The sequence below is a fragment of the Xenopus laevis genome, chromosome 9_10S (genome assembly GCF_017654675.1).
Source record: "Xenopus laevis strain J_2021 chromosome 9_10S, Xenopus_laevis_v10.1, whole genome shotgun sequence".
Lineage (NCBI taxonomy): Eukaryota > Metazoa > Chordata > Amphibia > Anura > Pipidae > Xenopus > Xenopus laevis.
Genome location: NC_054388.1, coordinates 4,909,146 through 4,962,307, shown reverse-complemented (window position 1 = coordinate 4,962,307; position 53,162 = coordinate 4,909,146). Strand labels below are relative to the sequence as shown.

The following is a 53,162-nucleotide window of genomic DNA, read 5'->3' as shown; positions in this document are numbered from 1 at the left end:
TGTAAATTAGGAACAGTTGTAATTCCCAATTGTTCTGCCTAAAATTTACCCCCGCGGAACTAACCCCTCCCCTGCTTACCATAGCCACACCCAATTCACCATTTTACATCACTTTCCCCACCCAGGTCCACTACAACCCTTCTATTGATGGGTCTGTCAAACAAAGCAGCTGCAAGAACAGTTGGGTTGAAGAGGGTGTGGCCCTTATTGGTGATTTATGAATAATGTCTAATTGCTACAGTTTAGTTGACCCTTAAATGCTTTTGCTGTGGGGCCCTGTGAATTTACAGAAGAAGGACCAGGTTTTGGGAGTTGGCAGCTGTGCTGTAGGAGATTAACTTTTAGTATAATGTAGAGACAGATAGTCTGAGACTATTATTTGTGGTTTTTGAGTTATTTAGCTTTTTATTCAGCAGCTCTCCAGTTTGCAATATCAGCCATCTGGTTGCTATGGTCCAAATTCCCCTAGCAACCATGCATTGCTTTGAATAAGAGACTGGATAGAATGAATAAAAATTGGGATTTTTAAATAACTCTTCAAAGGACCCCCCGAGTGCACCTTCATTTTTGGATGTTTGTAAGAAGTTATAGTAGGTAGCACCGGGATCAACCTATTTTTGGTTAGAGTGTGCTGAACTTATTGGGACTATATATATACATGCATACATACATACATTTGCAATTAGGAATTTAGTGCCCCCTCCTTTTAGGAACTCATCTGTGCAAACCCATAGCAACCAATCAGCAGGAAGCATTTACTGGTCACCTGTTTAAATGCAAACATCTTACTGGTTGCTATGGATTATTGCTCCTGGGCAAACTTAGTGCCTTATATTAAGTATGGGGGAATGTGTTTTGCTTTTACCACATCATTGTTCAAAATATTGTCAAATTAAATTAGGGATGCACCGTATCCACTATTTGGATTCGGCCAAATCCCCGAATCCTTCGCGAAAGATTCGGCTGAACCGAATCCGAATACTAATTTGCACAAAGATTTTTTACTTCCTTGTTTTGTGACAAAAAGTCATGTGATTGCCCTCCCCATCGCTAATTTACATATGCAAATTAGGATTTGGATATAGTTCGGCCGGGCAGAAGGATTCGGCCGAATTAGAATCCTGCTGAAAAAAGGCCGAATCCTGAACTGAATCCTGGATTTGGTGCATCCCTACATTCAACCATATATACAAGTATGGGACCTGTTATCCAGAATGCTCGGGACCTGGGGGTCTTCCGGATAATGGGTCTTTCAGTCATTTGGATCTTCTTGCTCTAAGTCTACTAGAAAATCATATAAACCCAATAGGCTGGTTTTGCTTCCAATAAGGATTATTTATATTTTAGTTGGGATCAAGTACAGTACAGGTATGGGACCTGTTATCCAGAATGCTCGGGACCTGGGGTTTTCCGGATCACAGATTTTTCCGTAATTTGGATCTTCATACCTTAAGGGGCCGTTGCATCAACGGTCGAATATCGAGGGTTCATTAACCCTCGATATTCGACTGGGGAATGAAAATCCTTCGACTTTGAATATCGAAGTCGAAGGATTTTGCGCAAAAAGTTTGATCGAATAATCCATCGATCGAACGATTAAATCCTTTGAATCTAATGATTCGAAGGATTTTAATCCAAGGATCGAAGGATTATCCTTCGACCAAAAAAACTTAGCCAAGCCTATGGGGACCTTCCCCATAGGCTAACATTGGGTTCGGTAGCTTTTAGGTGGCAAACTAGGGGGTCGAAGTTTTTTCTTAAAGAGACAGTACTTCGACTACCAAATGGTCGAATAGTCGAACGATTTTAAGTGCGAATCCTTCGATTCGAAGTCGAAGTAGCCCATTCGATGGTCGAAGTAGCCCAAAAAAAACTTCGAAATTCAAAGTTTTTTTTTACCTCGAATCCTTCACTTGAGCTTGGTGAATTGGCCCCTAAGTCTACTAGAAAATCATATAAACAGGCTGGTTTTGCTTCCAATAAGGATTAATTATATCTTAGTTGGGATCAAATACAAGCGACTGTTTTATTATTACAAAGAAAAAGTAAATTATTTTTAAAAATTTGGATTATTGATACTGTATATATGACAACCTCGCAGGTGTTCAGAGAAAGAATAAAGGACAAGTCCACGTTCCAGAATAAAACCACTCTGCCCATTCCCACAGAAAGCCACAGGTTCCTGCCAGTCTGAGCACATTTTTATTTATACAAACAGGACAAACAGGACATATTACAAAATACTCGGATGAAAATTCATACTCACAGCATGTGAGGGAGAGACACAAAGACACACACAAAAATAAGGGAATTTACAGCGGATCTACCTTTAAGGCTGTCCGCCCAGAGCCCCTCAACTCCGCACGTAATACTGCCGAACAACATGGTTTTTGTTTTATTATTCATTTAGAAAAAAATATATATATTTATTTACACCAACAAATTACGAGACAGTTGCACAAGTCCACTGCGTGTGAGGGTGAGAGGAGTTGGAGCCTTAAGACGTTGTTTGAAGGTGAATCTGCCTCAATCCAAGTCTGTTTTCCACCCGTTTCCTGACAGCTCAGTGTAAACAATTCCATTGGATTCTATGTGAAATACCGATCTGTAGGTTGATCAGTAGCATTGCCTTTCTCCAAAGCAACCCTAACTTCCCTTAAAGGGCTCGTTCACCTTTAAATTAACTCTGAGTATGGTGTAAGCGACAATTTGCCATGGGTTTTCATTTTTTATCATTTGTGGTCTTTTTAATTCAGAAGCTCTCCAGTTTCAGCAATCTAGTTGCTGGGGTCCGAATTGCCTTAGCAACCATGCATTGATTTGAATAACAGACTGGAATATGAATAGTAGAGGGCCTCGATCGAAAGACGAATAATACAAAGTAGCAATAACAAATTGAGGGTTATTTATCAAAATCCGAAACAATTTTCTGATGTCTTCCCCCGACCAAATCCACATGGGTTATTTCCCCTATTTATCAATACATTTTCCCGAATATTTCCTGTGCGGTGAAAAAATTCAAATCATACAAATTTTTCTGATTTTACAACCGAAAATTTGGATTTTTGCCTGAAAACCATGAAATCTTCGTATTATTGCACGAAACCCAGCGCAGATCAGGATATCTACAGGACCTCTCCCATTGATTTATATACAATCAATTTTCGCCAGCAACAGTCACTTCGCCCTTTACTAAATCTGCCCCTGAATCTGAAAATCCGGTATCTCAGACCTGTGGAGGTTGCATATAAGTCAGTGGTAGAAGTCCCAATGATTTTTTGATGTGCTCTGGGTTTTGTGCAATACCCGAAGTTTTCGGGTGAAAAAATTGTGAAAATCAGATGGAAAAATCAGAAAAAATCATGAAAATCTAATTTTTTCCCACAAAGCACATTTTCGGGAAAATGAGAAAATGTAATAATAAATAAGTGTAAAAAACCCAAGCGGAGTTTGTAGCAGAAACTATTGAGATAAATTCGGAGTTTGATAAATAACCCCCAGGTGTATCAGAAGGTTTCGCTGGGGGAGTTAATAAAGTGCAATATTTTAGGAAGGAGATAAAAAGCATCAATAAGGCTGTGAAATGCTACATATAAGCTTGTATAGCCGGCTGAGGGTGCACAAGCCTTCTGCTTGAGTGCCATTTATTTCCCAAAATAGATGTACATGATATTGCCATCTTTTTACTGCAGTTGGGGATATTTTAAGTCTGGCCATGGGAGGCGCATTTATCAAGGGTAGAATTCTTCTCCTTTAATAAAGTCTAATATGTAAAACACAGACAAATTTTACCGAAAACTCGAATCGAATTAGATTTAAATAAAAAAAAAAACTCAATTCGAGTTTCTCCGAAAAAAGAAAGGCTACAAACATCACCAAATTGATCCCTGGACCTCTACCATTGACTTATACAGTAATTTCGGCAGGTTTTAGGTGGCGAAAAGTCGAATTTGAGTTCTTAAAGACCCAGAGTATGATAAATCTCGAAATTCGAATTAAAACTTGAATCGAGTTTGGAGAATTCACAATTCGAGAGTTTTGACCAAAAATTTAATTTTCAATTTGGCCCTTAATAAACCTGCCCCTTAGTGTCATACCTTTAGAATAAGACTGTACTGATCAAGTGCAATAAATAAATGAACATTATATCACAGCGCTCACCTTTAAATTAACTTTATTCTGAGACCATTTGCAACTAGCGATGAGCGAAACTGACCCGTTTCGTTTCGCCAAAAAAACCGCCGCCGCCGAAATGTCGCGGACGGCCATTAAAAGTCTATAGGCGTCAAAAAAATTGTCGCATGACGAAATTGTTTTGATGCGCATTTTTTTTTTTGACACACAACGCCATACAAGTATATGGGCGTCATTTTTGCGACGAAACAAGACGAAAAAATTCACCCATCCCTATTTACAACTAGTTTTATTTTATTTTATCTGTAGTTTGAGTTATTTAGCGTTTTTTATTCAGCAGCTCTCCAGTTTGCAATTTCAGCCTCTGGTTGCTTGGGTCTAAATTCCCCTAGCAACCATGCATTGATTTGAATAAGAGACTGGAATATGAATAGGAGAGGCCTGAATAGAAAGAGGAGTAATAAAAAGTAACAATAACAATACATTTGTAGCCTTACAGAGCATTTGGTTTTTAGACGGGGTCATTCGAAAGCTGGAAAGAGTCAGAAGAAGAAGGCAAATAATTCAAAAACTATAAGAAAAAGAAGACCAACTGAAAAAGTTGTTTAGAATCGGCCTTTCTATAAAAGACTAACAGTTAACTTAAAGGTGAACTACTCCTTTACGGAAAGAGCTCCAGTATGAAAGGCTGTTTAGCAACATTCACAGATACTTCGGGGCACATTTACTATCGGTCGAATATCGAGGGTTAATTAACCCTCGATATTCGACCATCGAAGTAAAATCCTTCGAATATCGAAGTCGAAGGATTTACCGCATTTAGGAAAAATTGTTTGATCGAACGATTAAATCCTTCGAATCGAACAATTCGAAGGATTTTAATCCATCGATCAAACGATTTTCCTTTGATCAAAAAATGCTTAGAAAGCTTATGGGGAAGGTCTCCATAGGCTAACATTGATGCTCGGAAGGTTTAAGTTGGCGAAGTAGGTAGTTGAAGTTTTTTTAAAGAGACAGTACTTCGAATAGTGGAACGATTTTTAGTTCGAATCGTTTCGATTCTAAGTCATAGTCGAAGGTCGAAGTAGCCAATTCGATGGTCGAAGTAGCCAAAAAAAAGTCAAAATTCAAAGTTTTTTTCATTCGAATCCTTCACTCGAGCTTAGTAAATGTGCCCCTTCATGTTTGTTCACGCCTTTTGTAGCATGCATTGGACAGGGAGTTACAGTTGGACGCGGTCATTTTCAAATTTGCACCTGGCTATAATCCACAGTACCCAATCACTTATCTTAATTTAAAGGGTAACTGCACCAGTTAGTCTCCATCTTTTATGGGTAATTAACAGTGGATAAAGATGCACGCTGCAGACTGCACTGAAGGTGCTTTATTGATAGTGTCGGCATGGAGACCCTTGAACTAGACGATCAGTTGCACTCATTTCTATAGAGTGCATCTGTTTCTTTGCACAGCCATAAAGCATGCATCTGTATGAAATAGGGATGCACTCAATCTAGGATCCGGTTCGGCCTTTTGCAGCAGGATTTGCCTGGCTGAACCAAATCCTAATTCGCATATTCAAAGAAGAATTGCATAACTTGTGTCACAAAACAAAAGATGTTATTTCTTTTTTCCCTTCCTGTGCAAATTAGGATTCGGTTCCGTATTCAGCCGAATCCTTCACAAAGGATTCGGGGATTGGGCCGGATCCCAAATAGTGGATTGGGTGCATCTCTAATTTGAAACGTTAATTATCCACTTACAAGTAAAGGCTGAAGGTAAAGGCCGGGTAGAACCGGTGTCTGCGCATGTTACACAACTCCCGTTTCATACTGGAGTGGATTATACTTGAGCTCCAGGTTTGCAACCGATTCAAGCAATGCATTTATATTCTGTACGTATGGTACCGGAGATGGTGGTGTTACAGAGGAGGGAGAGTTCCGTGCTACAGCCATGGCACATACAGCCAAAAAATTCACTGGATACAATGTGACCATATACACAATATACACAAGTGTTTTTTTGTTACAATATAATGAATTGGTTTTATGCTGTATGCTGCCTGCTGCTTCTTGTGCTTTCTGCCTTGCAAAATGCTCCTGCTTTACCCACACAGACTGTATCCCACTCCCTAATCCTGCCATAAAGCACTGCCATAATCCTTAGATCAACATAAACCCGCTCAAAGGGCAACCTATTTACACAGTGGGAATTCCTTTGTACTAGGACTAGCTCATAGTCATTTTCTAAAGGAGCGTATACACCCCTTCTCAACATGAGTTCATGGAATAGGGCTTGTACTGAACATATGATTTTTGCCTAATGTTTTAAGTAGTTTTGTTATTTCTTAAAAATGAAAAATCTTAAAATGAAAGCAAAGTCACATTCTACTTCCTATCCAAGTTAATATATCAGCTTCTGCCTGTTAGGTTATAAGATAAGGATTAGCTCATTATATAGAGGTTTCTCGTTGGGCTGCTGGTTTGTATGACTTTGCTTTTTGGAATCAGGAAGTTGATTAGACATTTCTCATTGTGGTGGTGGTTTGTATGACTTTGCTCTTTGGGATCAGGAAGTTGAATAGAGGTTTCAACGGGCTGCTGGTTTGTATGACTTTGCTTTTTGGAATCAGGAAGTTGAATAAAGGTTTCTGATTGGGCTGGTGGTTTGTATGACTTTGCCCTTTGGGATCAGGAAGAAGTTGAATAGAAGTTTTTCATTGGCCTGTTGGTTTGTAAGACTTTGCTCTGTTGGGATCGGCAAGTTGAATAGAGGTTTCTCATTGGGCTGATGGTTTGTATACTTTGCTGTTTGGAATCAGGAAGTCGAATAAATGTTGCTCATTGGACTAGTGGTTTGTATGACGTTGCTCTTTGGAATCAGGAAGTTGATTAGACATTTCTCATTGTGGTGGTGGTGGTTTGTAAGACTTTGCTCTTTGGGATCATTAAGTTGAATAGAGGTTTCTCATTGGGCTGATGGTTTGTATGACTTTGCTTTTTGGAATCAGGAAGTTGAATAAAGGTTTCTGATTGGGCTGGTGGTTTGTATGACTTTGCTCTTTGGGATCAGGAAGAAGTTGAACAGAAGTTTCTCATTGGGCTGTTGGTTTGTAAGACTTTGCTCTGTTGGGATCGGCAAGTTGAATAGAGGTTTCTCATTGGGCTGATGATTTGTATACTTTGCTGTTTGGAATCAGGAAGTCGAATAAATTTTGCTCATTGGACTAGTGGTTTGTATGACGTTGCTCTTTGGAATCAGGAAGTTGATTAGACATTTCTCATTGTGGTGGTGGTGGTTTGTAAGACTTTGCTCTTTGGGATCAGGAAGTTGAATAGAGGTTTCTCATTGGGCTGATGGTTTGTATGACTTTGCTTTTTGGAATCAGGAAGTTGAATAAAGGTTTCTGATTGGGCTGGTGGTTTGTATGACTTTGCTCTTTGGGATCAGGAAGAAGTTGAATAGAAGTTTCTCATTGGGCTGTTGGTTTGTAAGACTTTGCTCTTTAGGATCAGGAAGTTGAATTGAAATTTCTCATTGGGCCGTTGATTTGTATGACTTTGCTCTTTGGGATCGGAAAGTTTAATACAGGTTTCTCATTGGGCTTGTGGTGGTGGTTTGTATGACTTTGCTCTTTGGGATCAAGAAATTGAATAGAGGATTCTCATTGGCCTGTTGGTTTGTATGACCAAACTGAGTGAAGTTTGATTGGGGTAAACTACTTTGCTGTTTGGAATCAGGAAGTCGAATACATTTTGCTCATTGGACTAGTGGTTTGTATGATGTTGCTTTTTGGAATCAGGAAGTTGATTAGACATTTTTCTCATTGTGGTAGTGGTTTGTATGACTTTTGCTCTTTGGGATCAGGAAGTTGAATAGAGGTTTCTCATTGGGCTGATGGTTTGTATACTTTGCTGTTTGGAATCAGGAAGTTGAATTAAGTTTGCTCATTGGACTAGTGGTTTGTATGAAGTTGCTCTTTGGGATCAGGAAGTTGATTAGAAATTTCTCATTGGGTTGTTGGTTTTTATGACTTTGCTCTTTAGGATCAGGAAGTTGAATTGAAATTTCTCATTGGGCCGTTGATTTGTATGACTTTGCTCTTTGGGATCGGAAAGTTGAACAGAGGTTTCTCATTGGGCTTGTGGTGGTGGTTTGTATGACTTTGCTCTTTGGGATCAAGAAATTGAATAGAGAATTCTCATTGGCCTGTTGGTTTGTATGACCAAACTGAGTGAAGTTTGATTGGGGTAAACTGCGGGGGACATGGAGTCTCTAATGATTATATCATACTGGAAATTCAGAAACATGAGTTTTTTTTTCCAGGTCAATGTGTAATAGCACAAAAGAGCCTAAATCCTTTCAGAAGGGCTTATGTTGAACCAAAGTCTGCACAGTCCCCTTTTAACACATTATCATGTTTATGTCATCCATGGATTATACAGATTGTTGGATGACACGTTAATCCCAGAGCGTTAAACTGTGCTTTAGTGGTGGCAGGAGCTTGTGAAAATAGGCTGTCCAACCTATGGCACTTTAGTCATAGTACTTCTCTGACAACTGAAGGGCCACAGGTTAGTAGTGTATACAATCCTACCTGCTGTCCCTGACTCTTTCTACATACAGCCTTTGCGCTCAAGGGCCCAACTAAATGCAGGGCCACGGAGACTCAACGACACAATAGAGGCTATCCATTTTTGTCCTGTAGGGTAAGCAGGAAGGCCTTCTGCAAAGCCAGTCATTCCATACATCATTCCATTCCATTAAAAAGTGCAATGCATTAGTGTATACATTTCCCACACATATATACATACCAGTTAGTGTTGTATAAGACACAAAGAGATGGCACTTTGGCAGTAATAAAGTTACTCTATTCATTGGGGCGGTGAGACAAAAATCCAGGACAGCAGCACAGATGGAGAGCAGGTTGGAGTGAGTCCTGGGGAAAAGGGGTGGTGGGTGTGCTAGCCTCAGCTGCTGGGACATCTGACCCATTTAAATTGTCTTGTGGTTTGTTTTTTCTTTTTTTTTTTGTTTCTTGGTTTTAATAGAAAAAATAAACCAATCACCATAACAAAAACGATTAAAAGAAAATTAAAAAAAGGACAGCGGTGTGTGGGGATGGGTGTGCGGATTACTCAGGCCACTGGTTCATCTTCCATGGGCTCTTCTAATGGTCTGGAAGGAGAAAGAGAGAGAAGTGGAGTTACAAGGGGATCTCTAACCACCGTCACGTCAAAGCTGGTCGGAAACAAATGGGGTTACAAACAAGAAGCATAAGTATAAAAGGGTATATAAGTATATAAGGGTATATAATCTGAGCATAATGGGCAAAGTGCTGTAAATTCAGGTGGCAGCTGCCCCAGAAACAAACACAGCTTAAATCCTAAGGTGTAGGGCTGACCATCCCATGGGGTATAACGCAATGATTGGGGTCCCAACCTGAAGGCTAATGAAAGTGGTGCTCATTTTCTGTCCATGGAAGGATTAAAAGTAGAATTTGGATTCACAACTGATTTGCCTTTCTAGAAATTCATGGAACTGTAGACGAACGACTGGTATGATAATTGTTTTCCTATCTTTGTAACCTTGCCAATAGCTAAGGGCGACCCCGACTAAATACTGGATGACAAAACGGGCTTAAAGCCAAAATTTAAAAACCAAAAAGACTGTGGTTGGTAACAGAATGAAAAATATATACGAAGGTGGGATTTAGTACAAGGTACTTAAACCACCTGCCCACGTCACTTTCCCAAAATAACAATAATGAGGAGACCATCAGAGCGAAGACTTCATCAACCAGCCGATGCGGTCCTCAATCTGAAGGGAAAATCCAACCTGCCTGCTTGATATTTTGCCAATTTTCAGCCGAGTTGGTCTAAAAGACTTGAATAGGCAGCTTAAATCAGCCATGTATGGCCACCTTAAAGCTAAGAGATATATTGGACTATACAGTGGTGGTTGACTAAGGGTGCCACCTAAACTGTCCTTTTTTTCTATGCATGTCTTGGCACATACATACACTGTGTATGCTAGTCTAATCCAGTAGTCCTGGCCATGATCATCAACATTTACAGCTGCATCGCTCCATCTCTCGGTATCATAGCAACCTACAATGGTGATTTTCCCATTGGATTCCATAATGTACTTACTGTTATTGTCAATATGATTACCTGGGATTAGAGTTGGAGTTGCACTGGTCTGTATCCACTGATAATGATGCAAGTGCACTGACGGCTTCTGCTTCCTCCATTTCCACACGCTGCACCTCCAGGATGGAGCAGCCTATAGTCGAGCTCTTTAGGCAGCTCCAGTGTTTGCCTGGAAGAGGAAGCATATTGAACACAATGTCTGAAACATGTTTTTAGGAAAACATTTCCAATAAACATTGGCCAAATCAATTCTAGTCCCTCAAACAGCGCAAAAAAATAAACAAAACATAATATTCTCGGAAGACTAACCTCATGAATGACATTAGACCCCTGTATATCAGCAGTGCAGCAACTTTGTTGATAATATATGTGTTATCTACTATGCAAACAGTCCTACAGAAACCATCATGGCTGCTTCTACTAACAAAAAACAGCCTGATGCCTTATGCATGAATTCTATCCCATACTCCTATCATATGCCCTAGTCCTGTTATCATCCAATTAGCTTCTGTAAATCTTATTAGCCTCTCAAACCTACCAGGATTCTATTCACATGAGCTACTTCTCTATATACCCCCTCTAACTTCGATACCAAGTCTAGCTTCTACCTTGCATCTCTATAACGGTTAGTTCTGCACAGTTTCTCCTCCCATAGCTGGACCCTATCAGGATGTGCTATCCACTTACTATGGATGTTGATGACTCTCTCCAAGGTTGCTACTGCATTGTCACTGGGTCTCTGTTGTAGGACACTGTTATCAAAAGGTGCAAGCTATGGGCAAAGAGACAACATAAGCTGAAAGAGAGGGTTCAAGAAAGCGTCCCTTGTCTTCCCCAGTAGAGAACCCCCTATTCCTCACCTCCAAACCCAGAAGGGCAGAAACACAAGCCTCTGAGGCATCACAAATGGCTGTCAGATCATGACCTCCCTCCAATGCCAGGACCACTTGGCCGCCAGCCAGAGTCATTAACTGCTTGGTAAGGTGTCCAAAGCCTGAAGGAAGCATAGATATGCGAGAGGTTTAGAGAAAGATAACATACAATAAAGAACAGAGGATAAAGTAGAAAAAATGGAAAGTAGACTGGGTGCTTTGTAAGGGTAAGTAACTTGAGAAGGCAAGGGCATGGTGAAAGGAGATAGAAAACATACAGTAGTGATGATAGAAATAGTTCTATTTGAAGATGAAAGCAATGATAGTACAAGGTGTTCTGGAAAATTGCCTCCACCCCCTGTACCAGCTGCTGGTTTCCATCAAAAAGTTCCACCACAATTTTCCACATATAGACAGAAAACTGAGAGGAAGCCAACAGCACACCAAGCCAGTGTAAACATTAAATGAAAGGGGTCTGTTGAGAAGAAGGCTCACCATTGCACCCCCATAGAACAATGCCCTAAACAGCGGCTCACATGCCAGAAGATTGGAGGAGGAATGATCAGTTGCACTCACATTTGGCTGTTACTGAGTATCCCCCTAGTGGAGACTGGTGACCCTCAACTGCATCAAAGCCAGCAGAAACAAGAACAAAATCCGGAGAGAACTCCTGGGCTATAGGCATGACCACCATCCTAAGTGGAGACAGAATAAACTGAGCCATTGGAGAAAAGTCGGAAAAATGTAAAAAGGTAAAACTAAAATAGGAAGTAGCATGTGAGTCTCAAAATAACGATACAGTTGGAAGAAAATGTAATAGGGCGAATAAACAAGAACAAAAAATTGCAAAGTAAAATAAGAAAACAAGACCACAAACCTGAATGCAGCAAGGTACTCAGCATCCCCCACTGGGGGATCCACGCCACCCGTCCATGCTATGTTAACGTTGAACCCAATACCATGGTCAGCACCCACCTGTCACACAAAGACCATCGCCTAGTCAGGACCTTGTATCCTGATGCTTTCCCCCAAATAAACGGCATCACCATTCTTATTTCTATTTCATTCCTTTACCCACCTCATCCGGAGAGCCGCTACCAGGAAAAAAGTTGCCATCATCATAACGGTGGAGAGAAATATAGAGGACATTTGGGTCATTGTAGAAGGCCTGTTGTGTGCCATTGCCATGGTGAATGTCCTGCAGAGGTAATGTTGGGATAAATAAACAAGGACATGATTGGGTATCTTTAACATATTTGATGTTCTGTACCTTTATCAGATACATTTTCTGTCCATTAACTTACCCAGTCCACTATGAGGATTCGGCCCATGTTCATCTTCTGACGGAGCAACTTGGCTGCTATAGCTACAGAGTTAAAAAAACAGAAGCCCCTAAAGAAAGAGGAAAGGGGAGAGGTTATTAATGGCATATCTATGTTGGTGGAAAGATGTTCTGAAATGCACTCCTACTCCAAGGCGAGGGATGTCTACTCACATGGCAACCGATTCCTCAGCATGGTGTCCAGGCGGTCTTATTACTGCAAAACCATTCTATTAGAGGAGAAAACAACATGAATAATAGAGGAGACCAAGAGTCAAAGGCCAACAAAGATAAAGGAAATGAGAAATATTAAATGAGAAGTTGGGGGGAGGAAAGAGGATGGGAAGGGAGAGCAAATAATGACTGGCACCTTTTGTTAAATCAGCCATCCACCCAACTCTTACCTTCAGCTCTTCAGAGGCTACTTTATAGACTAACTCAAGCAGACATCCCACTGCCGTTCTCACAGCTGGAGGTGAGTGCAGCTCATTCCACACAGTGTCACTGTCCACCTATGATGGAAAATAAGATGCTCAACCTATGGAGGCACTGCAAGGCGCAACTAGCCAGGCATCAGCTCCTTGTAAGAATCAACTTGGTACAGGGCAGGAAATGGGGCTGTTATGTTTTTCTCTCATCCAATGAGAGAAAAAGATATTTCCACTAAAAGAGAAAAAAACAACTCACCCCAATCCCTCCACAAGGCAGGACAGCATACAGCTTCTGGGATAGAGTCCCTGCACAGCAGACAGATATTACATTTCATTTTTGTTGCTGGGTAATGCTACTAAGATGTAGATATTCTCTTAGAATATCTCTTCTCACCTAGAATGTTCTTGCTGTCCAATTTGTGGCGACTCTGAGGGCTGGTCCCATAAAGCAAGGTGTGATGCTCCGTGTGAACGGTCTGGATCTCATCCAATGTGGCCTTCCTGCCTCGGACACGCTGTTAGAAGGACAATAATGACACCATGATGCTCTTGTTCAAACCCCCACCCAAATTTGGCTAAGGTACAAGCACCTCATTTGAAATGATTTAACTTAAATGTACTTAGGACCCCCCAAACTGTGCAAACATTAATCCACTGCTCCTCACCCACTAAACAGCGGCTTTAAAAGTTCTTAAACGTACCTGACATTTTCCCAACAGGCCAGTCTCCTGCAGACGGGACCAGACACTTTGGATTCTCCCAGCATGCTCTGGGTGGTTGTTGGTATCTCCACACGTGCACTGGTGTTTCAGCATGAGGGTATCATAGACTAAACCTGACCAGACACAAGAAAGAAATGCGAATATATAAGAGCGGACATCTGTGTGGTTGGCTATTGCAGGAAAATAATTGCCATATCCACCACATGAAAGTCACAACTGTCAAGCCTGTAGGTTTGATGGAAGTCACATAGGAAGGCAGAATACTTTATATGTAGATGCACATACAGCCAACAGCTACATTGGCTCAATTATTATGGAGGAATATGTCTTTTCAGATAAACATCAAGCAGCATGGAGGCCACCAAGAACAAGCACTTTTACACCTGTTTTATAATGTGCACAAAAGATCTCAATATACTCAAGGCTTCCTTGAAATACAACAAAGATGGCGGTGCATACTGCTTAAGATCACTGGGTCATGGAAAAAAACACAAAAATGACCCTCACAACCAAGAAGCTGTTTTGAAATGAAAATATAGAAAAGCAGAAAACAAAAATAACCAACAGAAAAATAACAAACGAAATCCATTCACTTCTGATGTTTGGTTGTCAGAGTCGGTGACCCCCAACAATATCATGTTTCACTATCACATAAGTCAAAGACTTATTTTCGTCTCTGAATTTTATTATGCAACGGTAGAACTAATCGCTGTGGGCTGTAGGGTAAAGTGAGTGGTCTCACCAGTTGTGCTGATCACTCTGTGGTGCGGTTCTGAACTGCAGGTTGATAGAGGAGCCGCTGGGGAGGACTGAGTGCGACTCAGAGCCGTGTGAGAGAGTGAACCCTGGTAAAGAGGAAGGGCATCTGGGAAGAGCTGGAAAGGGTAAAAAAACATGACTAGTTAAGCTAATGGGGTTAGCAGGGACATGAAGAGACAACCTTAAATTCATCTCTGCCACATACACCCACTAGCACCCCTCTGATTTCTTCATACCTGCAGCCCACATTCCCTCTCATTACAGGTCATAAGGGGGTGTCAGTGCATAGCTGAGCTATAACTGGGGGGGGGGGTTGTGAGTCATTGGTGTGTGACTCATACTCGGCTCATCAATGAACTGAGGCTGTGCGTGAGAAAGCGCTATGTACGCACTGCAATGTAGCCTGCCCTCTGCTTCTGCAATGCTTCTTTCCTTCTCCCACCAGAGCCCTATCTTGTGTCTGCCTTTAATGGAAGCTCTGAAATGGAGCATTTTTGGGATGAAAAGCATTAGTTTAAATCAATAGGAAAGAGTAAAAAATAAAAAAGGATATGCCTCTTGTGCCAAAATGCATCTTTATTTCAGCATGATGGGCTATGTTGTCTCTCAGTGACAAGCCCACCCCACCACCATTCCTAGGTCCCCTTGTATTTTTCCACCTTTCCTCAGTAAAAAGCATCATGCTCACCTTTTTCAGTGCATGCTCAACGCCATTGGTCCTTCTGTCTTCTATGTCTTTATCCTCTTCCTCTCCATCATCTTCCTCCTGTGTTTCTTCACTTTCTGTGCCCCCATCAAGAGTGAAAATCACAGAACACTTTTCACCCCCGTCCTGCTCTGTTAGCTCCTCTTCTGTCTCTTCTGGGTGGGTAGGTGGCTGGTGAATGGCCTCACTGGCCTGCAAGAGCATGACATAGTGAAAAATCTGAGATGGAGAGGCAACATACCAAGGGAAATATCAGCAGATGACAGCTAACCTAGGAAATGATAGGCCTTTCCTGAGGGTGGAAATAGTATGGGCAAGTCACAGACATTTCTAAGATGGGGACAGGCAATGTGACCAGAGACATCAAAATAGTAAAGGCCAGTCAAAGACTTTGTCAAATCATGGCAGCAATACAGATAGGGCTGCTGCACAGCAAACTCTATAGCAGTGGCTCCCAAACTGTGGAACTGGCCCCAGTAGGGGGTGGTAGGGGGTCAATAGCAAGGGCAGTTAGGTGAGATTTGGGAATAATGCAGATTTGCTATCCTAGATACCACCAAAAAGTCTGGCTAAAAGGTCAGTTAAGATTTGGGTTAAAAATGTATTTATTGTCCTAGATATTTTGAGGATTATGATTGATACACTACCATCTTGTAATGAAGTAAAGGGGGCCCTAAGCAAACATTGCTCCTCTAAGTGGACCTAAACCAAAAAAGTGGTTATTGGCACATTTTGTTATGGTGCCTTCCTTAATGGAAACTCTAGTTTAAAGATCTTCTTATAGGAACTAGTTATACCGGTGCTGGCCAGCTTTTGCCATCCAGCATAGCAAAGATTTCTTACTATGACAGGTTAGAAGAAGCAAAGCCAAGGCTGGCATGGGAAGGCTACAGGAAGATAACAGGTTTCTGGGTTAAGGACACAGTAGAAGCTTACAGAGAGTTGGAGGATGGGGACAGTACAAAAAGATTTTAGAAAGCTCAACATCAAGGACACCGTACAGGAATATTCTGGGAGGAGGACACAGCAGAAGAAGCTTGCAGAGAGTCTAGCAATGGGGATAGGGTTCAAGAAGCTTATTAAGAACCCCACATTGAGGAGACAGTAAAGGGAGTTTGCAAAGTGATTGAAGATGGCAGTACAGAATGAGGAGCTTCTAGAGGACACAAGACAGAACAATTCTGGAAGCTTCTAGAGGACTGAAAAATTCTGAAATAAGGACATAGTAAATCAAGCTTATGGAGCAGTACTGGAGTGATAGCCTGAAGTACAAATTATGGACTACAGTCAAACAGTTCTGTTAATGTCCCAAGTGGGCTAGACAAACCTTGTTGAGGTGTTGCTGGTCCAAGTAGTGCTGGTGTTGCAGAACCAGTTGCTGAAGGGCCTGAGGACTTTGTGGGAGAGGAGAGGACTGTGTACGACTCAGGGGACGATGCCTTGTGACTTTGGTGAGAGAACGTAGGGAACCAGAGACTCTTTCTCCCCCTACTAATGGGGACTGACCATGCAGGGGGACTGCAACAAAGAGTAACTAAGAGTAATGAGAAAGAATTTGCCTGACAGAGGAAAGTCTGGGACTTGGAAAAAAAAGGCAAAAGATAATAAATATTGCTTAATTCCTTAAAACAGAGAAGGTAAGAACTTGGAGTAGGTACATAAGGGGGAAATGAGGCAGGTTATTTGTGAATAAAGATGGACATCAAGACAAAGCGGGGAGGCTGAAGAAGGATAAAGAAACTAAAGGAGAAAAGGGAAATGTTGGAGAGAAAGAGGAAGGCAAATATTCACCTGTTATGAGAGCACTCTGCTGTCTGGCCTGCTCTAGTAAGAGTACATGCTGCAGGAGTGAAGGTGCCGTCAGGTTGCCTATCTCACCCCCATCCAGAGCAGGCAGTGGAGAGGTGTTGATGAAGGGACCACCTGGGCGCAAACTCTGATGCTCTGTCCCTTCCTGAGGAGTGAACTGACCCTAAGGAGAGAAGTAATAAAGGTCAAGTCATCTTATACCTAAAAACCCTCTGTAAACATTACCCCAACTCAAAGGACTAGCTACTCACAGTGAGGCTGCTGGTGCTTCCATGCAGGCAGATGTTGGGCAGTGATGGAGAAGTATACAGCCCAAGAGGTCCACCCACTCCTTCAAGAGTCAGAACTCTCTGCTGAGGAAGCATCTAAAATATTCAGTGAAGTAGGATAGATATTGTTAAACTGGTAAACTATCCAATCATTTGATCCCTTTTCCCAGCCTAATTCCATGCACTTTTGCTACATCTTTCCAACCACTTTCACCCAAGGCCTCCCTTACCTCGCTGGCAATATTAGGCACGCTGCCAGTCATTCCGTTCTCACATATGGCACTGTTGGAGCTGTTTGGGGAGCTCGGCCCAGATCCTGGGGCACTATTGCACACTGAAGACACTGCGGGAGGAGCACCAACATCTCAGCGATGAGACTTGGGTTTCAGGGGAACAGGAGAAAAAGCAATGGAGTGCAGTAGAACTAAAGTGACTGTATAAGCAGTATGGGGTGGGGGTGCAGTATATAAAGAATAAGTAGAGACAAGTATGTGGGTGCAGGTAGAAGGAATTCAGCACATAGTAGCAGTAAAGAGTTGATTTAAGGTTTTATCACTTTCAGCATACCCTGGATTTCAATGGCTCTTTTCTTGAAAGCACTGATAACAGTCCCATCCTTCCTTCGGAGAAGAGGACTACTGCGACGCTCTGCAACTTTCTGCTTTAATCGGGAACGGACTTTAAGATTAGGTTCAGAGGCTGCAGGAGAACAGAATAAGTAGGTGAATTTAACATCCTACATATAAGCCCTCACCTCCCACTCTTAACTGACTGTCTCTCTTCAGTTTCTCCAAAATCCAAGTAAGACATACTAACCAGTTTTGCGGAGAGGAAAGTCATCACGCCCATCGCAGGTTGCGAGGAGGGACACCTTATAAGATGAGAGAGTTGCTGGTGACCCAGCCTGAGGAGGGGAACTATGATCCAGTGAGGTATGGTGCGTGCCCCTAGGACAAAAGAATAGGACACTGACATGTGAAAACAGATGAAGGTAAAAGAACATCTGGTACTTATAAAAGAGTAACATTCAGTGATAATGGGGTGATGGTTGGAGGAGAGCCGAAGATGGAGAAAAGATAGCAGGTGCTTGAGGCGAGAGTGCAAGTGAAAATGAGAATAAGATGGACATGGAAGAAAGAAGAGAAGATCGGTCAAGAAAACAGTGACTACCAGGTAAGATGAAGGAGGAATAAAGCAAGTTTATGGAGTGCAATAAACCTCCTGTTGTTCTTACTTACCAGCACTTGGGGTGTTGCAGGATGGAATGGTTCACATTTCCAGGTACCTCCTTGGATTTACTGAGCAAGAATTCCTGTAACTTTAGCTTCACCTCTGTGCTGGCAATAGCACCTTAAAAAATAATAGAGGGAGTCAAGTGTTATAAACCACATTCCTAAAGAAAAAGAATGGCTTGCAGCTATTATCTTTCTCATACACTTACTTTCTTTGCTCTTCTCCTTGTTCCTCAGGATCAGAAGCTGCTGCTCCAGCCTCTGTTTCTCAGCCTCCTCCTGCCTCTGTCGTTCGCGCTTTCTCTGCTGTTCCAACTCTTGCTGTCTCTTGGCCGCCATAATCTCCTGTTGTTGCTGCAGAAATACACAGAGACTAGGGTGAGTGCTGGAAGGTGGGAAAGAATATATTGGAAAGTGGAAGTAGAAATCATCTTCGACACTGGACTTAGAAGTGTTTAGAGAAGAAGACATGTCTGGATATGTGTAGAAGAAGAAAAGTCTACTGGTTGGACAAAAAAGAGGGGCAATCACTGAGGAATATGGAAAAGAGAGAAGTGAAGATACAATAGCTCTAGGAGGTTTGTGTATACTAATTAAGGGGTGGAGAGTCAATGCTTATTTTAGGAAAGAAAGCTACATGTCAAGAAGTCAGCATGATAAAAGTGGACTCATAGGGATTAGGGGGAAGAGAGCAGTTGTGCAGCTTGACAGACCTGCTGCTGGAGTTGAGGGAAAGAATAGTTTTAAGAGCGGGGTTCATAAATGGCTACGTGGGTTTACAAGGTTCCACACCTTAAGGTGTTTCTGTAATTGGACCTCATGCTGCCTGGTCAGGCTTTCGTGCTGCTTCTGGAACTCGGCAAATAGAAGCTGCTTTTGGAGTTGCTGTTGTTGTTTTAAGAGAAGAAGCTGCTGCTGGAGCTGTTGTTCTCGACTCATGGGGTCCACGATCCCCCCAGGGCCACTGCCTGACCTCGGCTCCACCCTCTGCTCTCCTGAAGTAGGCGATAGGCTGCTGGGAGTGGGTACGGCTGCAGAAAGGAGAGGAGAGGCCTCCACTGTTTGGGAGAGACAAAGGGAGGCTGTCAGTTAAGGCATATAGTATATGCATTACACCATTCTACACCCTTTGGTTGCAATGAACAAGAGCTACTTATAGCTTGTTTTTTCATCAGGACTGCATCCAGGACCCCAAACAATGCTTGACCTGATAGGATTCTTAGACCTGCCTAATCGGTCTACGAAGCACAGGTCAATAAGCTGTTTACTCAGTATGGAGCGGCCAAAACAAATCACCCATCCAGGGTTGACAATATGTGAGAAGACTTTTGTCGTATCTTTGTCATTTTGCAAGATCTCATATATATCAACCAATGCCTATCTGTTCCTTTGTTTACGTTCACATTTAACCCATCCTTACCTGCCATGCGCAGTGAACTGTCCCTGACCTATTTCATAGTTACAAAATGAAACATTATAAACCTGGCAGATAGACTGTTGGAACGATGTTAAAACAATCATACATTATACGAATGTTTGTCCGTCAATGTAACAATGAGTAGATGGTTTTATCAACTCATCTGAAAAATAGTTGGTTCTCATGACAAAATCTACCCATGTATGGCCACACTTAGTCAACAGACAAACTTAACCTGTGCATGGCCAGCCTAATAGAGAGGTAGAGGAGGGACAGGGGATGTGTGTGGAAGGTAGAAGGAGGCAGAGATAGGGGAAAGCAAGAGAAAGAGAATGGACAGCAGCAGTGTAATACAGATGCAGAAGTGTAAAGGAGCGGAACGGAAGAACAGAGAGGGTGAGAGAGGAACAGAGGGAAAGTGGGAGATACAGAGGAAGGACAGGGAGGAACCGGAGAGGTAAAGACAGGATAGGGAGAGGGGGGAGAGACCTGGTGAGACAAACAAAGAGAGGATGAAAGAGTAGGAGAGGTTAAGGAAAGGTACATGGAGGGAGGTAGAGGAGGGAAAGAGGAAGATAAAAAGGGGGTGGGAGAGGTAGAGGGGGTATAGGTAAGAGTAGAACAGGCAGAGGAGGGATATGAAACACTGGAAGAAGGGAAGTAGAGACAGGGAGAGTTGAAAGAATAAAAAAAGGGACATCATAGATGTAGAATGACAGGGAAGAATGGCAGAGGCAAAGGTGGGATGGGGAGAATGTCAGAGAAAGATGAGGACGTGGAGAATTAAAATAATGGGGCAGTGCAAAGTGGAAGAGGTAAGGGAGGGGTGGGGTAAGTGGGAGAGTTAAAGGAAAGATGGGGAACTAGTAGTGGGGTGGAAGGGTAGAGGAATGGTGGCAAATGTAAAGTAGAGACAGGGGAGAATGGGGAACAGAGGCAGAGTTGGAGGGAAGGCACATGGTAGATTGGGAGAAATAGAGAAGGGACAGTAGAGTTGGATAGCAGAGGAGAGAAAAGGGTAAAGGATGGTGGAAGTGGAAGAAGAAGAAGGAAGGGAAGTAATAAGTATGGAGAAAGAAGGAAAGTAAGGAGTATGGAGACGGTAGAGGAGGGACAGAGGGAGGGACAGGGAATAAATTGATGTGAGAAAGAAGTAAAGTAACGGGAAGGGTAACAGGATGGGAGGGAGGGAAGACATGGTGAGTGCAAATTACCTTTTCATACTTTAATTGTGATTATTATTATTAAAGCTAAAAATAGGGAGAGAAAGAAGCTGCTGAGAGACAGGGAGAAACGAAAGGTAAAGGTGTGTGTGTAAACACAAATATGTTATTGTGTAAATGTACACAGCAGCCATTATTTCTATCTCTCCATGTCCATACAGAGCCGCAGAACTGGGAGGCAGCAAGAAAGGAGAAAGAGGGGGGCTGAACACACGGTGACAGTTCTGATGACTGGCGAGGGGGGCAAGTTTAGTGAGGGGATAGTATCCATGTAACATTCCTCTGGTCTTCAGACATCACATGAGCTAAATATATTCTGAGCCATTTATATATAGACTGAGACGCTCCACACAGCACTAATACTATATATACTGCAGGAAGGACACTGCTCCCCCCAATTAGATTACTAGCTGTCATGCCGAAAATATATCCCCAGCTCCACATACCTCTGGCTCTAAACTCACACTCACTCTGTGTTCCTCTCCCAACACAAATAAAAACAGCGATGCCTTTGGTATTTTATTGGATATTGGATATTGTGTTCCCTTGATCTATATGAGATTTAGATATACCTGGGTATTAGTAGAGAGTAGGAGGTAGGTGTGTCTGGGTTTTAGAGAGAGCAATAAGTATATGCGCCTGAGTATTAGTAGAGAGTGAGAGGCATATGTGTCTGGGAAATAGAGAAGAGAGTGATAGGTATGTGTGTCTAGGTATTAGGAGGGGCTGGTAGGAACGTCTACCTGGGTATTAGAGAAATTGATAGGTATGTATACCGGGGTATTAGAGAAATTGATAGGTATGTATACCTGGGTAATAGGAGAGAGTGCGAGGTATGTGTGCTGATCTCATTACATTAACAGTCAATGGGAGACGTATGCAGTCTAACTCCGGCACGAACAATACCTATTAACCCCTTATATTGGCTCCATTCATTATTAAATACTGGCCTACAGGCAACAAGTACTCAAATAGTCATTTGGGAAATTTCTCGGATCATGGAATCATCTTGCACGTTATTTGTCTTGACGTTGGAATCTTCCCTTTATAGGACCACTGAAGATTTATCCAATTGAATATTCTCTACATACTAACGAAATAGTACTCATCTCAATTACTTGCGTGCAAATTTCCCCACATCTGATTGAATTCATTCAATCAGACAAGGGGTTAAATATCCATATGTAAGGGATCCCTCTCTTCACATGCAGCGCTGTTTGTTTTTAAATGGTTTTAGCTTCATAACATGGCATGGTGGTGAATAAAAATTGCTTTTTATTTATTTTGATGTTTGATCATTTATATCATTATTAGATTTTTGGGCGCAGGTATTGTGGAGTTAAAGTCCCTTTGATGTTCTTTATAATGACAAAAGGCAGACAGAAAGGTGTCTGGGACAAAAGCAATTGTTGGAATGAGACAGAAAGAGTTGCAGGTGGTCCCTACAGAAGGAGACAGGTAGGAGGAAGGGCACCAGGGTCGGTGTTGGGGAGCAGTAGAAAGGTGTTAGGAGAATTAGGAGGGATTTAAGGTAAAGCAACTGGGATAACATAGTGGCTTCCCCATGGAATGAGACAGATGACAGGACAGCCCCAGAGACTACTCGGAATAACAGAATCCTTTCTACAGATTAACTACGGTTCTTTGGTATCTAGGGCGTGCAGATGTACTCTGAGGATGACCATGGAAGGGGTTCCTTATGTGCAGAAGAAGGGATGGGACGAAGTGCAGGTAGAGTAAGCTAGAGAGATACCCGCTACACAGGGACGTTAGTAGGATGGATAAGGAGTATCAGAATGAGCCTTTAGAAGTGAAGGGGAAAGCCCTCCAACAGAGCACTCTATACATGAAGAAGAATACGAAGAGAGGTAGGCAAAGGATCTCTGAGGTAAGGACAAGCCAGTAGGATGGAGTATGTGTGGATATATACATATATATATATATATATATATATATATATATATATATATATATATATATATATATATATGTATGTAGCATGGTCTCATTGGGAAAATACTGTGGTTAGGGAGTGGGGTTTCCTTAGACACAGATGTAGGTGCAGAGCTGAGTCAAGGGAACACAGGGCACAGGTACAGAGGAGGGGGGTCTCTCACCTGCAGCAGGTAGTGCGTGCCCTTGTACCCGGCTCAAAATCTCCAGCGCTTGCTCTCGCCCTTTTACCCCATCTGCAGAGGACACACAAGGCTCCGTCTCATAGATAGTCTGCAGCATGTCGGGCAGCGCCAGAGCCCTGGGAATCAGCAACATTCCCAGGCTTCCCCCTTTTCCCAGCCGATATCAACAACCAGCGAGATTCACACCACCAAAGAGACGGCAACAACAGTCACAACAAAAAAAAAAGTGTCCCCTGCGTCTCCCGGCAACTCTTCTGCCCCCCTGATATTCCTCAATATGAGCCCATGGAGATGAGACAAGCCATATCCAGGAGTAAGGTGTTGGCAGTGCCAGGCCCAGCGGGGACGGGGAGAGGTTTAGCTAGGCCTGTATCATGCCCTCCCCCTCCTGCCTGGTGAACGCTGGGCTGCAAGTGGAAGGTTCTGCAGCAGAGAGACTGAAATAGAATGGGAGAGGAGGAGTCGGATATAAATAGACAGCAGAGAGAGTGAGGGAGAGAGCGCTGGGGGGATAAGGACTCCTCAAGAATAACAGAGTGTCACACTTGACAGCAAGAGAGTGAAAACAGAAAGAGACAGAGGGTATGGTGCAAGATGGCAGTTGCCTCGCTAAGTGCCAGCTTATACAGAAGCCTGATGCCACGTCTGGCTGACAGATATATGTTGCACTTTAAATGAAACAGTGAGGGCTCTGCACTTTAGAGCTTACATAAAGCCAGGAGGAGGGGGAGCTGGGGTGAGAAAGTAAACAGTGTGTGGAGGGGTGCCATGATGGTGGAGGGGTGCCATGATAGAGGAGGAAATCAGAAAATAGAACGAGAAGAAGAATGATGAGTGGCGAGACCAGATAGAGATAGGAAAAGGGGGATTGGGCACAGGACACAGCAGAGGGGAGAGAGAGGTAGTATCTGGAGATGAGATGGAGACAAATTATAAGAAGCAAACCATAAAGATGACCAAGAACAGGGTGGTAAGAGATGAAAGCCTCTGGTGCACAGGTTGAATTTCAGGCAGTTGTGTTAAATTGTGTTTAAAAACATCACTGCACCAGCCCTGATCCTGGCAGTTGGCATTTAACTCAATAGGAAGCAGCAGGGGGCAACTTCAGGAGGTTATCTACGTGAAGCGGGTACAATGCTTGATATGCACCCCGTGTGCCATAGAAAAGAGGTAGAACATCTGGAGCTGGCAGAAAGGGAAGAGATAGAGATGAGGATGGAATGAATGAGCAGTTAGAGAAGAACCTGAGCAGAGATGGGGTAAGGAGAATGGATCTGTAAGAAGAAAGCCAAGGACTAGAAGGGAAACGGGACATCTTTACGGGGAAGGCTCAGGGGAGCAGAGGTATAGAAATAGTAGCTGTAGTAGCAGGAGAACAGAGGGAAGAACCTAGAAAGGACTAAAATGAAGCATAGGGTCTAGATTCTTATTGCAAGAGACAGGGGGAAGAGAAGGAGGCAAAGAAGTGTGGATACAAAGATGAGACAGAGAAATAGAATGTGGTGAGGGTAAGGGGAAAAAGGGAGAACAAGAGATAGCATAATGGTGGAGATACAAGTAAGGGAAGAATAAGGGGGGCATAAGAGGAATAAAATAGAGAGGCGACACATGGATGATATTTACAGAAAAGGAAAGAGACAGAAGACAATCTTGGGGTATCATCAAGAGAAGGAAGAACGGGCATAATGTGAAGGGACAGAGGAAAAGAGAGAATATAGAAGAGAGAAATAGAAGGATGAGTAGTGGAAAGTAGCTCAGGTGGAGGTAGGTGATAAGTATGAATTAGCAGTAGCACAAGGAACGCATAGACAAATGGATGTTCCCCAACATATGCTGCTCATTCCCATATGAATATTTATATATATATACACAGACACAGCATTGAATAACACTTGTCCTTAAAGAAACCTAATTGGTACATCAACACACACTGGATCAGCTTCCCAGTCTTGTTAAAAGAACCGAGTCTATAAATATAACGTGCGCCATCACCCCCTTCCCTTGTGTATATACACAGCCCCATATAGTTTATTCCCCTTGAAACGCACTAAAATTACAGAAGGGAGAGCTGGGAAATGCCTGGGAAGGTTTCCTGACATTAAGCTTTATTTCCCATCATCGCCACCAACCGTAACTGTGTCGGATCCATGGTCGAAAGATTTTAACATTTTTTTTCAGCTTGAAAGGCTTTCTGGCTGCACATGAAGGAATAAACAAGCAGACACCAACATACACAGGGAGAGCTTGATATTCTGTTTGTCAGAATGTCATCTCCCTGAATTCCACACATAAATAGCCCGAGAAATATATTATTAGACTGTCTGTATATCTATAGCTGTGACCTCATTCTAGGAGCGTCTGTCAGTACAAGAAGTGCACCCTGCTACTGTGTTCTTTGGCAGGTCACAGACAGACTGGGACGGTGTCTGTTTAGGTCCATGTGCTGCTCCAAGGGGTTCAGCTGAGACCTTGAAAATGATCAATGTCATCTTAAAATGGGAACTGATTGTTATCCTACAGTTACTATAGGCACCATCTCTCCCTACTATACCTGCTATGCCACAGTCACACTCCCTTCCCAGAGACTATTATCCACTGTTACTATAGGCACCATCTCTCCCTACTATACCTGCTATCCCACAGTCACACTCCCTTCCCAGAGACTATTATCCACTGTTACTATAGACACCATCTCTCCCTACTATACCTGCTATCCCACAGTCACACTCCCTTCCCAGAGACTATTATCCACTGTTACTATAGGTACCATCTCTCCCTACTATACCTGCTATCCCACAGTCACACTCCCTTCCCAAAGACTATTATCCCACTGTTACTATAGGCACCATCTCTCCCTACTATACCTGCTATCCCACAGTCACACTCCCTTCCCAGAGACTATTATCCCACTGTTACTATAGGCACCATCTCTCCCTACTATACCTGCTATCCCACAGTCACACTCCCTTCCCAAAGACTATTATCCCACTGTTACTATAGACACCATCTCTCCCTACTATACCTGCTATCCCACAGTCACACTCCCTTCCCAGAGACTATTATCCCACTGTTACTATAGACACCATCTCTCCCTACTATACCTGCTATCCCACAGTCACACTCCCTTCCCAGAGACTATTATCCCACTGTTACTATAGGCACCATCTCTCCCTACTATACCTGCTATCCCACAGTCACACTCCCTTCCCAAAGACTATTATCCCACTGTTACTATAGACACCATCTCTCCCTACTATACCTGCTATCCCACAGTCACACTCCCTTCCCAGAGACTATTATCCACTGTTACTATAGGCACCATCTCTCCCTACTATACCTGCTATCCCACAGTCACACTCCCTTCCCAGAGACTATTATCCACTGTTACTATAGGCACCATCTCTCCCTACTATACCTGCTATCCCACAGTCACACTCCCTTCCCAGAGACTATTATCCCACTGTTACTATAGACACATCTCTCCCTACTATACCTGCTATCCCACAGTCACACTCCCTTCCCAGAGACTATTATCCCACTGTTACTATAGACACCATCTCTCCCTACTATACCTGCTATCCCACAGTCACACTCCCTTCCCAGAGACTATTATCCCACTGTTACTATAGGCACCATCTCTCCCTACTATCCCACTAAAGATAGCTCTGGCAGGAGCTGAACCAGCAAAAATGAGAAGATAACACATAGTTGGAAACAAAGTAGCAATAAAAGACATATTGTACATCAGCTGTGTCATAACTGGGTGATAGATAAAACCAAATTGGGACAAAGCAAACAAAAGAAAAAACCAAGGAAACAATAATTATAAATGGATTGTAAGTGCTAAAGGGCAAAAACAATCTTCAGTCTGCATTTAAACACTCTATCATTATTAAATTGTTTGTTGTAATTGCAGCAAATACAGTTATTGAGCTGGGATGGGACAAGATAGAACAGCAGACACACAAACATATGCCGAGACATAACCCGTCTGTGTCCAGTGCTGACATCTAGTGGGGAAGGGTTAGAAATAGTAGGCTAAGCCAGTAAAGCAGTTAATATAGAGAGATAGCAGAACATCAATAATTTGATGGGTGAAATAATGAGCTTTTGGGAAAAGAATACACAAGAAAGGGTTATAAAAATAACACCATGAAAGATGTAAAGGCTGTCAAGGTTTTGTACCATAGGAAGATCTAGAGGATTCTGGGAGTAAGTGAGACAATGCTTTCAAATTTATTTTTATTTTTATACACATATTTACCAGACTACCAGAAACGTGTCAAGTGGGATGGGAGTGGGGAACAGCACGGAGCGAGGAAATGTGTAGGAGGTGCGTTAGGAGAGTCAGTATATAGTTTGGAAATGGAAAAAGGAGAGAGAAGGAGAGAGGTAAAAATGAAACAACGGTTAAAATCTGGTACAGGGAGAGAAAAGAGAGGGTCTCAATGGGGTAAGAGTGAAAGAGTTTTGTGCTATATATATATATATAATTGGTGGTGTAATAGAAGGTGAGGGAGGGAGAGGTAAAGAGTGTTGCTAAAGAATATGGATGGGTAGATAAATCAAAGAAGAAGCTGCAAAGTGGCAACGAGGGTTGGATTCTGATAGGGACGATGATCGAGTTAAAACAGTAGAAACACAAAAAGATGGGATGTGAGGAACACTGGAGAATGTATTGGAAATTGCTCCACCTGTAGAGACTTGGACAGTGGCAGAGGAGCTCAGCCTGACCAGTTAATGTGAAAATTAAAGAGAACGGTCATTTGCTCTCCTGAAAAACTGGGGCTTAATATAAAGTATGTGCAAATGGGCGAGGGAGAGAAAACCTGGGAAAGTGGAGACTCCTTGTAATGAAAAGGGAGGTCAACACCAATTGTAATGGAACACAGACCATGGGGGGAAGATGGGCAGCCTGAGGCAGAAGATCCAAGAGAAGAAAGACCCTCTAGGAGAATGGCCATAAATAATATAAACTGGCATTATGGTGAAAAGAGAGGACTGGACAGTTAAATATACTCAACATAAATGGAAAGCAACAAGCAACAGTAGAGAAAGAAGGATGAATAGTGTAGAGAAAGTGTCAAGAGTGAGAGCTAGGAAAACAACTATGGCTGGGAAATGATGATGAAAAGGAGATAAGGAAACAAAAATGATGAATGGTAAAGACATTATAGAGGAAAAGGAGAAAGATAAGGAATGATATGGAAATGATAAGTCAAAATAGAGGAGGTTAAACTAAAGAAACAATGAGTAGAACTTAGTATTCAGTTCTAAAGAGAGAATATTGCCCAGTAAAGATCCAGGTACACTAAGGAACGTACCCTATACAGTGACATTATATATCAGGTATGACAAATTATATAATTTCATTTATTGGTGTCATATATTAAAGGACGTTACAATCTCTATTTCTGAACAAATATCAGTTTCTTCATTCGGCATGTTATTAACATCTCCCAATATCACATCCAGCTACTTACTGGTCTGGGTGGGCAGGCTCATCCTGGTGTCCACTGGTTGAACAGATTAGCAGAGGGGTCACCAAATCCTAGGATCCCCCCCACCCCAAGGATGAGGGGGTAATGACAGCAATTTTAGAAGGGTCTGTCCTCTGTGGACATCCCTTAGTCTGTAGTTACCTGTATGGGACAAAATGAAAAAATGAATGGGACAATCTTTTTCTACAGTCAACAGTTACTAAATAAGCAAAAAAATAATAAATATACAGCAATGTGGGAAATGATTTTGGGGGGAAATATATAAGGGGCAATAGGAGGAGTTATAGGGAGGGGTATATGGAGCAATAGGAGGAGTTATAGGGAGGGTTATATGGAGCAATAGGAGGAGTTATAAGGAGGGGTATATGGAGCAATAGGAGGAGTTATAGGGAGGGGTATATGGAGCAATAGGAGGAGTTATAGGGAGGGGTATATGGAGCAATAGGAGTTATAGGGAGGGGTATATGGAGCAATAGGAGGAGTTATAGGGAGGGGTATATGGAGCAATAGGAGTAGTTATAGGGAGGGGTATATGGAGCAATAGGAGAAGTTATAGGGAGGGGTATATGGAGCAATAGGAGGAGTTAAAGGGAGGGGTATATGGAGCAATAGGAGGAGTTATAGGGAGAGGTATATGGAGCAATAGGAGGAGTTATAGGGAGGGTTATATGGAGCAATAGGAGGAGTTATAGGGAGAGGTATATGGAGCATTAGGAGGAGTTATAGGTAGAGTTATATGGAGCAATAGGAGGAGTTATAGGGAGGGGTATATGGAGCAATAGGAGGAGTTAAAGGGAGGGGTATATGGAGCAATAGGAGGAGTTATAGGGAGGGTTATATGGAGCAATAGGAGGAGTTATAGGGAGGGGTATATGGAGCAATAGGAGGAGTTATAGGGAGGGGTATATGGAGCAATAGGAGGAGTTATAGGGAGAGGTATATGGAGCAGTAGGAGGAGTTATAAGGAGGGGTATATGGAGTAATAGGAGGAGTTATAAGAAGGGTATATGGAGCAATAGGAGGGTGGGATATATGGAGCAATAGGAGTTATAAGAAGGGTTATATGGAGCAATATAGGTGACCTAATGAACTAGACTTATCATTTTATTACAAAAGGTTTGGCTCGTTAGAGCTCTTTACAGGGTATGGGATAGTTAACAAGGCACCCATGGTAATGTGGAGCAAAAGGAGGAGTTGTAGACAAAGATACACAAAGCAACACAGGGAGGGTATCATGGAGATATAAGATGAATAACAGAGAGAGAGTTGCTATGGCACAAAATGAGAAGTTATAGGGATTGGTTAAATATGACAATAGGAGGTATTCATAGAAAGGATAATTGAGCATTATATGAAGAAAAATTAAGAAATGGCAGGATTTATATTTATAGAAAGAGATAAAGAGTGGCATATACATGGGTGTATATACAGATATTGGCATGTATGAAGCAGGGGAACGGTATGTAGGAACCTTTTACTATTATGGTTTTATTTTCCGACACCCATACACCTGCATTGTATAGCCAAGAATCAGCTGAACATGAATATCATGGATTGCATCAACATTCCCTCTGCAATGATTTCCTTTTGGTCTGTCAGTAGTGGGTTATGAGAGCCGTACCCATCCACCCCCATATACTGCAGTGAAATCACGTCTCCCTGCGTCTGTGACCCTCGGCTCTAGCACATTCATTAACATTCAGCGAGTGGAGAGGAGAGTGGGAGGGAGACAATGAATGGATCCACATAGAGCACAGCATGGGGAGGAGAAGGGAGAATTGTGAATGGAGAGACAGAGTCAAGCATAGAGGAAGAAAGAGAGAAGAATTATGAATGGAGAGACAGAGTGAATTAAGAGAATGAGAGAGAGAATGACATACAAGGCACCTACATAGATACAGTTGATAGGGGGAGTGAAATACATGTATTATATATTAACAGATAGACAGGAGAAAAGGGGATAATAGTCTCTGGGAAGGGAGTGTGACTGTGGGATAGCAGGTATAGTAGGGAGAGATGGTGTCTATAGTAACAGTGGATAATAGTCTCTGGGAAGGGAGTGTGACTGTGGGATAGCAGGTATAGTAGGGAGAGATGGTGTCTATAGTAACAGTGGATAATAGTCTCTGGGAAGGGAGTGTGACTGTGGGATAGCAGGTATAGTAGGGAGAGATGGTGCCTATAGTAACAGTGGATAATAGTCTCTGGGAAGGGAGTGTGACTGTGGGATAGCAGGTATAGTAGGGAGAGATGGTGCCTATAGTAACAGTGGATAATAGTCTCTGGGAAGGGAGTGTGACTGTGGGATAGCAGGTATAGTAGGGAGAGATGGTGTCTATAGTAACAGTGGATAATAGTCTCTGGGAAGGGAGTGTGACTGTGGGATAGCAGGTATAGTAGGGAGAGATGGTGCCTATAGTAACAGTGGATAATAGTCTCTGGGAAGGGAGTGTGACTGTGGGATAGCAGGTATAGTAGGGAGAGATGGTGTCTATAGTAACAGTGGGATAATAGTCTCTGGGAAGGGAGTGTGACTGTGGGATAGCAGGTATAGTAGGGAGAGATGGTGCCTATAGTAACAGTGGATAATAGTCTCTGGGAAGGGAGTGTGACTGTGGGATAGCAGGTATAGTAGGGAGAGATGGTGTCTATAGTAACAGTGGATAATAGTGTCTGGGAAGGGAGTGTGACTGTGGGATAGCAGGTATAGTAGGGAGAGATGGTGCCTATAGTAACAGTGGATAATAGTCTCTGGGAAGGGAGTGTGACTGTGGGATAGCAGGTATAGTAGGGAGAGATGGTGTCTATAGTAACAGTGGATAATAGTCTCTGGGAAGGGAGTGTGACTGTGGGATAGCAGGTATAGTAGGGAGAGATGGTGCCTATAGTAACAGTGGGATAATAGTCTCTGGGAAGGGAGTGTGACTGTGGGATAGCAGGTATAGTAGGGAGAGATGGTGTCTATAGTAACAGTGGATAATAGTCTCTGGGAAGGGAGTGTGACTGTGGGATAGCAGGTATAGTAGGGAGAGATGTGTCTATAGTAACAGTGGATAATAGTCTCTGGGAAGGGAGTGTGACTGTGGGATAGCAGGTATAGTAGGGAGAGATGGTGCCTATAGTAACAGTGGATAATAGTCTCTGGGAAGGGAGTGTGACTGTGGGATAGCAGGTATAGTAGGGAGAGATGGTGCCTATAGTAACAGTGGATAATAGTCTCTGGGAAGGGAGTGTGACTGTGGGATAGCAGGTATAGTAGGGAGAGATGTGTCTATAGTAACAGTGGATAATAGTCTCTGGGAAGGGAGTGTGACTGTGGGATAGCAGGTATAGTAGGGAGAGATGGTGCCTATAGTAACAGTGGATAATAGTCTCTGGGAAGGGAGTGTGACTGTGGGATAGCAGGTATAGTAGGGAGAGACGGTGTCTATAGTAACAGTGGGATAATAGTCTCTGGGAAGGGAGTGTGACTGTGGGATAGCAGGTATAGTAGGGAGAGATGGTGCCTATAGTAACAGTGGATAATAGTCTCTGGGAAGGGAGTGTGACTGTGGGATAGCAGGTATAGTAGGGAGAGATGGTGCCTATAGTAACAGTGGGATAATAGTCTCTGGGAAGGGAGTGTGACTGTGGGATAGCAGGTATAGTAGGGAGAGATGGTGTCTATAGTAACAGTGGATAATAGTCTCTGGGAAGGGAGTGTGACTGTGGGATAGCAGGTATAGTAGGGAGAGATGGTGCCTATAGTAACAGTGGATAATAGTCTCTGGGAAGGGAGTGTGACTGTGGGATAGCAGGTATAGTAGGGAGAGATGGTGTCTATAGTAACAGTGGATAATAGTCTCTGGGAAGGGAGTGTGACTGTGGGATAGCAGGTATAGTAGGGAGAGATGGTGCCTATAGTAACAGTGGATAATAGTCTCTGGGAAGGGAGTGTGACTGTGGGATAGCAGGTATAGTAGGGAGAGATGGTGCCTATAGTAACAGTGGATAATAGTCTCTGGGAAGGGAGTGTGACTGTGGGATAGCAGGTATAGTAGGGAGAGATGGTGTCTATAGTAACAGTGGATAATAGTCTCTGGGAAGGGAGTGTGACTGTGGGATAGCAGGTATAGTAGGGAGAGATGGTGCCTATAGTAACAGTGGATAATAGTCTCTGGGAAGGGAGTGTGACTGTGGGATAGCAGGTATAGTAGGGAGAGATGGTGCCTATAGTAACAGTGGATAATAGTCTCTGGGAAGGGAGTGTGACTGTGGGATAGCAGGTATAGTAGGGAGAGATGGTGTCTATAGTAGAAGTTAATGTCATACATAAAAATGCATAAAAAAGGCAAGAATACTCCCTGTGGTTAATAAGTGAGTAAAAGTGCACAAAGTGACTACAGAACCTGCAGACGTGTCTTTATACAAATTCCAGCCTGTTGCTCAGTAAAGTGACTGGGGATTCCATAATAAACGCAGACATCATCAGACCGGCTAAATGAATTTGCGGCTACGGTGCCGAGGAGTTGAGGGCTTCACAATAAATGTGGTCAAATTGGATAATGAGTTGAAACAGCCAATCACTGTGCAGCATCCTTACACCTCACCCCCAATCAAATTAACGCAAGGATGGAAATTGCTTCTTAGAGCAGATCTTCTCCAGGCCTCGGGGGAGCAGCAGCTATTTATATAGGAAACAGTTGCCATGTACCCTAAGTGCTAGCCTTGGGGAGCCATGAAATGATTCTGGGCTCACATACAGCGCTCGTCCTGTTGTACATTATAGGGTCAATACATGTCACTGTGGAGTGCTGAGGATATCTGCACAGGTAGTGATTAGTGATGGGCGAATTTGGGACACTTTGCCGAAAAATTAGCGAATTTCCCACGAGATTCGTGAAACGGCGACGGCGTCTCGTTTTTGATGCCGACATCCGTTTTTGATGCTGGTGAATTTTCGAGGCGGTTTCGCGAATCGCGAAAATTTGCCGCAAATTTGCGTCTGGCGAATAAATTCACCCATCACTAGTAGTGATATTCTTGCAATTAGTTTTCATTTTTTTATTATTTGTGGTTTATGAGTAATTTAGCTTTTTATTCAGCAGCTCTCCAGTTTGTAATTTCAGCAATCCAGTTGCTAGGGTCCAGATTCCCCTAGCAACCATGCACTGATACGAATGAGAGGCTGGAATAATAATAAAAAGTAGCAATAACTGTAAATGTGTAGCCTTACTGATCTTTTTTTTTTTTAAGATGGGGTCACTGACTCCCCATTGGAAAGCTGGAAAGAGTCAGAAGAAGAAGGCAAATAATTCAAACACAATGAAAAAGAAAGGTTCACCTTTTATTTAACTTTTAGTGTGTTATAGACTGGCTAATTCTAAGCAACTTTCCAATTGGCCTTCATTTTTATTTATTTTTTTTTCACAGTTTTTGGATTATTTTCCTTCTTCTTCTCCAAACGCTCTGTAAGGCTACAAATGTATTGTTATTGCTACTTTTTATTCCTCCTCTTTCTATTCAGGCCTCTCCTGTTCATATTCCAGTCTCTTATTTAAATCAATGCATGGTTGCTAGGGGAATTTGGACCCTAGAAACCGGATTGCTGACACTGCCAACTATAGAGCTGCTGAATAAAAAGCTAAAGAACTCAAAAAAACAAAAAAAAAATTGCAAATTGTCTCAGTATCCCCCTCTACATTATACTAATAGTTAATTTAAATAGGAGGGCCCATACACAGGCCTATATTTCCCAGAATCCCCAGCAACACAGAACAATGATGCCGACTTCCCTTATTTAAAGGGGTGGTTCACCTTTAAGTTAACTTTTATTATGTTATAGAACGGCCAATTCTAAGCAACTTTTCAATTGGTTTAAATTATTTTTTTTTTAGTTATTTGCCCTTTTCTTGACTCTTTGCAGCTTTCAAATGGGGCGTCGCTGACCCCATCTAAAAAACAAATGCTCTGTACGGCTACAAATGTATTGTTGTTGCTACTTTTTATTAGTGATCCTTCTATTCATATTCCAGTGTTTTAGCATGGTTGCTAGGGTAATTTGGACCCTAGTTACCAGATTGCTTAAAATGCAAATTGAAGAGCCGCTGAATAAAAAGCTAAATGACCCAAAAACCTTCAATAATAAAAAATGAACGCAAATTGCAAATTGTTTAAGAATATCTCTCTCTACATCATAATAAAAGTTATCTAAAAGCTGAACAACCCCTTTAACTGGTTAGGGTCTCAAAATACTGCACTGACGTAAACACCAGGTTTAGGATAGGATTCCCAGCTGCTGTGGTCTAGAGTCCCAATCATAAAGCAAAACAGAACCATTGATTCATAAGAGAATGGAGGATTTTTGCACTAGCACAAAAGCTGCTTATCACCCCCCCCCCCAAAAAAGGGGAACCCCACCCCTAAAACGTAATGAAAGAAAAATGTCAACTTCAAATGTGTTTAAAAATACTTTGCAATTGCAGTTGAAACCGTTATTGGCGCGGCTTCATCCATACCCTGCACTGCTGGTTGTGAACTCTGAAACAGTTACACAAAAGCCAACCTTGATGGGAAGGTTGGGGAGTTTAACCCTGCTGTAACTATTTCATACCCACAGCTGGGCAAAGGGGCAAGTAGGTGCTCAGCCATGATGTGCATCTTTTGTGATGCATCTGGCTCAGTCCTTGAACGGCCGTTAGATTTAGCCAAAAACACTGATTATAGGGATACTGTCATGGAAAAAAATGTTTTTTCAAAACGCATCAGTTAATAGTGCTGCTCCAGCAGAATTCTGCACTGAAATCCGTTTCTCAAAAGAGCAAACAGATTTTTTTATATTTCATTTTGAAATTTGACATGGGGCTAGACATGTTGTCAGTTTCCCAGCTGCCTCCAGTCATGTGACTTGTGCTCTGATAAACTTCAGTCACCCTTTACTGCTGTACTGCAAGTTGCTTCCCTTTCCCCCCCCCCCAGCAGCCTAACAACAGAACAATGGGAAGGTAACCAGATAGCAGCTCCCTAACACAAGATAACAGCTGCCTGGTAGATCTAAGAACAACACTCAATAGTAAAATCCAGGTCCCACTGATACACATTCAGTTACATTGAGTAGGAGACTCTTCTGAATAGGATGACTCTTTCTGAAAGCACATGACCTGAGATGCACCTACACACCAATACTACAACTAAAAAAAATTTCATTTTTAGCGTCTCTTGATAATAGGAAAGGAAACTGCAGCTCAACACATTCCGGCCAAAATTTTACCATTCCCCTAAAACAGAATACCGATTGGATGCTCCAAATGCCCCTGCTCTTATTCCAGCATCTGACAACATTCACAGCCGGACAAGGCCAATCTTTACAGCTGGGGTCAAACTACAACTCCCAGAGCCCTCGTTCATTTAAGGCTGTTTAAAGGGCCAGTACACCCCTTATACAGATTCTGTAAACTGTTCTAAACTGATACATTTAGTTGATACATTTCTTATCTTTGTCAGTGCTGAGCAGAATCTCTGGGTTTCATTACAGGCAACTGTTAGAATCAACTAAATGTTGCACAATTATAACAGTTTCGAGTCTGAATTACTGAGCTGTCAGACTGAAACACTAAAAAGACACGAACATTTAGGGGCAGATTTATCAAGGGTCGAATTCCAAATGTGAAAAACTTCGAATTCAAAAAGACTAACCGAAATTAAATCAAAGGTTTTTTTGGCTGAATAGGTCAGTATTACATCGAATAGGTCTAATTTCAATCGAATTTGGAATCATATGATTCAACGTTTTTCCCAAAAAAAAATTATTTTTCAAAGTCCACCAATTGACTCCAAATAGGTTCTAGCAATTCAGCAGGTTTTAGATGGCGAATGGTCGAAGTCTAATTTTCAAAGAGAGTTCCTTTAAGGGTAAGGGCACACGCTAGGAATTAGTCGGCCGGCGACAAATCGCCTCTGCTTCGGGCGACTGATTTCCCTTAAAAGCCTTTCCGCTGGCTAGACGCAGGCGGGATGGCACTCGGAGCACTTTGTTTTCCGAAGTCACCCTAAGTTGCCTCACGAGGAAACTTCGGGCGACTTCGGATACGAAGCACTCCAAGTGCCATCCCGCTTGCCATTTAGATTGTAGCTGGATGGCATTTGGAGCACTTTGTTGCCTCACGAGGGCGACTTCGGAAAACTAAGTGATGGAGGTGCCATCCCGCAGGCGATTTAGATTCTAGCCAGCGGGAAGGCTTTTTGTGGAGATTAGTCGCCCGAAGAAGAGGTGATTTGTCACCGTGCTACTAATCTCCCCGAATCTGAGCGTGTGCCCTTACCCTAAAACTGTCAATGAATGCAAATGTTTAGGGTTACATTTGCTTTCATTAGGCATTTAGAGAAACCCTCTCTTCCTAATAATGACGTATAATTGCCATGCCTGGTTGCTAAGGGTAAGTAGCAACAACAAACCATTACAGCCCAGAATATCACGCTCTACATCATACTAACAGTTAATTTAAAGGTAAACAACATCTTTAAACATTCATTCATTTCCACAATCAGCGATGTGTACCCTGCGGCCCTCTAGTATAACTGCTTCACTGGAGGGCCCCAGGCTTGACATCACTGGGCCGGATCATTTACCTTGTCTGTTACCTGCGGATTGGTTTCTCCTTCCCACGCAATGTCACCGACTGTCTCGTCTTTGTTTCAGCAGTGAAAAGCCATTCCCCTCTCATAGGACAGACCTTTAAAGTTGTTGGAAGTCTCGTCTTTCAGCAGCAGCGAATCGACCTGCTCTGGGTGTCTCTTATTTCCTCATAAGAGCAATGTTATACATAGCACTGGGCACTGACCCTTGCAGATAACAGTCTCGTGGAGACATGAGGTGCAGTCTCTCTGATCAGTCAGGCAATATGCCAGTGGCAACAGGTCTCCTAGGTCTGTTACTGGTAAGTTGGGGATGTCTCTGCTGGTGGCTGGAGGTCTCACAATTCTGCCAATGGCTTGGGATCTCTCAGTTGTGTCAAGCAGGGAAGGTGGAGATGTCTTGGGTCTCTGATTGTCTCTAAGTATGTCTAGAGCTGTCCTGGATCTGACTCACGGGCTGGGGCTCTGCAGCTCTTCATCTGCTGGATACTGGCAGTCTCTCAGCGATGGCATGGGTCTCTCTCTCTCTCTCTGTGCATGTGACTCCTGTCTCTAGGTGGAAGGAGGATTGTTAGGACGCAAGAGAGTCTCTCTTTCATCCCTCAGTGCCGGCAGGTCTCTTAGCTTGAGGGATGTCTCTTACTGAATGAATGTAGCGGAGGGATGTCTCTCACTGAATGAATGTAGAGGAGGGAAGTCTCTCAATGAATGATTGTAGCAAAGGGATGTCTCTGCCAGTGAATGAATAAGAGTGCCGGCAGGTCTCTCAGCTGGAGGGATGTCTCTCAGTGAATGAATGTAGCGGAGGGATGTCTCTCACTGAATGAATGTAGCAAAGGGATGTCTCTCACTGAATGAACGTAGCAAAGGGATGTCTCTGCCAGTGAATTAATAAGAGTGCCGGCAGGTCTCTCAGCTGGAGGGATGTCTCTCAGTGAATGAACGTAGCAGAGGGATGTCTCTCAGTGAATGAATGTAAGGGAGAGATGTCTCTGCCAGTGAATGAATAAGGAGGATCGCTGTCTTCCTTCAGTGGCTGGAGACTGTGAGTGGAGGTTGTGTCTCTTGCACTGGGGTCTGTCACTGCTCCAACACCAGCCACCTCCCTCCCAGCACTCATATTCCAGACTGTCTCCCCAGCAGACCCTCACAGTCCCTGTCTCTGGCCATCCTGCCCCCTAATCCTGGCAGTCTCTACTGTGGTACCTTCCACCTCACTTGTCCTCTCTCTCTCTGTCTCTCTCTCTCTCTCTTCCACAGGGTCCCACCCTCCTGCCAGTGCTCTCTGACAGTCTCACTCACTCTCTCTCTTCTTTTTGCGCTCTCTCTCTCTCTCTCTTGCACAGTCTCTCCTTCACTAACAACAACATTCAATGACGTCACCGGCCATCACGTGACTCCTCTTGCCTAAAAATAAATGTCTGTCAATGATAGGGCGGGCCTGAAAGCCAGGGGGTGGGGTTTATGACTCCTCATTAAAGGGGAAGAGCACCCAAAAATGAAAAAGCCATTTCTGTGCCACCGGGTAGGACGTGATTAGATTATTCATATAGAAACATGCTTCTGCGTTTGTTTAGGTGGATATATATGAAGCTGAGGGGGCCTGCCCTTTGCAAATATTTGTTTTGCCTTTAACACCTGTGCACATATAAAAAACAGGGCATTGGTCTCCACTAAAATAAGCAGGGAAACCATCATAAGTTACTCACAGCAGCTTCTGTGTTTTTATTGTGCAAGAGGCTCCTGGGGGTGCTGGGAGTTGTAGTTTAAAAATGGCACTTACATTCACTGATCATTTTCCAAGTCAGGGTCAGGGGTGATTGTCATTATTTCTCAGAGCTATGTATCAGACTAAGCACTAACTGTGGATGGATAGATCAGTTAATTATACACAGTATCAGCCCCTATTGAGCATCTCCCCAACTCAGTAGTCAGTTGTTACTATTGATACTTTAGCTGCTGCCATTTCTGTCCTGCTGCGCAATAATATATCAACTCATGCAGTAAATTATAATTGTGTTAGACATTCTGCAACCAGCCTTACCTACTACAATTGCTGGCACAATTGTAGTAGGTCACACTCCCTTCCCAGAGACTATTATCCCACTGTTACTATAGGCACCATCTCTCCCTACTATACCTGCTATCCCACAGTCACACTCCCTTCCCAGAGACTATTATCCACTGTTACTATAGACACCATCTCTCCCTACTATACCTGCTATCCCACAGTCACACTCCCTTCCCAGAGACTATTATCCCACTGTTACTATAGACACCATCTCTCCCTACTATACCTGCTATCCCACAGTCACACTCCCTTCCCAGAGACTATTATCCACTGTTACTATAGGCACCATCTCTCCCTACTATACCTGCTATCCCACAGTCACACTCCCTTCCCAGAGACTATTATCCACTGTTACTATAGACACCATCTCTCCCTACTATACCTGCTATCCCACAGCCACACTCCCTTCCCAGAGACTATTATCCCACTGTTACTATAGACACCATCTCTCCCTACTATACCTGCTATCCCACAGTCACACTCCCTTCCCAGAGACTATTATCCACTGTTACTATAGGCACCATCTCTCCCTACTATACCTGCTATCCCACAGCCACACTCCCTTCCCAGAGACTATTATCCCACTGTTACTATAGACACCATCTCTCCCTACTATACCTGCTATCCCACAGTCACACTCCCTTCCCCGAGACTATTATCCACTGTTACTATAGGCACCATCTCTCCCTACTATACCTGCTATCCCACAGTCACACTCCCTTCCCAGAGACTATTATCCACTGTTACTATAGGCACCATCTCTCCCTACTATACCTGTTATCCCACAGTCACACTCCCTTCCCAGAGACTATTATCCCACTGTTACTATAGGCACCATCTCTCCCTACTATACCTGCTATCCCACAGTCACACTCCCTTCCCAGAGACTATTATCCACTGTTACTATAGGCACCATCTCTCCCTACTATACCTGCTATCCCACAGTCACACTCCCTTCCCAGAGACTATTATCCACTGTTACTATAGGCACCATCTCTCCCTACTATACCTGCTATCCCACAGTCACACTCCCTTCCCATAGACTATTATCCACTGTTACTATAGACACCATCTCTCCCTACTATACCTGCTATCCCACAGTCACACTCCCTTCCCCGAGACTATTATCCACTGTTACTATAGGCACCATCTCTCCCTACTATACCTGCTATCCCACAGTCACACTCCCTTCCCAGAGACTATTATCCACTGTTACTATAGGCACCATCTCTCCGTACTATACCTGCTATCCCACAGTCACACTCCCTTCCCAGAGACTATTATCCACTGTTACTATAGACACCATCTCTCCCTACTATACCTGCTATCCCACAGTCACACTCCCTTCCGAGAGACTATTATCCACTGTTACTATAGGCACTATCTCTCCCTACTATACCTGCTATCCCACAGTCACACTCCCTTCCCAGAGACTATTATCCACTGTTACTATAGGCACTATCTCTCCCTACTATACTTGCTATCCCACAGCCTGGATTCTGAAATTTTCCTCCACTCCTTGTATCTAAAAAATAAAGTGATGCAGAATCGTACTAAGTGTAGGGCCCTGGGCAGTTTCCCTGCTAGTATGCAGTGAGTATGCAGTGAGTATGCAGAGAGTATACAGAGAGCCCACATATCCCCAGAGTACATCTTTCTAGGGCAGAATATATACGGTTGTACTATCTTTAGTTGGGAAACAAATGATCTTTCATCAAGTCTATAAGTACAATGTAAACTAAAATATTGGTTACACATCCTGATTTACACCTGATAACAAGGCAGTAAACGTTTGGTTAAAAATGGAACGACCTGCTTTTATTGGTGACATTCTTGGGGTTTAAGTGACACTGATCTCTGGGTGTGAGGACAAAAGGACACAAATAAACATCATTCTATATCTCGTGTTGTTACGGGTTACAGAACCTTTGCAGGTACGTCTGTGACTGTCATAACATTCTCTTTTGTTTAAAAGCAGCTTTTCTGTAAGCCTTACTATTCCTCTGAGAGTCAAGGTTGTCTGCACCTCCTGCATTATGTACAGTCAGTTACCGCCATACAAATTCTATGTTACCATTGTATTAATAATACATGGAAATGGCGATTACTATTCCTATTTAATATACGGTGTGCGGAGTGACATCACATATCTGTCCCTATTTTCCACACTCTCCCCCTCTTGAATTAACATCCCCCTTTATATGTTTAACACCGCCTTATTTCATTCACACCTTCTATGTCGCCCCCAAAGGGTTCTGGGTAAAAGAACCGGGTCCAAAAGCCGGTTTCCATGGCAATGATGCAAGTTTTTTTTTTATCACTTTTCTCAAACGCCCAGTCCTCCTGGAAAACGAGAGAATGTGAGAAAGGAGGAGAGTGTTGCTTCCCAGGGAGATGTGGGAGAGGAATCGGATTGTTTCTGTTCTAATATGAAGAGAAGGACGTGGAAGGAGTAGTCTGATATCTATTCCAAATGTCATTAGTTAGGGGTTTTATCCTTTCAATCAGACCAGTCCTCTTTCTTTACTTTACTGTGATCCATGATGTTCTGTATTGTTTTTATCCCTTGTGTGTCAAAATTGCACTCATTTTCCAAAAAATGGGTCAAAGCCTTAGTAACCGACCAGCAATTACTTGCATTGCTCTGTCTCTCGCTGTTCCACCTAATAGAATAGGTCTGGGACAGTGTTGTGGCAAGCAATGCTAGGAAGGTATTGGCCTGTATTAAAAGGGCTATAGATTCACGTAAAAAGAGAGGGCAGAGAAAATGATTTTTCGAACGATCTTTCTTGGAAACATATTTTGCAGGAAAGATGGTAATTGTAACGTCTATGGCCACCTTAAAGGCCATAATGAAAGTTAAACTAAAAAAGTCGGCTAGAATTTTTTTTGTGCTTCTGTACCAGCCCAAGGCAACCACAGCCCTTTAGCAGTAAAGATCTGTGTCTCCAAAGATGCCCCAGTAGCTCCCCATCTTCTTTTCTGCTGATTCACTGATTCACATGCTCTGTGCTGCTGTCACTTACTGAGCTTAGGGAGCCACTCACAATATACAGTACACATAGAATAGAAATGTCACAATATAAGGCTGATTAGTAATTAATACACATAATTACTACATGGCAGCACAGAAACCAGTGCAATTAGCATCAGAATTGAATAATCAGCAAACCTGTAGCATCAGCTTATATTACAGCCAGGGAAGCTCATTTTCTGCTGGATAATTAGTGACGAGCCCTAAGCTTAGCTTCTCAACAGCCAATCAGAGCCCACTGAGCATGTGAGTGTCACAGACACTTTCCAAGATGGTGACCCCCTGTGACAAGTTTGAAGTCCTGGATCATTGCTGCTATTGACAAGCTCAAACTTTAGCCTCGTGCAATAAGTTCACTATATAAAATGTGCCGTTTTTAGCCGTATTCATTTTTAGGGTTCCTTTAAATATGACCCCTGTATTCTGCAGTATTAGGGTAGTCAATAACAGAAATAAACTGTGCTGCTGAGGGAATCTCAGAAATTCAGTTTCACCCTTATCTCTTGAACCCACCAAAAGGGCTGTATCCATATAGCTGATATTCACTGCCCCGATCCCTCTGTGCTCTTGAGTCCCAAAGGAACCCGGCAGATGTGAAAAGCTCAGGAGCTGGAGACAGGAGCGCAGCAAATTGCCTGGCATTCTGCTCTGCACATAGCGCTGCTGCTGCTGCATTACATATTCCCCTCATGTCCCAGGCCGAGGTCCTGAGGCTGTATTGCTCAGTGACTCACTGCAGTCTGACTCACCACTCAGTAATACGGTCACCCACTGACATGTTAGGGAAGCGTTTCCTGCAGCCTCCGAGCTTCTGCAACAACAATAATCTGCTGAAAGTCATTGATTTGTTCATTCAAACACTGCCAGAAAGAAAGCTGCTCTCACATTGTCACCGGGAGCACCTGCACTCACACTCACAAGTAAATGAAGGGTGGGGCGTCATCTCTTTACTACCAGAAACAGATATAAACCACGGGTAATTAACAATTAATGCATGGGTTTTTCTGCGGGCTGCACTGGTTTCTGTGCAGGAGAAACACTCGTGTGGGTACACAAACACAGTCAGGAATCATGGGGCCCCAGTAAGTTTGCAGCACCCAGTCGGGGCCGGATTTACATAGTAGGCGCCCCTAGGCCTGTTCCTGATTGTTGCCCCTGCCCCCATCCCTTTTTTCATGCACATGTGCAAATCTTCATCATTGGGTCCGGTCACTGGGGATTTTCACATGGGAAATTTTAAAAAAAATGTTTGTATCTCCAGCACATCCCCAGTGCTTCTGAACCATTACAGATGTGGATGGAAGGCCCCCTAAAATCCTGCCGCCTTTGTGGCCTTTCCTCAAATCAGGGTCTGGGCCCAGTTATTGGTCACCTGGACCATTGGGGCAAGGGCCCTGGCAAAAACTAGAATGAAAGGCTTATGCTTGCATGACCATGTCCCACCCCAGGCCTACCCCATTATGCCAAAACTCTACCCATGAACCACCAAAACCCCACACCTTTTGCACCCCACAAATCAAATTTTTACTTTTCCTGGGGCCTCCTCTATCAGAGGGTTGCTGACTGCAGTACCCCTTATTCCCACTAATGGTGATACTGTTCATGAAACACCTGCTCTCACACCCTAATAAGAAGCACTTGTACCCACAGCTACAATAGACACTAACACAATCACCAGAGACACCTGCACTAACACATAGTGACACTTAAAGCTGTCAGAAGCACCTACATCCACACACAGAGACCTGAGGCACCTGCACTAATGCACCTTCCCCAGAGATACCTGAACTCACACACAGTCATCTGCATATATGCACAGACAACTGAGTTACATATAACTTAGGGCAGGACTACACGGCCGATTCCTCCGCGCTGCGCAAAATTGCAGGCGTCACGTCGGATGCGACGGAAACAAGGTAAGTAATGGCAGTGTCTGATCGTGTCGCATTGTTGATGCGACACGACTGTCGGATGCAGACGCATGCGACAATTGAATTACTTACCTTATTTCCGTTGCATCCGACGTGGCGCCTGCGACGTGTAGTCCTGCTCTTACTCACACACGCCGTAAACTTAAGCTGGCCATAGACATGCAGATTTTAGCCTTGTATCCGACGTACAATCCGATCGTACGTTGCAATCTTCCCACCTGCCACTAACCAATCAGATTAAATAAATTAGTAAAATCAGACTGTGACAACAATCGTACAAAAGTTATGTCCGACAAATAGTAGTGACAGTCACCCATTCATATCATCAGACATGCAGAGACATTATCGTTACCTGACAGAAATCGTCGAACCTGTCCCATCGACTAAACGACTGATCGCAACGGCAAGAAAAATGTCGGGATAATCACCACACGGTCCGAAAATCATACAAAACTTTGATTTGTACAACTTTATCTATGGCCAGCTTTAGCTTAGACTAATGTCACATGTAGCTTGGAAACTGGCAAGTGTAAGCACTTTTCAAACCATGTTCATATGCGAAGGTGCTGCCAGCTGCATTGAATTTACAAAGGGATCCCTTATCCAGGAAACCTCAAGTCTGAAGCATTCTCTTTAAGAGAGCCCATGTACAATATTGTACCTGCAGTAATATGAAACACCACTAGAGGTCTGTACATACAAACTGGTTACGGCTGATTTTATACTTTAGGGTAGAGCTCCACAAGCGTTTTTCGGATCCATGCCCGCTGACAAAACGCATGCAACAAGATGGAGAAGATATAATTGGGCTGAATGAAAAGTCGGGGGTAGCGACTACATTGCATCCGACGCGAAACGACTGTCGGATCTGGACGCAGAAAGCAGCGTCTTCATGCGACAGTCGGACCGTGTAGTTGTTAACTACTGTTATCCCCAATCGCATTGTGGGCTCTATTAGTTCGCACCTTTGGATGAGATAACATTTTTACCCAACAGGTGCCCTTTAAAGGATTGGGTTTACTCATCAAGCAGAATAGAGATAGGGTTGCCATCTGTGTGGTTTTGAACTGGCCATCAACACTTTAAAACATTGACAGTGGCATCGAAGTGATGCAATAGCCTCGCCCCGGTGTCATAACTCCATCAACATCATTGTGCTCACCTCTGATGTCATCATGCCTGTTCCTACATCACTGCCCCACCCCCAATACTATCTGCCCCGCCCCCCCAGTTCAGGTTTAGTCATCAGCAAATGTGGCAACCCTATTGGCATCAAGCATCATTTTTACCGGCCACGCCTGTAAAATACAGGCCAGGTAGGGTTGCCACCTGGTAAAAAAATGGTAAAAATGATGGCTGATCCTAATGTTATTAATAAGGAAAAAAGATAAATATATAGGAAGGTCAGTGATATGATCCCAATGTTATTAATAGGGAATAAAGATAAATATATAGGAAGGTCAGTGATCCCAATGTTATTAATAGGGAATAAAGATAAATATATAGGAAGGTCAGTGATCCCAATGTTATTAATAGGGAATAAAGATAAATATATAGGAAGGTCAGTGATCCCAATGTTATTAATAGGGAATAAAGATAAATATATAGGAAGGTCAGTGATCCCAATGTTATTAATAGGGAATAAAGATAAATATATAGGAAGGTCAGTGATCCCCATGTTTTTAATAGGGAATAAAGATAAATATATAGGAAGGTCAGTGATCCCAATGTTATTAATAGGGAATAAAGATAAATATATAGGAAGGTCAGTGATCCCAATGTTATTAATAGGGAATAAAGATAAATATATAGGAAGGTCAGTGATCCCAATGTTATTAATAGGGAATAAAGATAAATATATAGGAAGGTCAGTGATCCCAATGTTATTAATAGGGAATAAAGATAATTTATAGGAAGGCCAGTGATCCCAATGTTATTAATAGGGAATAAAGATAAATATATAGGAAGGTCAGTGATCCCCATGTTATTAATAGGGAATAAAGATAAATATATAGGAAGGTCAATGATCCCAATGTTATTAATAGGGAATAAAGATAAATATATAGGAAGGTCAGTGATCCCAATGTTATTAATAGGGAATAAAGATAAATATATAGGAAGGTCAGTGATCCCAATGTTATTAATAGGGAATAAAGATAAATATATAGGAAGGTCAGTGATCCCAATGTTATTAATAGGGAATAAAGATAAATATATAGGAAGGTCAGTGATCCCAATGTTATTAATAGGGAATAAAGATAAATGTATAGGAAGGTCAGTGATCCCAATGTTATTAATAGGGAATAAAGATAAATATATAGGAAGGTCAGTGATCCCAATGTTATTAATAGGGAATAAAGATAAATATATAGGAAGGTCAGTGATCCCAATGTTATTAATAGGGAATAAAGATAAATATATAGGAAGGTCAGTGATCCCAATGTTTTTAATAGGGAATTGAGGAAACCCCACTATCCCCAGCTGGTTTTAATTGAATCCACTAATAATACAATTGGACCAAGATAAAACGTTTTAGAGAACGCAAACTCCTAAATCGTGTGGTGAAATCTGCAATGTGCGAACCCACGACTGAAACGCAAATCATTTCACTGCGTTCCAAACGCCGGAAGTGTGGTGTCGGAAGTACCATATTCAAACTTCGCGTTCAGTCCTGGGAACAGCAGTAGCAGCGGATTCATACGGTTCTATCGCAGCCTGGGGCAGCTGAAATGTCAGTCTCCGGGGTTTTAGCAGCGTGACCCAGGGGACATGGTGGGTTTCAGGGGAGGGGTCTTGTTTTACTGGTGCCGAGCCTGTCTCTATGTGTGATGCTCAATGTTATTCCTGTCCCCCCAGTAACTCTTACCCCACCCTAATAATTCCTCCTTTACACACACCCACAATGACTCCCCCAGCTCACCCCTTCCTGTCCCCTCCTGCACCCTCGTAACTCCCCCATTTCACTCCTTCCTGTCCCCTCCTGCACCCTCGTAACTCCCCCAGCTCACCCCTTCCTGTCCCCTCCTGCACCCTCGTAACTCCCCCAGCTCACCCCTTCCTGTCCCCTCCTGCACCCTCGTAACTCCTCCAGCTCACCCCTTCCTGTCCCCTCCTGCACCCTCGTAACTCCCCCATTTCACTCCTTCCTGTCCCCTCCTGCACCCTCGTAACTCCCCCAGCTCACCCCTTCCTGTCCCCTCCTGCACCCTCGTAACTCCCCCAGCTCACCCCTTCCTGTCCCCTCCTGCACCCTCGTAACTCCTCCAGCTCACCCCTTCCTGCACCCTCGTAACTCCCCCAGCTCACCCCTTCCTGTCTCCTCTTGCACCCTCGTAACTCCCCCAGCTCACCCCTTCCTGTCCCCTCCTGCACCCTCGTAACTCCCCCAGCTCACCCCTTCCTGCACCCTCGTAACTCCCCCAGCTCACCCCTTCCTGTCCCCTCCTGCACCCTCGCAACTCCCCCAGCTCACCCCTTCCTGTCCTCTCCTGCACCCTCGTAACTCCCCCAGCTCACCCCTCCCTGTCCCTCCTGCACCCTCGTAACTCCCCCAGCTCACCTATCCTCCCTTACACCCTGATTACATCTACAGTTCACCCTTGCTTATTCCCCCTCTAATAAATCCTGTAGTGTATCCCTGCCATAAGCTACACACACACACACGCACAAGATACACATTCTCTGATGTAACGTTCATGTTATTTACAGATTCCCTTGTGCCCTTTACCCTGATTTGTTTAACTTCTGTATCATTGATCCCCCTCTTCTCTTTTGCAGGCTCTAAGTTTCCAAAACCTATTTTCTTCAGAAAATGATGATTTTGATGATGAGGTAAGATGACTAAAGAACAATAATAATAAAAGAGAACAGTAATATCAGTGTGCAGTAATGTACGTTAAACCAGAGCAGGTACAATGGAGACAAAATCACTTTCTGTCTGTTAACTCTATAATGTTGGGATGATTCACAATCCATTGTAGAATTGGTTCTGTAACCTGTCCCCGGGCCCCACCTGCAGCTCATGTTTTTTGTGAGTCTGTTACTTTAAATTGATCCACCTGGGTTATTGTCTGAGCCAACTGTAGTGCTCGAATGTGTAAAGCAACTGTGAGAGACAGGTGGTGCTTCCCAATTGGCCTGAGAGCATTTTAGATTTAAACTGCAATTAGTCTCATAATATTATGAATGGCTACCTAATGGCGGAGTAACCCTTCAAGTGCTGCCCACCTTACCTCTTTTGCCATTGACAGAAAATACCATAGCACAGATGCCCTCAATTTCACAGTTCAGGGTTTCTCTTTGCTGGAAAAACATGGCATGGCCGGACGCAAGACAAGATGGTACACTAAGGGTTAAGTACCTTTTCCAAAATATATTGCTCTACTGTAAATATTATGGGGAATCTCCTCCACCGATAGAGTGGCAGTGATTTCTCTGTACAGTGGGAGGGATGTACAGTTCAGCTGATCCTCCCAGTTCCCATCAACCCTTTCCTATTTAGCCATAGACCTGTGTAACACCTAGAGCATTCGCCTAATTGTCATGCGAGTGGCCCCTGGATAACGCCCATGTGACCCTTCCCTTTATCGCTGATGAATCAAGTAGTGGCTCTTAAAGGGATTCTGTCATGATTTTTATAACGTATTTTTAATTTATAAATTACACTGCAAATAATTCACTGTACAATATAAAATGTCATTCCTGAACCAGCAAGTGTATTTAGTTGTAATATTGGTGTGTAGGTGCATCTCAGGTCATTTTGCCTGGTCATGTGATTTCAGAAAGAGCCTGCACTTTAGGGTGGAACTGCTTTCTGGCAGGCTGTTGTTTCTCCTACTCAATGTAACTGAATGTGTCTCAGTGGGACCTGGATTTTACTATTGAGTGCTGTTCTTAGATCTACCAGGCAGCTGTTATCTTGTGTTAGGGAGCTGCTATCTGGTTACCTTCCCATTGTTCTGTTGTTAGGCTGCTGGGAGGTGGGTGGGAGGGAGGGGGTGATATCACTCCCAACTTTCAGTACAGCAGTAAGGGCAGAGACAGACGAGAAGATTCGGGGAGATTAGTCGCTCGACAAAACTCCTCTTCTTCGGGCGACTAATCTCCACAAACTACCTCCCTGCCGGGTAGAATCTAAATCGCCAGCGGGATGGCAATCGGAGTGCTTCGTTTTACAAAGTCATCCGAAGTTGCCTAACGAGGAAACTTCGGGCAACTTCGAAAGCAATGTTTCCTCGTGAGGCAACTTCGGGTGACTTCGGAAAATGAATCACTCCAAGTAGAGTGACTGACGTTTATCAGAGCACAAGTCACATGACTGGGGGCAGCTGGGAAACTGACAATATGTCTAGCCCCATGTCAGATTTCAAAATTAAATATAAAAAAAATCAGTTTGCTTTTGAGAAATGGATTTCAGTGCAGAATTCTGCTGGAGCAGCACTATTAACTGATGTGTTTAAAAAAAAAAAACAACATTTTTCCCATGACAGTATCCATTTAATGATATATAGTCCATCAGAACATACATGAAGTAAAAAGATTTATTGTCTTTGTAGGACTTTCTGTTGGCGTTGGACAATACGGAGGAGAGCGTCTTTCACGCAGCGCCTTCAGGAACGAGATCTCTCAGGCCCATATGTACAGATGAACCAAAAAGCCAGGCTCCTCCTCCCTGGCACACAATGTGGAATCAAGAAGAGATGGGGAAGCAGGACCCAATGGGGATGCCGTATGATCTTGCCCAGGACATGGATGATGAAGAGCTGTTATCTGTCTGCAGCATGATAGAGGTCCCACAGAGACCCTCCGAGGCACAAAAAGCTGGTCAGTCTGTGAGTGTTCCAATGCAGGATGGAACTAGTAGGAAGAACTCCTCATCTGTCAGACTGCGCCCAACTGGAGAAGCTTGTGTTGGGTTCCAGGCGCCTAATCCCAGAGCCAGTTTTAAGGTTACTGCAGTGTGCCAGCCAGGCAGTGTTTGTGCCGATTCTCCATCTCCCCTGCAGATACATTCAATAGAGACTGAGCACTTTCAGAGTCCACGCCCCACTGCCAAGAGGCCTTGTAGAAGGGACATGATAGACCCTCAATCTGTAGAGGCTCAAAATCACCGTAGCCCTTCTGTTCAGCTGCTGCCTCATCAAGTGAGAACACCTAGCACTGTACAAGGAGCGGGAGCTCTTTGCACCGAACTAGCCCCATTCCCAGCGCCCACTCAACTCCTCTCCCACGTCCGCTCATTCCCAATTCCTTCCAGACCCCGATGCTAACCAACCATTTAGTGCAGCTGGTGACTGCAGCCAATCAGACGCCAAGGAGACGGCTATGGGAGACGCCGCCACCAAAAGAGAGGAGGTTCCCTGGACCAGCTGGCTTATTGCCGCAGCAGGTGACTAGCCTGAGCAGCAGTGTTTGCCTGTTTATTTGCATTAACAACGAGGCCCTACCAGTGATACTGGGGCAGATGTGTAAAAGACTATAATATCAGTCAGACCAGGAGTTCCCCAGGAATGTATAGAGACATGAGAAGAGATGTAGTGAGGTGCAAAAGAATGCACTAATTGCAATTAAAAACAGGTTGTTTTTTTTTGCCCATTTCTGAACCATTATAGAGGAAGGCACTGCACCTCTGATCTAATGTGAACAATTACCCTTAAACAAATTTAGAATGGGGTTGGGGTGCTCTGTTTCATGTCAAACAACATTTCAATTTAAAGGGAAGTAAAGTGTAAAATAGAATTAGGCTAGAAATGCTGTATTTTGTATACTAAACATAAACATGAACTTACTGCACCACAAGCCTAATCAAACAAATGATTTATGCTTTCAAAGTTGGCCACAGGGGGTCACCATCTTGTAACTTTGTTATACATCTTTGCAAGACCAAGACTGTGCACATGCTCAGTGTGGTCTGGGCTGCTTAGGGATCATCATAAATGATCAAAACAGCACAAGTCAAATAATATCTGCCAGAAGCCGATACAGCAAGACTAATTAATAATCAGAATATACAGACTGCACTGGGTCCTGTGTTGTCATGTAATCTAATGTGGATTTTATAGTTTTTGTATTGTTTAATATAAACTTTCTCCAACTCTGCAGAACCAGTGGCTGCAGCAAAATAATCCTCCAAATAGAATCCCAGTTTATCTGTTTAAATCTGGCTCCATGATCTTTGTCCCTGCAGCTGGAGTTGGAAACAGTAAAGGGGATGTAAAGGCAAAAATAAAATCCAATACAAATCTCTACACAGTCGCCGACTGCTCTACAGGGAAACAAACAAAGCTGCTTGAGTTCTGCATGGCTGGGAAGTAAGGCGGGGGCTCCCCCTGCTGTTCATAAGTATGATTGTTTCCCTGCAGAGCAGTTAGGGACCATCTGACAATTCCTATCCACAGCAGTAAATGAAGGGAAAATTTCACTGCATACAGTCAGGTTTCTTATAAAAACAGTACACATTTTTTAATTAAAGTATATTGGAGATAGGTTTCTTTTTCATTTAAGAAAGTAAAAATGGGATTTTATTTTTTTGCATTTACATCCCCTTTAAATGTTAGAAAGAAACCAAAGACCCAACTAGCAACTCCATTCAATAAATTGATAACATTCAGGATTTTTTAAATACCATTTAAATTTGCTACTGTGGTGCACTAGATCATGCAAACACAACCTCAATTCATTTTTGAAACCCTATTTATTAATACATTATAATATAAAAATACCATGTATGATCAACGCTAGACCCATTTTTTGGCCATTTCAGCACTACTGGCTTTGACTCAACCAAAGCACAGAAATCTGCTAACTCCTACACAGCTTTAATAGCTTTGTCCACATTGTTTCAAGAGTCAGAACCAGCTGTGCAGAGACTTGAACAGACAGACACTGCTGACATTTGCACTTCCAAATAATGCCAAGTTGGTTATAATTCAGTTTGTTCTTTCTCTGGAACTTAAAGGGGAGGTTCACCTGTAAGTTAACTTTTAGTATGTTATAGAATGACCAATTCTAAGCAACTTTTCAAGTGGTCTTCATTATTTATTTTGTATAGTTTTATGAATTATTTGCCTGCTTTTTCTGATTCCAGCTTTCAAATGGGGGTCAATGGCCCCATCTAAAAACAAAAACATAGTAAGTTAGGTTTAAAAAAAGTTCAACTTTGTGCTGAGGCCCTTGAGCTGCAGGACTTGTCTAACTTTGTATATTTGAGTGTATTAAAGGGGAACTATCTAGTAATTGTAAATTTAATATAAGCTTCATCATACTGAAGAAGAAACTTTCTAAATACAACCAAATAAAAATTCTGAAATAATCAAGTTTATCTTCATTATTCCTCTCTCAGCATCTGTTTCTCTTCATTCTCTCTTCATGCAGCAGTTGGGTGTCAGATATTCACTGACAGTTAGATCCAATATATCTTATAGGGGGGCTCCTTTCCTAGCAGATGTATTAGAGCTCACTCAAATAACTGATTCCAGTACAAACAAAATCTAACAAAATAACTGCCGTTTGCACAAATCCTGCATGTAGAGAGACATGATGTCTGGTGAGTTTAATAGAGTGAGCTCTAATACATCTTCTAGGCAAAATGAGCCCCCCTATAATATATATTGGATCATTCACATGACACCCAACTCCTGAATGAAGAGAAACAGATGCTGAGTGAGGAATAGTGATGAAAAACTTGATTATTTCAGAAATGGTTCAGAATATTTAATTGATTGTATCTAGAAAGTTTCTTATTTCAGTATGATGAAGCTTATATTAAATTTTCATTTTCACGATAGTTCCCCTTTAAGTTCCACTGCTGTTTGTTTCAGGGTAATGCCAG

The 53,162-nt window shown here is 43.0% G+C and overlaps 1 protein-coding gene and 1 pseudogene across 5 annotated transcripts in view; one reads left to right on the top strand and one right to left on the bottom strand.

The window, feature by feature from the left end:
* Positions 1-8,980: 8,980 nt before the first annotated feature.
* Positions 8,981-38,665, bottom strand: hdac5.S (histone deacetylase 5 S homeolog). 4 transcript variants are annotated; one of them, XM_018238070.2, is made up of 26 exons: positions 37,291-38,665; positions 28,666-28,824; positions 19,197-19,462; positions 18,614-18,758; positions 18,411-18,522; positions 17,989-18,119; positions 17,740-17,871; positions 17,403-17,515; positions 17,155-17,268; positions 16,886-17,066; positions 16,422-16,612; positions 15,077-15,286; positions 14,372-14,504; positions 13,609-13,742; positions 13,302-13,422; positions 13,164-13,213; positions 12,881-12,988; positions 12,651-12,706; positions 12,460-12,547; positions 12,234-12,353; positions 12,033-12,130; positions 11,732-11,850; positions 11,144-11,277; positions 10,971-11,055; positions 10,305-10,452; positions 8,981-9,309 (listed from the first exon to the last, which is right to left on the bottom strand). In XM_018238070.2, the coding sequence occupies exons 2-26, from the start codon at positions 28,685-28,687 to the stop codon at positions 9,270-9,272; spliced, it is 3,051 nt and encodes a 1,016-aa protein (XP_018093559.1). In that variant the 5' UTR covers positions 28,688-28,824; positions 37,291-38,665; the 3' UTR covers positions 8,981-9,269. The 4 variants fall into 4 exon arrangements, 3 of the variants coding, with proteins under 3 accessions (XP_018093559.1, XP_041434083.1, XP_041434082.1); XM_041578149.1 differs by having other exon boundaries at positions 37,303-38,665; XM_041578148.1 differs by lacking the exons at positions 28,666-28,824; positions 37,291-38,665 and adding an exon at positions 23,162-23,602.
* An 8,248-nt stretch (positions 38,666-46,913) lies between these two features.
* hrob.S overlaps positions 46,914-53,162 on the top strand; it is a 10,157-nt pseudogene continuing 3,908 nt past the window's right edge. Inside the window, exons 1-4 of the transcript XR_005964628.1 lie at positions 46,914-47,104; positions 48,110-48,163; positions 49,888-50,720; positions 53,152-53,162. The exon at positions 53,152-53,162 is cut by the window's right edge and continues 73 nt beyond it. The product of XR_005964628.1 is annotated as a homologous recombination factor with OB-fold S homeolog (transcript). The remainder of the gene's footprint in view (positions 47,105-48,109; positions 48,164-49,887; positions 50,721-53,151) is intronic.

What these genes read in the sequence shown, in the direction of transcription:
- hdac5.S (XM_041578148.1), bottom strand. Translation starts at nt 23,315, where the DNA reads ATGTTGCTGATTCCCAGGGCTCTGGCGCTGCCCGACATGCTGCAGACT. An exon ending in AATTACAGAAACACCTTAAG is followed by an intron (nt 18,759 to 19,196) that starts GTGTGGAACCTT and finishes GTATTTCTGCAG; the next exon opens with CAACAACAGGAGATTATGGC. An exon ending in ATACTCAGTAACAGCCAAAT is followed by an intron (nt 11,278 to 11,731) that starts GTGAGTGCAACT and finishes TGCTTCCTTCAG; the next exon opens with GCTTTGGACACCTTACCAAG.